This window comes from Brachypodium distachyon, chromosome 2 (genome assembly GCF_000005505.3).
Source record: "Brachypodium distachyon strain Bd21 chromosome 2, Brachypodium_distachyon_v3.0, whole genome shotgun sequence".
Lineage (NCBI taxonomy): Eukaryota > Viridiplantae > Streptophyta > Magnoliopsida > Poales > Poaceae > Brachypodium > Brachypodium distachyon.
Genome location: NC_016132.3, coordinates 23,311,435 through 23,380,549, shown reverse-complemented (window position 1 = coordinate 23,380,549; position 69,115 = coordinate 23,311,435). Strand labels below are relative to the sequence as shown.

General features: G+C 47.7%; 3 protein-coding genes, 1 long non-coding RNA gene and 1 pseudogene across 4 annotated transcripts; 4 read left to right on the top strand and 1 right to left on the bottom strand.

Annotated features, from left to right (window-relative positions):
• Nucleotides 1-2,713: 2,713 nt before the first annotated feature.
• LOC100840513 lies at nucleotides 2,714-18,541 on the top strand (annotated as a pseudogene).
• Nucleotides 18,542-28,561: 10,020 nt separating this feature from the next.
• Nucleotides 28,562-29,877, bottom strand: LOC100835328 (glutathione transferase GST 23). The gene has a single exon (XM_003568405.3). It carries the CDS (start codon nucleotides 29,758-29,760, stop codon nucleotides 28,936-28,938), a length of 825 nt encoding a protein of 274 aa, XP_003568453.1. The 5' UTR covers nucleotides 29,761-29,877; the 3' UTR covers nucleotides 28,562-28,935.
• Nucleotides 29,878-36,765: 6,888 nt separating this feature from the next.
• LOC100840205 lies at nucleotides 36,766-44,607 on the top strand. The gene is made up of 4 exons (XM_024458790.1): nucleotides 36,766-37,978; nucleotides 40,878-40,949; nucleotides 42,656-42,892; nucleotides 43,138-44,607. The coding sequence occupies exons 1-4, from the start codon at nucleotides 36,833-36,835 to the stop codon at nucleotides 44,416-44,418; spliced, it is 2,736 nt and encodes a 911-aa protein (XP_024314558.1). The 5' UTR covers nucleotides 36,766-36,832; the 3' UTR covers nucleotides 44,419-44,607.
• On the top strand, nucleotides 39,179-41,220 carry LOC104582658. The gene is made up of 3 exons (XR_730527.3): nucleotides 39,179-40,637; nucleotides 40,723-40,785; nucleotides 40,878-41,220. It is a non-coding gene; the product is annotated as an uncharacterized LOC104582658 (long non-coding RNA).
• Nucleotides 44,608-50,429: 5,822 nt separating the features above from the next.
• LOC112270724 lies at nucleotides 50,430-52,676 on the top strand. The gene is made up of 5 exons (XM_024458789.1): nucleotides 50,430-50,880; nucleotides 50,967-51,106; nucleotides 51,405-51,540; nucleotides 51,614-51,729; nucleotides 51,800-52,676. Exons 1-5 carry the CDS (start codon nucleotides 50,430-50,432, stop codon nucleotides 52,238-52,240), a joined length of 1,284 nt encoding a protein of 427 aa, XP_024314557.1. The 3' UTR covers nucleotides 52,241-52,676.
• Nucleotides 52,677-69,115: the final 16,439 nt, after the last annotated feature.

The window sequence follows — 69,115 nt, the reverse complement described above, 5'->3', positions numbered from 1 at the left end:
TTAATGGTTTTTTTCTACTTCAACTTTCATTCATTGGCAACTAGAGGACAATTAGAGACAAGGATCCATTGGACTGCTATAATTACAAAATTAAGATTCAGATGAATTTATTTTGCAGAATTTTTCAGGTTACGTGAGCATTTGCCAAGGACTGAGGGACATCACAGTTCACAAGAAAGTTGCCGCTAGCATATTCCATGTCAACTAGCTCAGTCAAAAACGATGCTTACTAATTTTCTTCCGTTATCTACATCCCATGTAGTGGAGCTAGTGTACAAAAGTGAATCCACGGCTTTCATGAGTTGGGACAAGTCCGTCTTTCCCTAGTTCTTGCGATCCAAGGAGTTATCATTTATAGAAATGAGATCATGTCAGTGTAATTAAGGAGTTTAACAGACTATATAATTTAATTTCCAATTGACTTAGGAAGAATTAGCTACATGGTGTTTTGATAAAATTCAAATAACTTCTCTATCATGCATCTCAAGGCTTCGAATCCTGATTCTAAGGACAAATCTAACTCGACATGAGCGATCTGTTTGTGGTCTTCCCTCTCGTGAGCTCTCTCCCATTTGGTATATTCCCTCTTCTCTTCAAGAAGAGACTCGTAACTGAGAATGGGATGATTCAGTTTCACCTTTTCTTTCTCGTGGCATTCATGTTGGGACGGTTTTTGTATTGTAGCACACGTACTTTGGCTGATGGTTTTGATGGGTTTTTGTTTCTACTTTGACTTCTATTCAAGTGGAATTTGGAGGACAAGCGGAGATAAGGATCCATTGGACCTTATTGATGGTGCCATTATTACAAAATTAAGATTTGCTTGAATATATTTTGCAGATTTTTCGGGGTACATAAGCATTTGGCAAGGACTGAGTAACATCACAATTCACAAGAAGGTTGCCGCTAGCAAATTCAACCTCAACCCCGTCAAAAACTACACTTATTAGTTTTTCTTCCGTTATTTAAAACCCATGCGGAAGAGCTAGTGTACAAAAGTGAATCCAAGGTTTCCACGAGATAGGAAAAGTTGTCTTTCCCTAGTTGTTGTGATCTAATGGGTTGTCATTTACATAAATGAGATCATGGCAAAGCAATTGAGAACTTTAGCCAGAATATGTACTTTAATTTTCAATTTACTTGTGAAGAATTAATTACATGTTATTTTAATAAAAATCAGATAACGTCTCTATCGTGCATTTCTAGGCTATGACAGATCCGGACCTATCTTAACATGACCGATATGTTTGTGGTCTTCTCTCTGGTGAGCTCTGTCCCTGTTTGGTCTATCCCCTCTCATTTTCTGCTGAAAAGAATCTAGTTCTTGAGAATGGGATGATTTAATTTCATTTCTATTCTGCCCTACATTGATGTTGGGATAGTTTCTTGTGTTGTAGGATCTGTATTTTGGCCGATGGTTTTGATTCTTTTCTACTTTGACCTTTATTCAAGTGGTCATTGGAGTGCAAGCCGAGATAAGGATCAATTGGACCTTATTGATAGTGTTATTATTACAAAATTAAGATTTGTATGTTTTTGTTGTGTGGAATTGTGTTATCAACATCCCGTGCAGCGGAGCTAGTGTAAAAAAGTGAATACACAGTTTTCACGAGTCGGTATAAACCCGTCTCTCCCTAGTTGTTGCACGCGATGTGTTCCCTTTTGTTTGTGCGGACACGGGACCGAAACATGTCAACTGCAGTATAAATGTAAATTAATTATTTTGAACAAGACATTTGTTTTCTCATTTCTGTTTATTTTTTTGTCAGGTTTTCTCATTTCTGTTAGTACTACTGTATGATAGTCCACAGAAAATCTGAGCAACTTTATCCCTTTCTCTTCTTAACCCTGTATCTCCTTTTCACAAAACATTGGCCTTGGTGAAAAAGAGGCAGGCATGCTCTTGGGGGAAAAGGAGTGAGGACCAGCAGCAACCAAATCAGCTCCTAATCATTATCTGCTGGGGTAGAGAGAACAGGATGTAGATTTGGAGGTTAAATCCCATTGATCCTTGGGGGGGCAGAAACACCATGGAAAGAGGAAACGCAGATCAGATCAGATCGGCAGCATGCGTTGTGTGCTGCCCAGTTCATGCTTCCACTCGATCTTGCTCCTATAGTCGGCATTCGCCCTACCAATCCATCACTCAAAGCTGCGCACGCGCCAGGACCCCAAGTACATGCACGCCATAATGTGTCCCCAAGGGCCCCAGTGCCGGAGCTTTGGGCCAAAAAAAAAGGGGGCTACCGTTGATAAACTGATGACCAATTAGCAAACAATTAGCAGCTCAATCAACAAATTTCTCTCTATAGTTCATATGCAAGAGAAAGCCAAAGCACAGTACTCTAATTACCAATCAACAAATTTCTCTTCTTGTACTACTCCCTCCGATCCATATTAATTGTCGAAATATTACATGTAACTAGACGCTTTTTAGGCATAAATATATCCATATTTAGGCAAATTTGAAACAATTAATATGGATCGGAACTTACAACATGCACACGCGTGCAAAATGGAACTGTTAGTTTCTCAAAAAAAATAAAAATGGAACTGTTAGTACGCATAGCAAAATGGTTGCTGGTAGCACAGAAATTGGCACCAATCATAAGTTCCGAACTGTGCTACTCGCCTACTGCACGCCTATCTCTAATCTCCAGCATCCAGATGGTTTTTCATAGGCTTTTTCCGAGCGTGACTGGCCTCACAACGCATGGAATACGGGAGTGGACAGATGGACAAGACCGCCATTGGAATGTTCGTGCTTCCGTAAGTGGTACAGTGATTCCGCGCTCTGGAACCACATCAACGCTCGCTTTGATGCGGAGACACATCTTTTGTTTAACGGAGGAAGGAGAACGATTTACTGTAGCACGAATGGGCTTACAAACAGTGGAATTCAAAATCACGCCTAAGTACTGCTTCTTTATACTATAAACCCTACTATATAGTGTGTATTTCTTTGTTTTGGCCCCCTAATAACAGTATTCTTTGTTCTGTCCCTTCATGTTATTTTTTCCTGGCTCCCGTCCTTACAAACTTAAAGAAAGAATTTATAAACCGGAAAGGTGTGAGTACAACAATTTACTAGAGTACGAATTAATGGTCAAACATATATGCACTGACTACATACTTGGTATATGCTTCAGAGACCAAGGGATAAGTACAGGGTCTCAGCGTGGGTACTAAAAGTTGAGCGGGTGTGATCAATGATGTTTTTCACCCAACATGGATGGTGTCTTCATCTCAGACGCTCCTCCCCCCTTGAAGTGCATTTTGCCTATTTGTTTTTAAACAATTTGTTGTATCATATAACTGTTTGGGATGTGTACATCATGTTATGTAGAGAAGGTGTATTTGAACTTGTGTGGTCGGATCAACTTTTTTTTTTGTCTTTTGTTTTTGTTTGAGAGAACTAGCATGGTGGCCCGCGCGAAATGCGCGGGCTATGTCTGATAACATTTATGTTTATAATTATCTTGCACGGAGAAAATTATAACCTATGTGTGTGTGGGCTATTTCTATTATGGGTGTGCTATTTTTCAGTCGATTGATTTTTAAGAAAAAACTACACATTAGAGCCGGTTGGATTAAAATGTGAATGTCATCCCACTCTCACATCTCCCACGTGTTGCCGTTAGATTAAGATCAAATGGTCAGCACGTTGACTCATGTCTAACTAAAAATCAGTAGATGGACTTCTCTGTAGCAAAACCATTTTATTACTTTGCTTGGATATTATTGTAACCTATATATATGTTATTATTATATTTTTGTAAGTATCTTATGCATACAGAAAATCCTAATAGACGTATGATGATTCCCGTTGTCCATGGTAGTTTAAAAAAAATACTACTCCATATATGTTTAGAAGAATGACGATCAAGTTTTAGTTCAGTTATTGTATCGTCCAGTCTCTAAACGTTAGTTGGATAGCATTAGCTAATTAGCCCATTCCATCATTGACTTCAAAACGTAAGTTACTGTTTTTCACCTTGTTGGCTTATATTTTTAATATTAATTTGTATCACTGAACTTTTTTTCCACCACTTAGAAGCAGAGCGGATTTTTTGCACCTGTCTTCGGATTTGTACCGTTATATTTCCTTTGCAAATATAAGACATCTTCTACATTGCCATATACATGATGGTAGACCCCCCACTCCCCACCTGCTGCCTTGTCCCTCCTCTCTCTCTCTCCGTCAAGTGTCGTTGCGCCGCTCGCATTTGCATCCGACTGTGCATTCCCTACTTCCTCAGCGCAGGTGGCGGGGACGGGACCAGGCACACGCACGAATTTCTCGTGCTTGCCAATGTGCGGGGAGTCTCGTATTGGAGGAACGACATCTGGAGGAACTTCTCGCACTCATCGGTCATGGGCTCGCAAGCTTCCCGCTCGTTACCAATGGCTCGATAGTTGCGCTACCCGTCCCCCTCCTCTCTCCCTTTCTCTCTACACTCTGCCGGTCAGGATGGCGCATCACCGATCGGATCTAGGGCCACCCTCGATAGACGGAATCTGGACTGCCACCCACCGTCGCTGCAGGATATCCTGTCTTGCATCCCGTCCAGCAGGCCAATGCCACGGGCTATGAGAGAGAGGGAGAGGAGGGGGCGACACAGGGTGGGGAGAGAGACCAAGAGACAGCCGCCCCACATGCTAGGATTGCATTAAATACCAATAATTTTTTTCTTACAAAATATAGATACATGTTACTATTTAATATTTTCATGACATGTGAAGAAAACAACGAATTATTAAAGTTGAAACGCCGTAACACATATTTCACGTAACATAGTATATTACTTTTGGCATCACAAAAACAAAATATTAACTTAATTATCAGTAGTTATAACATATTGGGTCTATATGGGTCTTAATTAAATCACTCTAAAAAGTTATTCTAGCCCATCAAATATATTTATACTTCTTAATATTCTTCTTAATATTCTCATGATATCCTGTCGTAGCATATATATCGTCTAACGCCACATAAATAAATATTTGACTTAGTTAACATATTGGACATACTGCGAGCAGTGCATGTGCATGTGCATGATTTATATGACTAATACATTTTGAAATACAAACCATGACCAATCTCAATGCCCAACACATTGAGACGATCTAGAGTGCGAATGCACACCGTGGCAAGAGGCATTTCCTAGGTATCAATTATGTAATCTAGTGTCCCTTCGTCTCTTCTTTTCCTCTCCCACTCTCACACAACTTCTCTCCTTTTCTCTACAAATCTTGTGTAGTAATCCCGTCACCCTAGAGTAAATCTCTCTCTCTCTCTATTCCCTCGCTCGCCAAACTGGTAACACTTCCTCTTGCGATTTAATTTATCTCAGAGATAAGGAAGAAGGCATGCAGGTGGAGCAGTCGGTGGTGGCTTCTGGTTTGGCATGCTCCACCTTGACGAAGGGAGCAGTATAATTTAGTATTAAATCCCTGACTTATTATGGATCGAAGAGAGTAATTAATTTCATGTAGTCAAACATGATCAGTGCAATAGAACACTGGAAATCACCATGGTTCCAACAACGCCAAAATCTCCAAATAGCATGATATATTTATTCCAAAACTGGATCACTCGATGATGGTTGTGCATGCATGCCTAACACGAACATAGCACGTCTGCACGTACGTATACCATATCTGTGGAGCTGCAGAAAAAACTTTAATGAATCTTACTCGCATGCATGGTGGTTCATCGATTTGACTATGAGTACAGCCTAATTAGTCCACATCCTCGTTTAGATGCTAGACGTGCACGGCTTCGATGTGGAACCATGCACGCACGGCCTTAGCGTGCCGAGGCCCCGTGCACGCGAGAACGACCCAGCCACTCGTCCGCACGGCACCGGAATTCCGAACCGAATCGGTCCTCGCTCGCAAGGAACGTACGTAACGTAAAACAAATTTCTACGACTCTTAGATCCCAGATCCAACGTCCAGATTAATTGAGGTGATGTGGATCAACGTGGAGCCTTTCCTTGGTACCCCTCATATTGCTTTTAGTATATAATAGAAATAGATAGATAGATAGCTAACCCCGTATGCCACGAGGTGTGGTTGGATCAACTTGATAAGACGAAAATAATCGTTCTCTCCTTTTTGAAAGAATTTCTTTTGTCAACACTTGCAAGTAGAGGACCAAAGGCGATGGATGGAATAGTTTCTTGCTCAAGATATAGTACGGGCTCTAGAAAAGAATCCGACCATAAATTTTCATATGAACTTTTCTCCCAAATCGAAAACAATTTTGGTCGACGGGGAATCTTCATCTCCTTGGTTAAACAAAGCCAGAATGCAAGTTCTTTCTCCCTTATACTCCAAAAACAATATCCAATTTGACAAGTCATCGATCCTTTTGTTCCTCCTTATCATCATGACCATAGTTGATTATACAATTTGGGAGAGATCAACCTTGGTCATTATTTTAAAGCTGTAGGTACGGCGGTGTTCATGTTCGGAAAAGCCATAGATTAATTAACAATCATACCATGGATTGCTTTGGCAGTAATAAACAAAGTGGAAGTCGGAGATTTTGAGCTACCAGCTAGCATGGAGATTGCATAATGACAGCGATTCTGTCCGGTGATGGCGACTTTCGGATTCTTTCCGTTTCGTTTCACTGAGAAGGACATGATGGCTTTGACACCAAAAAGCTGTTCGTTTAGCTGCTTGTACAAGGTATTGATGTGGCAGATCTGAATCCCTCTCCCCCACCAAACCATCATTCCTTCTTATTATCTTCACATGTTTCCAGTAACAGCCGAATTTTCAGATGGGACAAGACAAACCCATCCTAGTTACCTTCCTGTTCCCAATCTACCACTAAATGACAGTATCTTTAAACTGTCAAAATTAAAAGGGCGCCTGCTGCTAGTTTGCCCTTGTGATACAAAAAAAGAAGGAAGAACATGCCACTTTGATTTGATGCTATTTTATCCCGGCCGGTTCCCGTTTGCAATGGCTAACCTTGGATTCTTGGCTTTTGATGGAGGCCTAAATCAGAGATAGTAGTAGTAGCTTTCTGATAATATTCTGTCTGCTCTAGGATAGTAGTTATTGGTGGGCACAGCATCCGCAGATTCGTCTAGAAAATCTAACTCATGAAAAGCTGGCTCGCAAATTCCCTGGAGTTAGGCTTAGGCAGGCCCAAAGTTTCACGCACAAATGAGCTTAAAAGCTTAGCTAGGTCCGGTCAAACGGCATGCGGCCACCACCAGCTTTCACTACTACTGCTGCTGCTTAGGTTTTGCTGATGGAATCAATCAATAAACTAGAGCAGACATGCTTGCTTTGTGATGTGAAAAAAGTAATATTCCCTTGCTAATCCCGTCTAGTTTAATCCAAAGGCTGGCGCAGCGCTCACCCTCTCTAGAGAAGAGGATAAAAAGTTGACTGCGAGCTAAGCGTTGCCTAGCACTCAAGCCACTTAGTTGGCCTTTGTTAATTACTAGTCACCATCATGGCAAGCAGTCATGGACTGGACAGGGTTTGCTACCTGCTGCTTGTTTGTTTGTTTCTCATGCACACTTCCAAGTGGTGCTGATGGATGTGAACAGTGACAGCACTTGGGTGGAGGATTTTAATCAGTCCTCACAGGCTTCTGTTCTTGCTGAGATTTTAACTTAAGTAACTGACAAAGATGGCTAAATCTGGGATGTACAGAGATGGTGAATTATGCTCTAGATGTTCATTATTCAGTGGACTCGTATTGGACAAGACTCGAGTGGTTTTGCTGAATTGTCTTGTTCTGGATGATATAAAGGAGAAGTAATCTCCAGGCCAGTCTTCTGGCATGACAACATCACCTTTGGATGCTTGTGGCTGACTCGAGTTCCCAACCAGATAGTACTACTACTAGATAACTACTCCATTTCCCAGACAGTGAACAAATTTGATTCGATCATGGAAATAGGCCGGGTAACAGTAGTGCCAAGATCATTTACTCACAAAAGGCCACAGGATCCACGCTGCAAATTCTTGTGCTGTTTCAACACAGGAGATGAACTGGAAAAAAAGAGGAAATAGAGGACAGCTATTAGATAATAACATATGGTTGATCACATCAAGGCACATGCCAAGATGTCAACTAGATTTTAGTACTCCACCCCCACCTGCAGTGTCTAGTCTCAGAAACAAGAAGATCTGATTCCTGGTTATGATACATACTATATTTTTATCACTTCTAACCAAACCATATTAGTACAACTACATGGAGTATATTAGTAGTAGTACAACTAACAAGTGTCAGGGAAACTTTCTAATGCTGCGTGTCAGCATGTGTAGCGTGAGAGACGCACATCTGATCCAGCTGCATAGTGGTGTACTGCTGTACTGTTTGTTGTAAGGTCATGCTCGTATTGTCGGTAGTCCAGGATATAAATATTCTTCCGGGTGCTAAGCAACAAGCGGTATAATAATACTCTAATAATCACCACGCCATGCGTCCCTTGCTTCTCCGTTGGCAGGTTAGCGACCTACCTGCAGCTTGAACGGATGTACACGCATAAACAGTGGATGGATGGGACAGGGTCATTTGGAAAGGCAGACAGAACAGAAAGGGAAATAATTTCAGAAAGAAATATGCAGTTCCTTACTCCAGTGGATAGTTATATATTGAGTACTGAAAGAAGATTTCTTTTTCTCAATTTGTATAAAACATAAGCAGTAGGAAGGTTCAGAGAATCTGGAGTCCATCCATCCATCAACACACCCACCCACGCACCAAAGATCTCGAGTAGATCAGGACGTTTGCAAACGGGGACAACAGATGCTTCTTGCTGGGGATACATGTACCGGAAGATGCTGCCATGAGATATCTTAATCGCCCCAGCATGATATGCCCGGCTCCTCCATGAACGCAGCTACTACTAATTTTAATTGTTCAAGGATCAAGATCTCACACACTGCATGCATGATTACTGGTTAATTAGTTTAGCACACACCCACGAGGCGATGGACGAGATAAGCTATACTAGGGGCCCCCAATCATGGTTGCTCCTCCATTGGTGCAGCCGAGAGAATCTGATTGCGTTTTTTATATGCGCGCCAACTTGGTGGCCGTAAGCTCATGCCCTAATGTGATCCCGGGAGAGGCCATTAGTCTAATCCCGTAGGTATGGGCTGAGAAATGCTTTAATATGTCCGGTATGTGTACCATGGGGTGGGGCAGGTGGGCACATTGTCTGCCTCGAATTTGTTGTATCCGTAGGTACACTGGATTTTGGTCTTTGGGAGCAGAGCAGGGTTGTAGATTAAGCTGTGGGTTGTTTTCTTCTTTAAGGAACCATACTCTTTTTGTTACTACTAGTTGATACTGTAACCAAAATTGAGAATTTCATGGCTAAATCTTCTTCCTTCATGGCGTACGACCAGGTACATCTCCAAACATTCCAAAAAAAAAGTTCCCCTTGATGTAGATTAGCCTTACGTAAGCGATCGGCAACAAGCTAGAGTCTTGCCGGGTTTTTTTTGTTTTTTTGTTTTGAGAATAACCGATCTTGGACACACCGGCGTCGATCGAAGTTAATTTGACAAACCCTGGAGGAGGCGTGGCCGTGCTAACCGCGCGTCTAGGCAGGCCGCAAGCAGGTGGCCTCCTGATTTTAGGCCTGTTTTACAGGAAAAACATTGTGCGACCGATGGGCTGCGAGGGAGTGCCACTACTTCGGCCTGCCTCGAAAAGGAAATGGGCTGCACGACCACGGTGAATGAAGCGACGCTCTGAGCAGCAAATGGGCCTGCGCGGTAGAACCCAAGCACCGGTCCGTGCGTTTCATGCAGATCGTGAGACGAGCCCAGGCAGGACGGGAAGCGAGCAATGTACCCTCGGCCTCGTCACTTCTCATTTCTTGGTAGGCCTGTTTCACTCCATGGCTTGGGCTGCCGAGAGCGCAAACTCTTACAGAGCCTGAGGCCGAAGACACTCGCCGCCGGCTTTGGAGAAAATTTGAATCTCCAGTTGCCTCCTTTGTCTCGAAAAAAAGCAGATTTGGCCTTGAGAGACAGAGATAACCATGGATCAACATTTAGCGTTTAGTTTTGCTATTTGTTTTGTTAGGTATTCCATTCGATCCAAAATAAGTGTCACAATTTTAAACTAGTGGGCACTTATTTTGGATCGGAGGTAGTATATGTTTGCTTAGCGTTGGCATCTTGAAATTGGAGATGACATCGTATCGAAGACTGGTATTGTGACACCGTCTTCTTCCTGGTGCAGTAGCGATGGAGTTAGTGTTTCTCGTGGCTCGTCTTTTGGTGTGCTTTTTTTTTAATATCTTACCAATTCATCGACTGGGCAACACTTTGACAGGTTGTTGCAAGGGGTGGGCACCCAACCATGATGTGTTTGAACGATTATTAGATTCCCACTGTTTGGTGAATGACCGTGTTTTCAAAACCTATGAGACTAATCGAGCTTATGCAAGCATGATGTTATGCAATTTCGTCATCGAATACATGGAGCTGTTAGAATCTAATGACCATTCATTAGATTAAACAATAAAAAGCATACCGGTTAACATTAGAGTACAAAATGCAAAGAGATTAGGAGAGATATTCATACGTCCGTTGGAGGATGAAGCCATCGTGGTAGTTGCCGTAGGACGGAGGTACCGGCGTCCTTCAGGCCGATACCGGCACTGACCGGTGACAAGCGTCGTGGTGACGACCTTCCCGTACGCTTCAGCGCTCCCTAGATCGGTAGGGTCGTTAGAGGTGTGTCGGGGCTAGCAAGTTCTCACGTGAACGTGGTCACGTGAGACACCAGGGGCTCCCTATTTATATAGCGCTGCGCGACGGGGGCCGAAACCATTAGTTGGTAAGTGCCCCCGATCAGGGCGCGATTAGTGGAATTATCCATTAATGTTGGTTAATGGATTAATTCCTAAAACACAGTCCTGTGATTAAGGACGTGGATTAGTTTCTCAAAACACATCCCTTTTAATTAGGACGTGATTTCAGGCATTTGTTTCCTGTTAAACAGATCAATCAACATTCTCCCCTTTGATCGTTAGTTTTAACACATCTGTCCTTTTCCGCAGGAATAATATACCAAAGTAAGGTGTTACAGTGACCAATGAAATGCCTCTAAAACTCAATACCTATAGTATATAACTTTTTTCAAAAGATAACATTTTTCTTATTGGGAGTGTTTCCTTTTAGCGGTCCTCAAAATTCCAGGATCATTAGGCTTCCAGTAGTCCCATGCCGGCAACATACTCACGAAAAATACTGGGTGGTAAGCCTTTAGTTAGCGGATCCGCAAGCATATGTGTCGTACTTATATGCTTGATGTTAATAGTTTGCTCCTGGATTCTATCTTTCACAACATGATACTTGATGTCAATGTGCTTGGCAGCAGCACTTGACTTGTTGTTACTTGTATAGAAAACTGTTGGTTCATTATCGCAGTATTATACAAGTGGTTTAGAAATGCTGTCAACCACTTTAAGTCCGGGAATAAAATTCTTTAACCATACAGCCTGCCGAGTGGTCTCATAACATGCCACAAATTCTACTTGCATCGTAGATGAAGCAGTCAACGTTTGTTTGGAGCTTTTCCACGATATGGCTCCCCTGGCGAGTGTGAATATATAACCTGACGTGGATTTCTTACTATCCACACACCCGGCAAAATCGGAATCTGAATAACCAATAACTTCTAGGTAATCAGACTTCCGATATGTTATCATGTAATCTTTAGTACCTTACATATAACGCAAGACTTTCTTTGCGCCCTTCCATTGGTCTGGTCCTGGATTTGATTGGTATCTGCCAAGCATCCCGGTTACAAATGATAAGTCAGGGCGTGTACATACTTGTGCATACATGATGCTTCTGACAGCTGAAGCATAAGGAACCGATTTCATCTGATCAGTTTCAATTTGGTTCCTCGGACATTGAAATGTCCCAAACTTATCGCCCTTGACTATAGGAGCAGGTGAGGGAGAGCACTTATGCATATTGTATTTCTTCAGTACTCTCTCAAAGTATGCTTTCTGTGATAGTCCTAATGTGCCTTCAGACCTATCTCGATGAATCTCAATGCCAAGGACATATGAGGCTTCATCGAGATCTTTCATATCAAAATTAGATGACAAAAAAATCTTGGTCTCATGTAGCATATCCTTATCGCTACATGCCAACAATATGTCATCCACATACAGGACTAAAATTGTGAAACGATTGCCTTTAAATTTTACGTATATGTAGTTGTCCACAACATTTTCCGTAAAACCAAAGTTTCTGATAATCTTATCAAACTTGAGGTACCATTGTCTTGAAGCTTGCTTCAAGCCATAGATGGATTTCCTTAGACGGCATGCTAAATGTTCCTTACCTTTCATCACAAAACCTTCCGTTTGAGTCATGTAAACATTTTCATTTAAGTCGCCATTTAGGAATGCAGTTTTAACATCCATTTGATGTAGCTCTAAATCATAATGAGCTACTAATGCCATAACGATTCTAAAAGAATCTTTGGATGACCCAAGAGAGAAAGTTTCATTATAATCGATTCCTTCTCTCTGTGTGAACCCCTTTGTGACGAGCCTTGCCTTAAATCTTTCAACATTCCCTTTGGAGTCATATTTTGTTTTGTAGACCCATTTGCAGCCTACCCTCTTAGCTCCATCGGGAATTTCTACCAAGTACCAAACGTTATTCGTGTCCATAGATTTTAACTCGTTTTCCATGTCAGCTACCCATTCAGACGAGTTTTCATTTTTAATGGCTTCCTTATATGAGGATGGATCCTCCACCTTTCCCATATTATTTACATCCTCACTCATATAAGTGACAAAATCTTCTCGGATGACTTTCTTTCTTTCACGTTGTGATCTTCTCAAAAGAGGTGGTGGTGAAGGAGGATCATTTTCTTCTTGAGGATTATTTTCTACTTGGGGATCCTCATTTGCTTCTTCTTGGTCTTCATTTGGGTGTGGACCTTCTTGGTCTCCTTACGAGATGTGGACGGGAAAGCTGAGCTTGAATTACCTACGTGTGTGGGGCTGTCCCGCAGAAGTAAGAATTTTCAATGCACAACTTAAGAAATTAGATCCGAAAACGATAACATGCCATTTTATTGGATACCCTCATAGGAGAAAGGGATACCGTTTTTATTATCCGAATCACACCACAAAATTTGTGGAGACTAGACAAGCGGTGTTTTTTGAGGATAATGAAGTCACGGAAACAAGGGAAATTAATCTTGAAGAAAAACGGGTATATGTACCATCCCCCGTTGTCCAAAAGATTTATTTGCCAATACGGAATATTAACGTGACACACAATGTTGATCCTGATATTCATCGCTCAGGCTCTCAACCACATGGAGATCCTGAAACATACCATTGTTAGAATCTAATAACCATTCATTAGATTAAACAATAAAAAGCATACCGGTTAACATTAGAGTACAAAATGCAAAGAGATTAGGAGAGATATTCATACGTCCGTTGGAGGATGAAGCCATCGTGGTAGTTGCCGTAGGAAGGAGGTACCGGCATCCTTCAGGCCGATACCGGCACTAACCGGTGACCGGCGTCGTGGTGACGACCTTCCCGTACGCTTCAGCGCTCCCTAGATCGGTAGGGTCGTTAGAGCTGTGTCGGGGCTGGCAAGTTCTCACGTGAACGTGGTCACGTGAGACAGCAGAGGCTCCCTATTTATATAGCGCTGCGCGACGGGGGGCCGAAACCATTAGTTGGTAAGTGCCCCGATCAGGTCGCGATTAGTGGAATCAATGTTAATGGATTAATTCCTAAAACACAGTCATGTGATTAAGGACGTGGATTAGTTTCTCAAAACACATCCCTTTTAATTAGAACGTGATTCCAGGCATTTGTTTCCTGTTAAACAGATCAACCAACAGGAGCAACCTCAAGACACATATGATGGATCTAGGAGCGCTAATCGAAGGACACATGATGGAGCTCTTAATTTTATCGATGATTTTCATTGTTTATATTCATTCCGATTGTTATCGATTTCTTGTACTGCAGTGTCTTTATTAATCGATGAAACCAAATTATTGTTTTAGAAGAATCGGAGAAGCCCGAGGGTTCTCGATATTGTCAACTAGCAATCCGAAAATTAGATCAAACCTCTAACCCAAAAATAGGAAAATATTTGGATATGGAAATTCAAACTCCAAATTAGGGGTACCTGCAGGACCTCACTCACATGTGTTCGCCTTGTTCGGTGTTTTACGTTTCGTCCCGTTGCAAGGCCAGCTAAGCTGTACCAGGAAATATTCTTGCCCCCCTCCCTCCTCGGGACGTGCATGGGGATGTTCCTGCACCCAGGGTAATGGGTATCTCTAGCCAGCGGGCGAGCGATATCGTGATTTTGACGGTAACAGCGACGTGGACGCACGAGCACATGCACGGCACAGGGTACATGTCCGGCAAAAGGCAAGTCTGCCTACGCCGTAGCCGTGCAGAGACGTACCATAGCCTTTGCTAGGCTGAGACGTGCACTCCATCGAGGAATCGATCGAGGGCAATGTGACTCACAATGTCACCTCAAAGATGGCCTCTTTCGAACTTTAGTTGCCTGCCTGTTACTGTTGGCGTTACAGCTGAATTTAGACAAAATTGACCCAAAACACAAAAAAATTTGAAATATGAACTCTAGGCGAAACTATTTCACAAGTCTGACCCTTTCGTGTAGCACCCGCATACTGGGCGTTAACCTTGCACTATAACGCCTTTTGACCGGGCGTTGGACCGGTGCCAGCGTGGCGACGCCGGAACCCACGGCAAGCCACTATAGCGCCTCGTCCACGGGCGCTATACGAGTAGTTTAGCGCTTTCTCACCCAGCGCTATATCCCGCACCCTAAAGCGGCCGAACCGCTCGGGCCAGAGGCAGAAACACAGAAGGGCTCGGCCTTTTTCCTCTCCCGTAAGAACACAGCGGCGGCGGCGGTTCCTCCCCTCCAAATCTCTCTCCCGATTCGTCGACTTCTCCGTGGATTCCGGTCGCATTTGCTCCCCCAAGGTATTCTCCTCCAATCCCCTCAGTTTGGTCCTTATTTTGCCCGAGAAATTTCGCTGTACATTTAGGGTTCGAGGGTTAGGATCCGGCTAGAATCACAATCTTCAACAAAATGACATGTTAGGATCCGGCTAGAAGGTCATCAGGAACAAACACTTCTGTTTGGTGTTGGTAAGGAGATAGTCAGTGCCTTGTATTTGTCAGTGTTCTTCAAGTAGATAGTCAGTGCACCATGCCCTCCCATTGAATGTCCGAAAATTGATGCCCTGGAAGTGTTAAGCTGTTCAAAGTTATCACTTAAACATAGTCATACATGCGCCACTTTTTCCACTTCTCATTTGTGGCATTCAAATAAAATCCAGCACCTACTCATGAACAGTCAAGATAAGAGTATTAGGCACCTCTGGGCATATGCACAAAAAAAATCATATCAGTATGACACAATTCCTTCCCCTTCAAAATGGGCTTGTGTAGAACTCCACAGATGTAAATCAGCTGCACTTTCTAATATATTATTATTCCATTTTTTTATGGCAATGGGAAGTTAGGCAGTAAGTTGTAGACTCAAATGGAAGTTCATGAGTTGGTATATCTTATAAACTGCAAATGGCACAACAAGACTGACTTGGTTACAGTCCTTACGAACACCAAACAGAAGTGTTTATCTTCTACAAAGTGCTACCATGAGAGAATTGTAGTTTTGTGGAATGTGGTCGGCCGGTAGTTGCTAGTTTTGTATGAAGAAAAAAATTATTGTTTAAATACCTTGATATGTTATACGAAGTTGTATTGTTGGGGATAACAAGACCTCAGAAAGTATGCTCTTTTCCATGTATGTGGGATGGCTGTTATAATCAATTATTTCTTAGGCATGGCTGGTTTGGTTTGTTCTTTGGATGGTTGTCTTCAATTCATAAGATGGATTTGTAGGAAAGGCTTGCTTTGTTGATATAGTTCGGAGTATGGGTGTCCCATTCGTTTGTTAATATGTCTTAATTGGAACATGTAGGATGGCGCTCCTAATGGATCACTACGACATGGCTCACCATGGGCGTTTGATACGGGATGAACAAATGGTAATGAGCATTTACATGTTGCTTCTTTTTGTCATTGTTTTGTTCCAAATGTGTAAGTGAGACGATCGTAACTTTAATTGCTTTTGTACTTGTTTTGTAGGATCTTGGATCCCTCAAACTTAGGTCTCACGGTGCCTCCTCAGGCGCCATGTATTACGATGAGCGGTACACACCGTTCATCTTGAGGACAGGGCTCCTTCCGTTCATCCATATGGTGACCCGGTCGACACCTTGGATGAACGCTTGTGCAATCACCGCGCTTGTCGACCGGTGGAGGCCTGAGACCCACACTTTTCACCTCCGGACCGGTGAGATGACTGTGACTCTTCAGGACGTGTCCATGATCCTGGCACTCCCCATCGGCGGGGAACTAGTATGTATCAATACGGCCTCTTCGGGATGGCGCCAGCAGATGGCGGATCTTATTGGTAGGGCACCGGAGGCCCCTGAGGACCCCGCTAACGACAGAGTGCCAGCGGGCGCAACGTACACTTGGATAGTTGAGAACTTCTCCGAGTGCCCCGAGGATGCTGCCATCGAGGTGGTTGAGCAGTACGCACGAGTATACGTGTGGTATGTCATCACACGCACTCTGTTTGCTGACGGGGGTGGCAGGACAGCTCAATGGCATTGGCTGAAGGCCTTGACCGTATGGGAGTCAAATTGGAGCTGGGGCACAGCTGCATTTGCCTACCTTTACCGGCAGGTAATTAATATTTCATTGTTGTTACTATGTGCAATGACCTGTGATGGCATGTCTTAATTTAATCCGTGATTGCCTTTTGTTTTAGTTGGACAATGCCTGTCGTAGGAGCAAACCAGACAGCGGCATAGGTGGTCCATTGCTTCTACTGTCTGTTTGGAGCTGGGAACGCTTCCCCGTTGGACGCCTGGAAACGTTGGCATTCAATGATTGGGACGATCACAAAGACCCGCTGCGGAGACCCACTTGGGCTTACAAGTGGGACCGTACGAGAGATAACTGGAACGACACTAAACTTCTGTACAAGCAGTACACGAACGAGTTCGACACTTTAACCCCCTGAGCAGGTAAATATTGTTATTGCATAAAATTATTATGATTTCAGTGCTCTATGGTAACTGAACATTGCGATGCTTGTGATATGTTTAAGGTGGAATGGCAGCCATATGGTAGTGGGGACGATTTCGGAGTCCCATTCGATTATGAGCTAAACCCGGAGTGCTTGGAAGAAAGACATCTGTGGTTGATGCGATCTCCAATGATATGCTTGTGGGCGGTTGAACTTAATCTACCACATCGTGTGATGCAACAGTTTGGGTTGTTACAGACCAATCTGCCAAAGTGGAAGGACACAAACATACAGCTTCACGAGTAAGTTTTTGTTGTTCCCATTAAGTTTTGCGGTGTTACCTTTTTACCGCAATAATATGGTGCCTTCCATATTTGTAGGCTTGATAGAAAAAAACAGAAGAGCAAACAAAATTGGCCTAAGGAACATAGGGCGCATGTGGACAAGTTCAAAAGGTGCTTGGCCAAGATGGAGAATGGTGAAGGAACCCCCCAACGGACGGCAAATCCTGATGCATTTAACAACTACCTTCGTTGGTTTCTTGAGAACACCAGAGCGGAGATTTGCCGGCCCGCATACAACCATGAAATTTTGGAAGATGACAACCTATTCGACGAGGCTTCAAACGCGGAGTACAACAGGCTTGTAAAGGATGAGAGGCAAACATCATATGCTAATGTCTTGCACTTTGTGGTAACGGTGTTATGCTTCTCCAGTCTTTTGTGCTTTTTGAATACTCTGTTGTTACACATTATTTTCCTCATTTCAGCGTGATGAGATCAGGAAGGACGCCGACAGAACCGAGATAGTTCTCGATGAAACTCCTCACGGGAAAAAGGGGGAGAGTACACTAAGGAAGTTTATGAAGGTGCGTGCTTGGATGTCTTGTATTTGCATATATGTGAACCGAGAAATCAATTTTTCATTTCTGAACAATACAGCAGCAAGGCAATAGGCTACGGCGGTTAGCCAACCTAATAGGAGGTTGCCGTGACCCCGAGATGTCATCGTCAGCACTGTCTAGTTCGTCTTCACCCACCGATGTTGATGAAGATCTTCAAGATGACTTGTCCAATGAGGTTTGAATTGTGCTAACATTAATGCAATTGTCATGTCATGTTAAATCTATGACAAGGTTTGATGCATTTGTCTTACGGGCAATCGAATGCAGGAAGGACGAGATGTGGAAGACGACACCACATTAGCTGATTATCAACGTTCAATCCCTAAGCAGCAGCGTGTAAACAAGGGAAAGGGACCCCACAGATTTACACCATCGGATTATTTGACGAAAAACAAGAAGGTGGTCGTTCATTCCGACAGTGAAGATGAGGAAGCATCCAGGCTCGTTTACTTGGTAAATCATTTGATCGTTGTCAAAGCATACAAGCTTTAAAGTGTGTGCCTTCCGTGACTAATATGTCAACCAATGATCAACCTTAGGTGGGTATTCGTAAGGCCTATTACGCTTCTTCCACGTACCTAGAATCTGCTTGGCGGTTTCGTCTGAATATTTCAGAAAGTACTCATTCAGCTTATCGAAAGTGTATTGAGCAATTGCCGTAACGAGCAATGCACGGACCCCCTTCAGCACATTATTGAAGTATTCCGCCATTTTACTTGTCATTTGACCGTACCTGCGGCCCCCTTCATCAAAAGCGCGTGCCCACTTCGACCTATCATCGAGGTGTCTAATCAGGAATTCATGCCCCCCTGCGCTGAGGTCCCGTGAAGCGAGCAATGTGTTTATCAAGTTTGTGAACCGTCGATCGGAGTAAGCCTTGCAAGATTCTTGAAGAAGGTCAGTCAGTTCCTTGTTCCTACATGCTCTAAAGAAGTTGGCACAAAAATGCCGCATGCACCATCGATGGTGCAATCGAGCATGGCCAGGAATGTCAACCTCCACCGCGTTCAAAATTCCTTGATGGCGATCTGATATGATACATACTTCCCTTTGCGACGGTATAACTTTCGATCTAAACAGACCCATGAATCATGCCCAATTATCGTTGTTCTCTGCTGAAACCAATGCAAAAGCCAAAGGCAGCCCAGAAAGCACGGCCAAAAATCCGGACGGTTGCACCTTTGTAAGTCCTTGTTCGTTGGCCAAAAGGCTCGACCACATGAACCATGCCCGGGTTTGTATGCGCCATAGCACCCAACAACCTTGGGAGACGGTTGTAGGCTTCCTCTCAGTCACCATACAACATCTTGAATGCGGCTTGCTTTGCCTTCCATGCCTTCCCATACTTCACCCGGTAATGGAACAGAGTATAGACAAGCTCCATGACCGACTTAATGGGCAATATTGGAAGTGACTTGATGGAATTAGAAAGCCTATAAGCGATGAATTCTGAGGTCAGTTGTCTATGATCGTTCTTGACCATAGGGTCATCTATGTTCTTGCCATCGCACAAGTGAGTTGCACAACAACTCACGATGTACCATTCGGACCCTAGTTTACGTGGCCTAGCACGGACTATCCATGGACAACAATCTTCGGTACTCTTAACCGTGTATCGAATCTTGTTGTTAGAGTGGACAACCTTGTACGGTCGATGGTGCTTGACCGAGAACTCTTTTATCCACATCTTAAATTTCAGCAATGTTCGGAACCTCAAACCAGCCTTAATGCCATACCATCTTTGTGTCACATCCCGATTGGAACTTGGCCTAGGTCCAAGCACGAACCCTTCGCCACCGTCAACCACGGCCTGATCCGCCAGGCTAACATCACGGAACAATGGTATACTTGGATCCCGGTCAGTTACAACCTTGAAAGCGTTGGCTTCTTTGGCTGTCAACCCATCCTCATCAACTTCTTCCTCCGGACCATCTTCATCCGAATCCGATGCAAATACTCGGTTAAATGGGATTTCACGGTCCATGTCCTTTTGCTCACAATATGCCTCCAAATCACCTACATTATTGTCATGCATATCATTGTTCTCCTCTAGCCACGGTTCAGGTTGTTCGTCTGTCATCAAGCTCGATGGTTGCACCTCTTCAGGTTCAGGCCGACTCATTGTAGTCTTGCCAACATCGGCCTCAACATTTGGCTCAGTTCGGACAGGACTTCTTGCACAAGAAGGGGAAGCCGCACTACGGTTCAGGTCAATGTGAAAATCTGGAACAGCCTTTCCTGTAGCAAATATCTCTAGAGCTTTGTCTTGTGTTGGCCCACCGTCGCTTTGTATGCCTCCCAACGTTGCTCGGAAGATATGCACATTGTCTTCCAACGGAGGTGCACTCCATACCCAACATTGTGTCTTCCCTCCAACTCTACCACGTCGCTTGGCTCCATCCATTTCAACTCAAGCCTCACTTTCTCCAATAGCTCGGCATAGGTTGGACTAAAATCGAACACCAAGTCTCGCTCCTCCGTGTCCGCCTTTACATTGTCTCCCAAAAATGCCTCTTTGTCCACGTGATGAACATGAACAATTCTTGCCATCTAGAATAAACATCCATCAACATCCCTGAGATTTACTAATATCCAACAAGAAAAGTGCTACATATCCAAATACTAGACACCCTAAATACCATTCCATACTTCGGACCAAATATTCTTGGGCCAATTACATATACAAGGGTTTGCCCCAAATATATCCAACAAGAAAGTGCTACATATCCAAATACTAGACACCCTAAATACCATTCCATAATTCGGACCAAACATTCTTGCGCCAAGTACATAAACTAGGGTTTGCCCCAAATCCCATAAGATATGTATAGCGAAATTTCTCGGGCAAAATGCGGACCAAACTGAGGGGATCGAAGGAGAATACCTGGGGGGAGCAAATGCGACCGGAATCCATAGAGAAATCGACGAATCGGGGGAGAGATTTGGAGGGAAGGAACCGCCGCCGCCGTTGTGTTCTTACAGGAGAGGAAAAGGGCCGAACCCTTCTGTGTTTCCGCCTCTGGCCCGAGCGGTTCGGCCGCCTTAGGGTGCGGGGGCATAGCGCCGGGTGAGAAGGCGCTAAACTACTCGTATAGCGCCCGTGGACGAGGCGCTATAGTGGCTTACCGTGGGTTCCCGGCGTCGCCACGCTAGACTGGGACGCCACGCTGACACCGGTCCAATGCCCGGTCAAAAGACGTTATAGTGCAAGATTAACGTCCAGTATGCGGGCGCTACACGGAAGGGTCAGACTTGTGAAATAGTTTCGCCAGGAGTTCATATTTTAAATTTCTTTATGTTTTGGGTCAGTTTTGTCGAAATTGAGGCGCCACAGTAAGAGTTCATCGACGTGACGTGTAAATAGTCGGCCCGGCCGGTCGCTGATCAAAGGCTGCATGCTTGCGTTGGTTCACTTGATAGTAGTGTTAGCTGCTACGGAGTAGATTAATTGTTGTAACGTAGCACGTGTTTGGTGCTTGCCATGATTAGTGTAGGGTGATCGAGCCCCTGGCTTCTATATACCTCATGCACGTGCATAATCATGCATGGATCCACGATTGTCAACGTTTTGATCCGGCCTTTCCACAAAAGTTTTATAGTAACTGCGGGCGCGCGCGCACGTTAAATTCGCGTAAACTATTTTCTTCAATAGCTAGCTTAGCTTAATCAGTAGTCACCCCATGCTTGGTCTAGTGCTTAATTAGTGTTGTCGTCGGGACACGACGACAGGACGCACGTGAATGCAGCATTGGTCAGTACTCTCAATATATAGTCAGGTGGGTACAATATGGACTATAGCTACTACGCGCTAGGTAGGAGTACTCCTAATTCCGAGCTGTCGGCCGGCAGAATTGCTTTCCTCAAGCTAACACTGCTCAAGCCTTAAGCCTCATGAAGAAGAAGAAGCCAACACTGCTCTTGAATACGGAAAATATATATATATATATATATATATATATATATATATATATAATGAATAGTTGATAGAATATAATTTGATTTGAATATGATTAAAAACTGAAAAAAAATTAAAAATAATAAAAAATATTAAATTTTAAGAGCCATCGTTAGCATCTATTAGGCATATAAAACCCATCATCCGCATACAAGATCACAAATGCATGGGATCATATGATTTATAGTGTGCAAACGAAGAATAGCCAAGGAAACAGACAATAAGGCTGCAGTGTGTCGTAGACACTATCATTAAAGCGCAAGACTACTCTCAAGATGGAGGAAGCCACGTTTGTATGCAACCAAAGAGTGAAGTGGCAGCCAAAAGACCTCTTATCACCATGCATGCATGCATCCAAAGACTATAAAAAAGCCTAGGACTTATAAAGGAGTTGCATCATGGACATGAAGAAAGGTGAGGTAAATAATGCATGGGAGCACTATTTTAGCCAGCCATGATGTCTATATAAGGAGGCTCTTTGTAGCATTGGAGGACACACAAACATCGAGCACAACACAAGCCTTCAGAGCAGCAAATAGTTCAGGACAGTTAGCCAGAAAACTATCTGCTCTCTAGTAGTAGTAGTACCACTTTCCACTGTAATAAAACATGTGTAATCAATGCATTTGTAACATAAGACTGGGAAGGTAGTAAGGTAAGATTCCCGGGGAAAACCGTATGTAAATTATACTGTGAAATGAAGTAGTTTAGTTTTTTCCTCGGTCTTTTTAGCATGTTTATATCGGTGGGTGCTTATGCTAGGGATCCTATAGAAGAATTTCTGCGTGTAGTTCTCTGTTAAGCCGTGTGTATGGCGTTAAAATGAGAACTTTGTAACCGTAGAGAAGTGTTTCCTTCGGGTGGAACTGTCTGGAAAAATGATAAAAAATCATCCATATAAACCTGACTAAAGACGCTTAAGGAAATAAACTTAGCTACTACTGAAATAATATAATAATAAATATGGTGAGTACTGAGGAGAAACGAAAACCATCGGTAGTTCCGTTGGTAAAAGATCATGTAAAAGATAATCATAATCAAACATATAATAATATATATGTATATGGGTCCAGCACCATTAAGCTAGAAGCTAGCCGTGATTGTGAACGCTAGGCCCCAGACCACGCGCCTCATGCTTGTTTGTTTGGCTTTGAGGCCTCACGGACGGCTCACCGGCCTCGTCGCGTTTTCTCATTAAGAAAAAGTAGCACGCATTGCAATGATCAAGGGTAGTAGTCTTTTTGAAAGAGAAACAAGTACTCCTAGTCCACACCACATTTACGAACATTAATTTGGTGTCATGGAGTGAAGTAGAGTACATGTAACACACCTTGATTGTGGCTGACAGATCTCAAGGCATGGCCATATATCTGATCAAAGAAGTTAAGAGGCTGCTAATCATTTCAGAGCCCACAGTATTCTGTTTGATCACCACTCATGTTATGTTAGTAAGGATCTCGCATTACCGAAAAAAAAAACCCGGCGTACGTACCAGAAGTACTCCAAACAGTACTTGAATTGAGCAGGACCCGCCCGACACGCACTGACGCACCTGCTGCAACGCGTGGGAGGCGCGCGTAGTACGACCATGTATACGTGCCGTGCCGTGCGATCAACCGCCCCCCACCCCCCCGCGCGCGATTGCGTACGCCCGTCCCGGAACAAACTGTGTGCTCTAGCTATGTCCCGGCTAGGCGTATGCCCGCGCGAGAGAGAATACGCGCGGATCGACATGGTGGATTGCGACGATGTTCCATCCATCAACCCATTCATCTGTCCTTTTGCCTGTACCTTGCATCTCTGCACGCATAGGTTTCCGTAAATGCGTGTGCGACGGGGAAAGGAAAAAGGCGAACAGTCGATGCATCTTCTCACTATTTTTTGCGTGCTGCTTCTCCTCTGGCAATGCTATTAGTGGTGCCCTACAGGAGTACGTACGTACGTCCGGACTCCAGAGCGTTTTTTTCAAGAACCCTTGCATTATATTAATACCAAGTAGGTCCAAGAGGCCTACGAATTACAACCTGACGTACATCGAGAACATGAAAGATTAAAGAAATTACAAACAAGTCCATTGACACGCGTCCAGCTTCCATGCAGAGCCAACACGCGTGTCCTGAGCACCACGCCAGTCCCGGCTTCATCCCTACCTTCGACTAAGACACACTTCGCCGTCGACGAGAGCTCGCCATCAGCCGCCACCAGCATGTAGGGATTCCAACAGAACCAACAACCTCCGAAGAACATGGAGGAAAGGAGACCTGACGATGCAAGAAAATCAGGAGGAACTTTAGCATCGACAGACTCAAGACGCCCCGCGAAAGGACGAGCATTGCTGCCCCTAGAACGGGCTGTAACCACCATATGAAGAGCGGTGCATAGCCGTCTTCTTCGAGCCCGAGAAAATTTGTCCCAAGACCGCCTGGCGGGCCTCCAATCTGGAGGTTGAGGGGGGCAAGAATCCTCCCAAGGACGAATCTGACGGCAAAGGTCAGCCCCAGCCCGGCGCATAACAGTGAGTGGAAGAACATCGCCAGAATGGGGAAGAACAGAGGCCAGAACATGAAATCGGATCTCATGCCTTCGCTCAGAACTAACCCGCATGAACTCCAAGGTAGTATAATCAAGGAAGTGTGAAGAGGATCTCCACATATGAATTTTTTGGAACGAAATTAGAAGATCCAGAAGGCAAATGCAAGGGACCTTTTTGGATACTACAGGGAAACCAACAGATCTGGCATCATTGAAGACCAATGAAGAAGAAATAGCCAGATCTGGGTGGAGGCATTTATTTAGGAGAGGAGCAGAGGAAGAAATGGAACCATAGATATCATTACTGGAGGATCCGGCGGTGACATCCACAGCAAAAAAATTTCTTCTAGACAAACGCCGGCAGGGCTTCAACTCCGGCGGCAAGGCTTCACAGCAGCTAGCCTCTAAGACAACTAGGGTAATGTACATAAAGAGAAAGGACGCTGGCCGGACCTCCCCTCCCCATCCTCTCCAAGCGGCTAGGCCGCCGAAAAGAAGAGGGAGAGGAGGCAGCAGCGTGAGAGCCTGGAGCTGTAGCAGGAGGGGACGAGAAGGGAAGGAGAGGAGGGGGAAAATGAGGCTCAGGACTCCGGAGTGTAGAGCGGCAACTTGGGCGCTCGGGGCGGAGTTTCTGGCAGATCGGACTGCAGGGTTTTTGACAGGGACGTATCGTCCCGATTGAGGCAAATACAGTGCGGTACTTGCGTGTATGGCATATGGATCGAGTCGGTAGAGAGGTAGGTTTGCCTGAGTTTATTAGTAGCATTCTCCATGGACCATGGCCACATGCTACGACCGACGACACTACATGACAGTGCACTGCCCTCCGTGTCTACCGTGCAGTCGTGCACGTATGTGTTGTGACTGTGTGCACGTTTCAGGTGTCTGCTCGAATGTATTACAGCATTTCTAGCAATTGCGCGAGGCCGAACAAAATCCGCTATTCGGTTTTTGGGCGAAAAAACAGCCTGGGCAGATAACCCAAACCGGGTTGGCCAGAAAAAAAACGGATTCGGGTTACTCCAAACACCCGCGGAACCCACGCACATATGCTGGATTCAGGGGCAAGTTCGGATCGAACCCCCCCACATTCAGCCCCCACCCTCAGTCGCAACTGCCCTCTCCCCACCGCCGCCGCCACCCACTCCACTCCGGCGGGAGGAGTTCTGCCGGGAGGAGGCGGCGGGCAGCTCGAGCGTGCCCAAGCTGCTACGAGAGGAGGCCGAGTCCTCTTGCGTCACCTGGCGCCGTGTGGCGAGGCTCGGCTTCTCAGGCTCCATAACCCTAGGTTTGGGGAGCGAGGAGGAGGAGGAAGAGGAGGAGGAGGAGGCCGAGGGCGAGGAGGACGAGGTGGAGGTCGACAGCGAGGAGGACGAGGACCCCACTTGCACGAAGGTCGTCGTGGATTTGCTCCTCAGCGCCGACGAGGACGCCTGCTGACGGGAGAAGGAGGACGCCGACCCCGATTACCTCGCCGAGTCAAGGGCGATGGCGAAGGGGAAGGCGCCGGATCTCGGATGATGAGTAGGCGGCTGTGAGGAGAAGGATGCGCCGAGAAGGGGCAAATTTTGTTTTTGTGTAATCTGCTTCTACTTCTACTAACTAGTATATTTTGTGTAGTTTGAACTTGATGTGATGACGATGAACTTGGGCGGTAGGTGAATGATGAACTGGAGTGCGAATTTTTTGTTTAAATTGTTCAGATCTGAGTTCGGTATCTGTTCTGCGAGAAGGTGTTCGGAACTGAATTTCCGAGTTCAGCTCAACCGAAAATAACGAGTTCAAATCTCTGTTTTGGTGTATCTGTTAGAGATGTTTCCAGAGCATCCTCAACAACGGATACTACACGAGTACCAAGAAATTAGTGGCTAACGTGGAGGAAAGAGGAATGACACAACTAAATGATGGTTACTTGAAAAAGTAATAGGTCCTACACTGATACCAAGAGAACAAAGAAGATGACACGTGCATCTATAAAAAAAATGAATAAGAAAAAATAACATTGAAAAAGGGAGAGAAAAGTTAGTATCAGTACTAGCCGGTACCTTTGGAAATATCTAATGGATGCTTGAAAGTGAAACGGATCATAGGCTAACTACAGACGGGTTGATGGAAAGTGATGGCATAGTTAAGATGGCTACTGTACCGTGTGTCTTCTTCGTGTTTTCTAAGAAAAGAGAAAGAAGAAAAATGATACAGTAGCCATCCCGTAATATTCCGGCAACGTACAAAAGGAAAATTTAACCATCTACTGCACGAAGGCCCGTGCATTTTTCTGTGCGAGAATTAATTGGCTATTTGGCTGCAACCACAGGCTATATTTATAGCTACGAAATGTTGTACTGGTACTCTACACTGTTGGTACAGACGGAGTATTTGTTCGTTTCCGGACCCGTAAATCGGCCAGGCCGTTTCATCTCTGATAGCTCTCATTTATTAGTTTCTAGCAGTATTTATGACCGATTTTCGTTCGGCGTAAATGTCCCCCTGTGCGTGGCCTGCGCGCTGCAACGATACCGGCCAGGACCACGAAACTCTGCCGTTCGGTGCGTGTGAAGGGTTGATATTTCTTCCTTGTCTGCTGAAATATTTGTTCCATGTAAACTTCGAAAGTAAATGTACTGTGATCGCTACCCCGCTCCTAGTATACCTATCTCCATCTATCTCTCCTCCACAGGAGATGCTCTAACAGAGCTACAGTAATTAAAAAGTGCAGACCGAGAGCGATAGCCGAGAGTGGCAGCTCCTGTTGCGATTGATCGTACTGCCATTATCCAAGAACCAGAAGCCTAGCTAGAGGCTAGAGCTAGCGGAGGGAGGAGGCAACAAATGACGAACAATCAACGCCGCGGCGCGCCACAGAGGCCCCGGCCAGAGCGAGCGGGGCCTAAATCAAATGCGGACGTGCGCGCGGCATGATTTCGGCCTCTGGCCCCCGATCGATCGCGGCAAGAATAATGAGCTCCGTCCTGTACGTGCTGCCGCCCACTGTGCATCGGCAATAAACCACGCGCTCTCTCTGCTGCCCCCGCGCACCGTTCACGTGGGGGACGCCCTGCGCTGGGCGCTCTGGTGCACGCCCTGCCGGCCGGCCGCGCGCACGGGCACGGCACGACGCGAGCCTAGCAGGCTCGCTTCCACTTCCACCCACGTACGGGGACCGCTCTTTTTACTCTGCGCTCCCACTCTGCCGAGTTTTAAGCCAAGTCAGAAAGCCTCAGAGGTGACTTTGCCGTGGTGGGCGCTGCACGTAGTACTTCGGATCCTCTTTCGCCGTCTCGATCGGCTCCTACGTGTTCCCAGCGAGCCAGCTGAGCTAGTGTGATACGATACTCGGTCCTGAATTCTGCCGGCTCAGGCAGCAGCGCTCTCAGATAAGTCTAAGTGTGTGAATATGCTGCAGGCTGCAGGCGCGCGGCGGAAATATTTGTCCCCATGCCTTGTTTGGTTCATTGCCATCAGTGCGCGGACTGTCCGCCGCTGGAAATGGAGAGCGTGTCTGCGTGTGCATATATTTTGGAGCACTATCAATTTCGTTCCGAGGGAATCAATCATCGTCGACGACGCATCTGTGTGCTGTTCAACGCATGCAGTTATTAATGGTCGGCCTGCTGGAGCAGCAGTGCTTCGTGACAAACGCACGCACTGATCAATCCTGAGCAGACGAAATCAGAGCTTTACACTTCACACAAGTACGAACTGTGATGCCTAGACGTGCGCATTTTAATGCTATAGAGCAAACTGATCAGGTATCAATGCGTACTTCTGATGCGAAGGACGCGCCCCCGTCCCGATCCACGATTTAACTGCCGCATTTAACTTGGACCCAACATTAATCGACCGTCCGGACTAGTACTTCGCTCCGCCGATGCTTGTCACCAATATTAAGGTTCAGCAAATAACACAACATCAAAGCTAACCACAGACCATCGCTCCAAAAAAAAAGTTCCAAACAGTAAGAACACGATGCATCGAGCATCATCATCTCGATGATAGTGCCGTTGAATCTAGACACAGCCAGTACGTTGCACGTGCAAGACATCTAAACAAGCATATATAGATAGAGAGGGACATCAAACACATAAGATTCCCGGCTACAAACACAGACGCATAGAAAAACAGAGAAGAAAACTAACACGAGAGAGAAAACAGGACACCTACCTAGCCAGACTGCGCCACTAAGGCACTAACTGCGGCAGTTAGCAGCTGTAGCTAGCGGCAATTTAGGGCGCGCCTCGCCCACCGGCTGCCACGGCACAGAACGATGCGATACGATACGCGAATAAATAGAAGTAGTACAGAACTATACTAGCTAGCTACTGCAACGTATACATACGTAGGTCCGACACACACGTACTGCTGATGAACTGACGGACATAGACGGTACCACCCCGCGGCGTCATATGTCCACGGCGATGTCAGCCGCGGCCACCGGGGGCGCGGCGGCCGGCGGAGCGGCAGCCACGGGGGCAGAGGAGTCTCCAGCACCCCCAGCGCCAGCGGCGAGCGCGAGCAGCATCTGGCGGAGGCCACGGGCGTAGGCGAGAAGGCGATCTATGGAGGGAATAGTCTCCCGGACTTCCTCCTGGGCCTCAAAATCGCGCAGCCAGGCGTGGAACAGCGGGAACGCCTCGGCGTCGACAAGCTGAACTCCGGTCACCTCCTCAAACACCGCCAGCCAATAAGACCCACACCCAAGGACCACGTCCAGGAACCCCACCTCCTGTCCTCCAAAGAACCGCCGCCCCTTAAACGCGCCTTCCCTCAGCTCCGCCTCCAGCAGCGCCAGGTTCTCGTGCACCTGGCGCACGGCGGCCGCCTGCTCCTCCCCCGTGGTCGCGAACACGGCGCCCACGGCCGGGCCCAGCTTGTCGTCCCCGAAGTGGCACCAGAAGCGTGCCACGGCGCGGTCGAAGGGGTCCGCCGGGAGGAGCGGGCGCGTGTCCGGGAAGGCGTCGTCGAGGTAGTGCAGGATGATGGCGGACTCGGCCAGGGCGCGGCCGTCGTGGAGGACGAGCACGGGGACCTTCTTGTGCACCGGGTTCGCGCGGAGCAGAGCCTCGCTCTTGTTGCCCAGGTCCTCCTCCGCGTACTCGAACGAGAGACCCTTGAGCCGCATCGCTAGCTGCACGCGGTGCGTGTACGAGCTCGCCCACGAGCCGAACAGCTTCAGTGGCTTCGCCGCAGCGACATTGCCAGCGTTCTCCGCCGCCGTCTTCTCCATTGCCGGTTAGGTACGAGTCGGTTCGATCTTTGGATGCTCGGACTAATGTGGTGTTTATTTCAGTGATGGGTGGAGTGGGATGATTCTTTGGGGTGTGTGTGTGTGTGTGTGTGGGGCTTGGAGCTTTGGAGGGGGGAGGATTTATATAGACGGAGCAGGGGTCTTAGGTGGGCTCCATGTTTAAGTGAGGTGGACGTGTGGGGCCAAGGTGTCATCCTGGCTGGCCGGTTGGGTTTAGTTTTTTTAGAGGTGGGTGCGTGTGCTGGGCCAGGGAACCCTAGGCGAGGAGACGGCGAGGGATGGGCCGAGCAGGCTTCCACGGCAAGGAAAGGCAAAGGCACACCCCACACTGACCCACACCCGTTGCGCGCTGGCTCGTCGTGGACTTTCTACTCACTGGGAAGTGTGAATCTGCTCGTATCAGGAGGACTAATTTGTTTATCGGGCCGGGGTAAAAAAGTTCTCACGATGCACGACAGAGTATAAAAGAAGTCTTCGCTAGCTTTTGCCTCGCAGCTCTGGTGGATTTGCGTCCGCATTACCGAGTGGTTAAAAAAGAGACGCGGCGACCGAGAACTCTCGACTTGTTCCCCAATGCTTCTCCCGCTAGCTTGCAGCACAATCCGGCCAGGTCGGTAGCGAGCGTCTGACAGTAGTGATCTCTGCAGGATTATATGTGTAGACAGACCCAGCAGCTGGAGTGGAAGAGTGGTCAAACCGTAGCACATAAGAAAGCCCGAGAGCCTGGATCGATGCGCTTGACTAACATGTTTGCACCCAAACTAGAAAGGAATCATGTACTAGCGCGTTTGACCGAAGACCACCTACGCGCTAGAAGAAGCCCGGCCGGCCGGCAAGAAGCATTAATTGTCATTCATCGTTTCATACACGCGTGCATGCATGCAGCATCGTTTGACAGTCGTGGTTGATCGATCGTCCTCCTCTCTCTCGAAGAGAAAAATAAAAAGGAAGAGCTAGAGAGTCACAGTTCTTCGTTTTCGTGCTCGTCTCGACAAAAAAGGAAACTTGATTGGCGTCACGTACATTTCGCCAATGGTTTGTATCGTGCCAGGACTGTTCGTATACAGCAGACAAAAGGGTCCTAGCCAGCATGGGACTGGAGGGGGGCAAAGGAGAGGAGAGGGCGACGGGCCTTTGCATGCGATGGTGAAAAAGCAACAGGAACCGCGGTAAGACGGCACGACCAAAAGTCGCCCCGTTCCTTCGAATTGTTTCTGTCAGCTGCTGCTGCTGCTGCTGCTGCCGCTCCCTATTCTTTTCTTTTCGCTTTTCTTGGCGTGTCGTGGCGGGCGCGATCTATCGATCGACCTGTCACGTAATTTCCGCCAAGATTTTCACGGCACCCACCCTCAGCAGTACTGTCACTGCATCCCCAAAGATACACGCATAGTTGACACGCACTGCTTCCGGCAGAGCACGTACATATTTGCCTGCTGACCCGTCCCTTTGAGGAGCAAACGTACGATTTTGACAGCTCGATCGAAGGGCACGTACGTACGTACGTATAAATACATGCGTAGTAGGATACGCAGGACGATTTTGAGCAACCTATGTCACACGGCCCATGCCGCCCTCCATCATGCCCAGCCATCAGCTATGCCCCGCCCCGTAGCGTCTTACGTAGGTGCTCTGTACGTCGTGTGCTCCATCGGCTCCGCTAGCTACTAGCGCGTATCATATCCCAGTGCTTGGCGAGTAGTGCTGGCTCAGCAAGATCGGCCGCCCGGCTTTACAGTTTGGCCGTGGTCTATCTGTACCAAGTGCGCGTGTACGTAGCTAGTGACAGTGCTGCCATGCTAGGACGATCTTCATGCACCAGTCATACGATTCGATGGAGATTCACGGGGCGGCAGGCACACAGGCACGAACGCAGACAGCAGGTTGTATTTTCGGCCCACACGGGGTTTTCCGATTTTCCAACCTCGGCCTTGCACTTTTACTGCACTTCACCTATAAGGGCCCCAATAAGGAAATATGGAACCTCAGCGTAACGTAGACCTTGCACTTCACCTATAAGGGCCGGCCCAATAAGGTCTACTTTCCTTTTTGTTTGCAACATCTGCAGTTCCCGCTGTAATAGTAACTTTTACTGTTTGCTGCCGTCGAGGGATGAAATATTGCTTATTCGATACGATGCGGTCCTTGTACCTGATTTGTTTGAATGCGGAGGAAACCTCATGTTGCTGGACAGACGAACAACTTCTTCAGTAGGTTGTGAAATGAGTATTTCTTCTTTATTCCGCCATGGGCCTGACTAATGGAAGCTGCAGGCAGGTTTTTGCAAAATTTCCATGCTTTACATTGCAGGCATTGGATGTAGATCGAACGGCTGAAACGCTTTGGATGCAGGGATACATCAGGTTGTGTGGATTCACACGATGCGACGCGTTCTTGTGGCATGTGCTTGTTGTGAGTTATCGATCCTGTCACCGTGAGTTTTTTCTTCCATGATAAACTGTTGGCACAAGTCCTACATCTTTTTCTCCGTGGACTGATGAGAGTGGGGACTCGATGGGAAGAGGGTTGTACCATGAGAGAAGCATGGGAGGTCAACTCGCTTCAAATATGGAACATGGATCTGGCAATGCAACAGAGTTGGGTCTTCATATCGATCCGATCCAAATGAATCGGTCTTTCTATAGAGTTCGATCTTTGCCTATCCTCCAAGAGGATAGCAAGTTCGAAATTCTATCTCAGTAGGACATGGATTCCCGTTACTATGAAGTTCATAAATGAAAATGAAGTAGTTAATGGGAGTGTTACCATTATCTTTTTTTTCTTGTATGTGTTACTAAGAGAAGTAATTTGTACTCATGTTTCGAGGTCTAAAAAAAGGGGTGAAAAGAGAACAGAAATTGTTGAATGGAAATTGAAAAGAAATGTAGTCATGGTTCCTTTGGAAATGGTAAGATCGTTGACGCAAGAACACTTAGAAAGGCAGCCCAAGTTTGATCAGCTTGTCAAGGGGATGTGTGATTGAACCCCTCAATGTATTACTAGATAAGTTGGGTTTTTAAGGGGATGTGGGATTGACGCCCTCAATGAATTACTAGGGATAAAATCCCACAAATTCAGCCCTTCGGAGCATCTCTAGCAAACAGAAAACAGAATATTAGTAGGTTCTTTAAGTACTAATCCCTTAAAATAAGAATCATTCCGACATCTCCAGATGCTCCAGCAGAGGGAGCGACGCCAACAGTCACAAGCCCTCGCTGGCGCCCCCTAAACTGTAACATCCATACATCCAACAGATCCTTAACTGAACTAGGGGTACTACCAATGCCAGAAGAGCAACACATTATCTTCCAGCACACCCTAGCTACTGAGCATTCAAATAAAAGATGATCAATAGTCTTCTGGGCACCACAAAATTCACAATTTGCAGAGCTTACCCAGCCTCGTTTTGCTAAAATATCCCTTGTCAATATGCTATCCTTGCATATTAACCACAGAAATTTTTTAACTTTCAAAGGAATCTTTATTTGCCACAACTGTATATATGGTATTCTGACCTGTTTATCCTTAAGCATATTATAAAGAGATTTAATAGAAAACTTCCCGCTATTAGTTAGTTTCCAAATACATCTATCATGTTCCTCATTTAGACAGACACCTAGACACAACATTCTCAGATGTGTCCACATTTCTAACGTTTGCTCACAAAAGGATCTCCTGAAGCTAATGCATTGCCATTGAGATTTAAAGACTGCAGAAACTGAGATGAGTTGCTTATTAGTTAAGTTATAAAGCCTACGGAACTTTGAACACAGAGGAGCATCCCAATCCAATGTTCTTCCCAAAAACAAGTTCTATCTCCATTACCCACTTGTTTTCTACAACAATTAATGAAAATATTCTTTACTTGCATAAGCCCTTGCCAAAAGTGTGATTGGCCTCTTTTCTGCTCACAAGTGAATAAAAGCTGCTTCTTAATATATTTACTTCTAATCATATCCTGCCAAACCCCATCTTCCTTTTCAAGCTTCCATAACCATTTACATAAAAGCTAATATTCTTAATGTCTAGATCAGTTACACCCAAACCCCCTTGGTCTCTCGGTTGACATATTTCAGGCCAATTAACCAGATGATACTTCTTAATCCCTTGATCCTCTTGCCAAAGGAGTCTAGCTCTAAAAAAGTCAATTCTTTTCATAACACCTTTTGGAATCCTAAAAAAAGAGAGCATATAGCTGGGAGCATTGCTTAAACCAGCCTCCACTAGTGTAAGCCTCCCACCTAGTGATAGAATTTTTCCTTGCCAGCAACTTAATTTACCTTCTACTTTATCCTCCATACTTTTCCAATCACTGTTACTAAGACGTTTATCTTTAATGGGAATACCCAAATATTTAAAAGACATTTTCCCTAATTGACATGTAAAAATCAGAGAGTATTCTTCTTGATTAACCATTGCTTCCCCTAAACAATATACTTCACTTTTATGGAAGTTGATTTTCAAGCCAGTCAAATGTTCAAACATACATAAAATGAATTTTAAATTCCTAGCACTCTCTAGATCATCCTCAAAGCAAAAAATGGTGTCATCAACATATTGTAAGATAATCATACCATCAGCAATTAAATCAGATGCAAGACCCTGAATTAAACCTTGTTCTTGGGCCCATTTGATTAGAATTGCAAGAGTATCAGCAGCTATGTTAAAAAGAATTGGGGATAAAGGATCCCCTTGCCTTAATCCCTTTTTAGTTTTAAAATAAGGACCAATTATGACATTAACCATGATAGCTACTTTACCATCACTAACAATGCTCATTACCCAGTCTATGTATTTAGAAGGAAAACCCTTCATGCCTAGAATATGAAACATGAAAGTCCAATTATTTTATCATAAGCCTTCTCGAAGTCTACCTTGAAAAAGACACCAGATTTCTTATGTCTATGAATATCATCTAGGCATTCATGCAAAAGAACTACGTTATCAAGTATGTATCTGAAAGCAGCCTGAATCTCATCTATCACTTTATCAGCCACTAAGGCAATTCTATTATGCACAGCTTTAGTGAAAATTTTGAACATTACATTCGATAAGCATATAGGTCTAAACATTTGGATCTTATTTGCTCCAGCCCCCTTAGGCAATAAGGTAATAACTCCATAATTAAATCTAGAAAGGTCCAGCATTTTTTTACTAAAATCTTTAAACATTTTTAACAAGTCATGACAAACAATCGGCTAAAATTTCTGATAAAATTCTATGGGGAAACCATCTGGCCCACTCGCTTTATTATGGGCCATACCAAAAACTACCTTCTTAATTTCCTCCAAAGTGAAATCACAACTTAATATTTCTCTATCTTGGTCATTCAGCACACACTCTACCGATTGTGACAAAATAGGTAGTAATTTAACTAGACCAAACAAATCCTTATAAAAGTTAGTAGCATAGACCAGAATATCCTGGTCTCCTTTTATCACCCCTTCATCCTGTTCTAACTGAAATATTTTGTTCTTTCTCTTCCTCCCACTGGCTTTTGCCATGAAATAAGAGGTATTGTTATCTCCTTGCAATAAATCTTTTTCCTTAGACCTTTGCATCCATCTAATCTCATTTTCTCTCACCATGTGATTAAACTCTTGTTAGAGCATTCCTACAATGATAATCCTCTAAAGACAATCCTAGAATTTCACTTTTCCTATCAATTTCTTCAATTTTATCACTAATCACCTTTTTGTTTTTTCTAAAATATCCTTCATAATTAAAATTCTACCCTTTCAACACCTGCCTACCTTTTCTTAATTTTTTCTGGACTATATCTGCTATGGTTTTACCAAAATATCTTTGTCGCCAAACCTTGGCAACCACTTCATATATATCAGGTCTAATTAACCAACTAAGTTCAAAACGAAAAGGCCTATTAATTGAAGGAACAACTTGCCCATTATTTACCACAAGAGGGACATGATCAAAAATGCTCCTCACCAAAGATTTAATAGTTGTTAATGGAAAGGTTCTTTCCCACTCTAAACTAACAAGAACTCTATCTAGCTGCTGCATCAGGGGATTAAACTGATTATTAGACCAAGTGAATCTAGTACCAGCTATTTCTAGTTCCTTCAAACCCCAATGTTCTATGATGGAATTAAACAAAAAGGACCACTTCAAAGATTTACTGGATTTATTTCTTTCACTCCCTTTCCTTACAACATTGAAATCTCCCCCTATCACAATAGGGCAAGTATTATTATTTACCACCTTGACTAATTCAAATAAGAAGCGTTTTTTTATCTCTGACATGCGCAGCACCATACACATTAATTAAATTCCACTTAAAACCAATATCTCTATCCATAACAAACATACTAGTGTAAAACTCCCCTTTTTCTACATCTCCTACCTCAAACTTTTCATCATCCATTCCCATTAGTAAATCACCTAAAGCACCCCTAGAAGGAGTTCAAAACCAAACAAATTTTCTTCTACCAGTGATACTATTTAACCAATCATCAGAAAAGCACCCCTAGAAGGAGCTCAAAACCAAACAAATTTTCTTCTACCAGTGATACTATTTAACCAAGCATCAGAAAAAATTTCTTTCTTAGTTTCTTGTAGGCAAATGAAGTCGAGATGCTCCTCTGTGACTAAACCTTTTAGGAACCTTTCTTTTCAACCTCTCCCAACCCCCTGGCATTCCAAAACAGTCATATCATATAATTTTTGTTGATATATTTCTTCTACTCCTAGTCTTAGGTTTCACACTATACCCTCCAGGTGAACCCTTTTTCTTTTTACGTTCACTGCTACTAAGTGTTAATAAATCACAAGACAATTATCTATCTCCACATCTTCCTCGTCATCCTCATCAGATAAGATTTCCTTAAGTATCTCAGGATCAAAGGAGTTTCTTATCTAATTTAGTCTTATTAGCAAGATATAAATTAAATGATAGAACTGTTTGGATTGTGTCCAAACCCCCGAGATTAAATGATAGGACAAATGGGAGTTCCATTTGGTTGTGTCCAATCCCGTGAGATTAAAAAAAAACCCTCCAGTCCCCCACTCCCGTCGTCCCAGTCTCGTTTTTTCCCCAATGCTGTCCGCCGTCCGCCGCCGCCTCCTCTCCCTCCATATCCGCTACCTCACCGCGACCTTCTCCACCACCACCTCCCACGCTGCCGGCCCCACAGTGTCCTACCTGACATCCACCTGCGGTCTCTCCCCGGCCGCCGCCGCCCGCGCCGCGGGCTCCATCCGCCTTGCCTCCCCGGGACAGGCCGACGCCGTCCTCGACCTCCTCCGCCGGTACGGCTTCTCCGACGCCGACATATCCACCACCGTCGGCGCGTTACCCATCATCCTCGTCTCCGACCCCGCCAAGACGCTCCAGCCTAAGCTCGACTTCCTTGCCTCCGTCGGCATCACCACGCCGCTCCTACCCAAGCTAATCTCGATCAGCCCCAACCTCCTCCACCGCAGCATACAGGGCCACCTCGCCCCGCTCTTCGAGTCCCTCCGCGAGGTTCTCGGCTCCGATGCCCGCGTCGTCGCTGCGCTTCGCCAGATGCCGTTCGTTCTACGTTGCAACCCAAGGACGACCCTCAGCCTCGCGCTCCCGGCGCTTCGAGATGTCCACGGTATGTCCCCGGAGGACGTCTCCAAGCTAGCCGCCCTCGAGCCGGGCATCATCCTGCAGGGCCCAGAGCGCATGGATGAGATTGTCCGGGCCGTGAAGAACGCCGGCGTCGAGCCGGGCCAGCCCATGTTCGTTTACATATTTGCCATCGTTTCCAAGATGAAGATCCCAACATTGGAGAGGAAGATTGCACTCTACCAGAGCCTCGGTTTCGAAAAAAACCATGTCACCTCAATCCTGCGCCGACACCCGGGCGCCATTGGGATGTCGGAGGAGAAGATAAAGAAAAACGTTGGGTTCTTGATCGGCAAGGCGGGGCTGAGCCTAGAAGATATTGTGGCCTATCCCTACATGCTCGTAAGGAACTTCGAGAGCCTTTCCAGGAGGTGCGCGGTCCTGGCCTTGCTGAGGAGGGAAGGGAAACCAGAGGGGTATCATCGGGTGCCTTCTGTGCTCGTGGCCACCATGAAACGGTTCTTGGAGGTGTACGTCCGGCGGCATCAGAACGAGGTCCCTGATGTCGTCCTGGCAATCGACAGCAAGATCCTGTTCGAGGGTTTCAATTTGTTGGAGGAACCACATCTGCTGGGGAAGAAGAGCATCTGACGTCATCAGCCACTGTTAGTAGGATTTGTGAAGATTGTATTGCTCTTGCAACAAGATTGCCAAAGAATATGGTCATCCCAGGTCAGTTTTTTGAATTAATGAGTAATTTTGTGGAGCTGCTTGTTGTTACAAATGAACAAGAAAGCTGGTAGTGTAGAACCCCAAGTGTAGTAACTTGTCACATGCTGACCAATGACCATTCGAAGTTACGATTTCGGTGATCAGAATGTGCAACATCAATTGAAATGAATATTTCTCTCTGACGAGCAAACATTTGAATTCGGTGAGGCCATAGTTTTTCCTCTCTTTTTATTATTTTGCTGTACTGGCACACTCATGGAAATTCATTTCTTGGTTGAGTTTGGTCTCAAGTTGGCAATATGGAACAGGTGGATGAAACTGACGTCCATATTTTCAGTGGGGGCAAAAGTGCATTCATTACGACAAACATTTGTATGAACATGGTGCATTTCGTGTGTTTCTCTCTATTCTACGTAGCATGTGTATATGGCATATCAAGAGTATATTATAGTTGGTATCTAAGATCTGTTTTATTATTATCAAGGAAACAAAAGTAGCATGTGTATATAGCATATCAAGAGTATATTATAGTTGTTATCTAACATCTGTTTTCTTATTATTGAGGAACCAATATTATTGAGGAAACAAAAGTAAGCAAAGTAGCACGTTCCTATTTTATCATAGTTCCCTCAAGGGGGATAAAACAAGAACTTTGAATACTCATAATCACACGCATGTGCTAAAAAATAATTGGTTGCTCATTCCATTATGAGTTATGCACCTGTTCCTCAGTGTTCCCAGAACAATGGCAGGGGTCCTTTCCTCCCCATAACTGAAACGGTAACATGGATGCCCAAGTGTTACATAACAATAAGCAAATTAGACACCAAAATATTCATAGCAATATCATTTTCCATGCTCAAATTCAGGTGGTGAATGGGGCTTGCACTGCTTGTGGAATGGGAAATCTCACCAAGACGGCGTCTGTGGCGGTGCAGCGTGTTTGGGGGCAGTGGAAAGGGTGGAGAAGATGTGATTTCAGTCGATGAGAGTGGCCAGGGTGGTAAGATTGATGTGGGGTGGGGATGGGGGAGGTGGAGGGGGATTGGGGTTTGAATTCATCAGCTGACTTCAGGAAGTTTCAGTAACTTTTTTTTTTTTTGGGGGGGGGGGGGGGGGGCGCGGGGGCGGGGGGGATTGTATGATTGTTTCAGTTTGCTTTGCTGATTCAGTAAGTTTCAGCAAAAACCGATAAAGGATGTATCAGTGTTTGGCCTTTTTTGGTGCAGTGCCTAAGAGAGAGAGTATGTCTCCAGTAAGCTTCAGTAAGTTAGCTTTGCTATTTTACATCTGCTTGTTGCTAAAAGAATTAGATTGGTAAATGAAGTTGGTATGGGCAAGGGAGCTAGCCAAGTTTGAACCAAAACCACGATAAGTCCATTTAGAGAGATGCAATTCTTTTAGGAGGATGATGGCATACCTGCTTCACTCCACTTTGCATTTTATACAGGCGGATGGCATCCCATCGGGTCTCACTAACATGATCTATCGTGTTAGCTTCCTTTTCCCTTTTAGCTTGGTCTTTTGTTCGATACGTGCGAGGCTGCGAATTAAGAATAGAGCAGCTCCTAAAGATGACACAACTCTTCCATCTTCTTTTTATGTGGGATCCACTTTTTAGCTGATGCAAAAGTCAGTTTGTTAGCTGTTCTAATATCTTTCTAAGCTGGTTGATTCTGGTGGTGATTATTTGTACGGCGAAATTGATGAAGATGGTATTATTTCAAGCGATGGTGTTAGTTTCTGTTTTTCTCTTCATTTGAATCAGTGTTTATGTGTTGGGTGGTAAACTGGTGTTGTGTTTCTTTTCTTTTCAGACTTTCTTGAATTCAAAGAAAGACAAAGCCCTGAATGATCCATTATTTGGCTTCTGTTTTAATCTTGATTTTTGTATCTAGGTGTTTAGTTTTCTGCATATAGTGTCAGGTTCTAGGATCTGCAGGCCATGGAAGCTTTGTTCGAGCGCACGTGAGGAGAGATGTTGAAGCCGCCATGAGATGAAGGTGTGCCAGGTGAGATGCCAATGTGCTGGTGCTGTGCGATGCAGCAACGTGAGATGCGGCCGGCAACGTGCGTGGAAGACTTGGAGGTGATGGCCTGCATAGTGTACCGAGTGATTCGGTTGTGGTGCTTGTGCATGAGTTTGTTAGATGCATGAAGTAGTTGGCCAAGTCCTGTGCCGTTGCCTAGTTGGAGAGATTCCAGGAAGGAAGGAGGCGTGGGACGTGGGCTTTGTTAGGGGCATGAGACCCGGTAGGGATTAGTTAGTTTTCTAACGTGTGCATGGCTATTTAAGGCATTGTAATAGGCTTGTTATGGTAACAGAAGGAGAATAGAAAGAGGAGAAAACGTTGGTCCTGTGAGAGGCAGGCCGAACCCAAAATCTTGCCTTCCTTCTGTTCGTGGTGTTGCCAAGAAACGAGAGAGAGGGAGCTGCAGCGACAGAGAAGAAGAACTGGAGTTGCAGATTCCTGCTGCGGCAGAAAACCAGGCTGGAGCTGCGTGAGGCAGCTTGACGAGGAAGAAGAGGAGCAGTGCCGGTCTGCTCCAACAGCTTCTTCAGGCATGATCTAAGGTGTAGTAGATCTATTCGGGGGTAGCTGGTGCTGTTGTGGTTGTTCTTCTCTTTAATTTCGTTTTCCCTTTTTTCGCTGCAACAGGCCGTAAAATCTCTAAAAAGGAACTGCAGCACTTCTTGCAGGGATAGGAATTTCAGTTATCAGGTTTAGCTTCATTTCCCTGCTGCCTTTCCATTTTATGTGGAATTCATTCCCCCCTTTGTGTGTATAAATTTCGTGTTTATGTCTTTTTGCAGCATGAAAAGCACAGGGTTCTTGGGATTGGCAGGTCTGCCTTTAGCAGATTTGACATGAAATATTCCTCTAAGGTGCTGAAAAACTTGACAGCTCATGAAAGGAGTGGCCATGAGCTTCCCCTTCATGTTGTACAGAATCAGATTGCATGCTTTCAGAGTTGTTGGTTTCTTGAATTTTTTCAGATTGTTATGTTGTTTCCATGAATTCTTGAACAACCTGCAAAAAGGGTTTTATAAGACCTTGTATATTCTGTGTTCTCGTTTGCCTTTTTTCGGGTTTTCCTTGTAAACTCCTGGGCTGTCTTTCACGACCCTCTTCGGCAATAAATGGATTGTTATATCTGATTCGTAAAAAAAAAACATGTATATTGAAATAAGGCCTAGTAGTGGAGAGAAAAACAAAATATAATTAAAGAAAACTGAAGTAGCCATGTCAAGCTCAATGTTGTCAAATATTTCTGTTGTTCATGAATTCTCCTCATGTTCTTCAGTTGTCATTTTTGGTAGGTTCTTCATCTGTATTAAGATGAGACGTGGGATAAAATGAGTTACAATGCATAAAGCAATCAGTTCTTAAGTCAGGTTATATGTAAACTACAGCAAGAAAGATGGACACAGAATTTAAAGTGTTGGTATCAGTTTTGTTCATGAGTCTATCTCAGTTTTGATACACATGTATTTTGTATTGCCATTCAGCCTATATTTTTGGTTTGCTGGTCAGCGTCGCAGAAGGCAAAAGATTGTTCAGTCTTGTCATTATCAGTCGGTCATTATCAGTTTCAGTCTTCTATTTCAGTGTTCTATCCTTCTAATTTTGTTCAGTAATCTAGTGTAAATTCAGTCTTTAATTTCAGCGGATTAGCATATTAGCAGAATGTTCAGTTTAGTCTTGTAGTTTGTCTATTTTCTTCTGGTTGTTTTGATTAACATCTTCTTTTGGTTGTTTTGATATCTTCCTCGGTTTCAGTATCTTTAACTCTCTTCTCAGCCTCTTTAAGTGTCTTGTCAGTCTTAGTTCGTTATCAAAATTTGTTGTTCCCTTTTTAATTCAGATAGTGTCTCCTAGCTGAGTGTGAAAATTTCAGTGTCTTCTTCAGTTTTACATTGAAATGATAAACTCATAGAGATGCTCAACAAATTTCAGTGTCTTCTTCATTTTCAGTTTCTGAGAATTCTGTCTGTCCTTTTCTCATTCCTTCTAAGTGCATTTAACTCAAAGAAATGCTAAACTCCCCTGTTTAAACACATTGAGGGACCCTGTGATCTAGTGTTAATTTCAGTATATTGTTCATCAATCTTTTACCTTCTTTTATTTTAACTTTTCAGTTAAGTTCCATCTACTGTGAATCCACCAGCGGCCAGGCCGTTCTTTCAGGACTTAATCATGCTGCAATTTTTACCTGTGTTTTCTCTTGTGAAAAAAATAGGATAGTAGAAACAAGTGATGATTTGTTTATGATTTGTTTAACCTTTTTAGCAAAAAAAAGCACCCCTTGAAATGGTAGTGGTGCCTCTTTACTTCTGTAGTTCTGCGGTGCAAAAATTGTTTCTGAAGCTTTTTTGCTAGGGAACTCTTAAGCTTGAGCTCAAAGTAAATTACTCGCAACAAGCTCGTATGCTAGGGAACTCTTTAAGCTTGAGCTCAAAGTAAATTACTCGCAACAAGCTCGTATGCTAAAGTTTCATTTCCATTCTTCTGTGTTGAACTAACCTGCATCATATACGGGATAGAACATGCAAAACAAAGAATAATCAGGGGAAAACTTTGCGTATTTCAGGAGCTACAAACTACTGACCGTGCAGATGGCATGTACAACTTGAATACTGGGTGCATCACTACAGAACTCAGGAATGCCCTCTCTATTTCCTGCTACGCATTTCTTCTGAGCAAGAGCAAGCACATGGCATACTCAATCACTGCTGTTATCACAAGCCCGTGTGATCCTGCCATCACTTGTGTGCCCAAACTCATCCAGGAACGACCATCCTTGTTTGCCGGGGACAATTGTGCTGAGGTAAGAACATTTGGTGACGGTTCAACAGAGCTCGTTTTCCAGCTTTTCTAAATGACCGAAGAGAAAGCGTGGCACCTCGGCTGCTGTATGTGTAGGAATTATGTGTGTCCTGCAACTACTTTCCATTTGGAAATAGTACCCCGTGGAATAGATCTGATGCTGGTACTTCCTCCACGAAGAAAACAATGTACTCAGGCAGGCATTTTCATGCCCCAGATGTGTTGGTACTTCCTCCATGAAGTTGACGCATTTTCAAACAAGCGGCCGTAGACACCAATGGAGACAGATGTGGTACTCCAATGCTGTCCGCCGGTTACACCAAACCCCTCGACCGCAGTGCACGGTCTTTCCCCCGTCCCGAGTCTCGTTCCCCAATGCTGTCCGCCGTCCGCCGCCGCATCCGCCACCTCACCGCAGCCTTCTCCACCTCCCGCGCTGCCGACGCCACGGTGTCCTACCTGATATCCGCATGCTATCTCTCCCCGGCCGCCGCCGCCCGCGCCGCGGACACCATCCACCTTGCCTCCCCGGGCTTCACCACGCAGGGCAACGCGGTCCTCGACCTCCTCCGCCGGTACGGCTTCTCCGAAGCCCACATATCCGCCACCGTCCGCAAGTTCCCCAAAATCCTCGTCTCCGACGCCGCCAAGACGCTCCAGCCCAAGCTTGATTTCCTCGCCTCCGTCGGCATCACCGCGCCGCTCCTACCCAAGCTCATCTCCCTCAACCCCGCCCTACTCCACCGCAGCATCCAGGGCCACCTCGCCCCGCTCTTCGAGTCCCTCCGCGAGGTCCTCGGCTCCGATGCCCGCGTCCTCACCGCGATTCGCCAGATGCCCTTCGTTCTCCGCTGCGCCCCCAAGACCACCCTCAGCCTCGCGCTCCCCGCGCTCCGCGATGTCCACGGTTTGTCCCCGGAGGACGTCTCCAAGCTAGTCGCCTTCCATCCTGGCGTCATCCTGCTCGTCCCTGAACGCGTGGACGAGATCGTCCGGGCCGTAAAGAGTACCACTGGCGTCCAGCCGGGTCACCCCAAGTTCGTCTGCATCTTTGCCATCCTTTCCAAGATGAAGACACCAATAATTGAGAGCAAGATTGCACTCTACCAGAGCCTCGGTTTTGAAAAGGACATAGTCACCGCTATGCTGCGACGGTACCCATTGTCGCTAGCAATCTCCAAAGAGAAGATAATTGAAAACGTTGAGTTCTTGGTCATCAAGGCAGGGCTGAGCCTGGAAGATATCGTGTCCTACCCATCTTTGCTCACTCATAGCATCGAGACCCATTCTAAGAAGTGTGCGGTGCTCACCTTGTTGAGGAGGGAAGGGGAGCCAGAGGGGCATCATCGGGTGGCCGTGGTGCTCAAGGCTACCGCGAAACGGTTCTTGGAGGTGTACGTTAGGAGGCACCAGGACAAGATCCCTGATGTCGCCTTGGCTATGGACGGCAAGATCCCGTTCAAGGGCTTCAATGTGTTGAAGAAACCGGAAGAAGAACCTCTGATGTCATCAGCCTCTGTTCGTTAGGATTTGTGAAGATTGTCTTGCTCTTGCAACAAGATTGCCAACAAATATGGTCATGCCAGGTCAGTTTACTGAACTATGATTAAGAATTTTGTGGAGCTGTTTTTTGTTACGAATGTATTGTAGAACCCCATCAAATTGTATTAGCAGCAAACTTGTCTTATGTTGACCGATGACCATTCAAAGTTGCGATTTTGCTATACTTGCACTATACTCATGGAAATGCATTGCTTGCTTGAGTTGACTTTGAGTGGCCAATATGGAATAGTGGATGAAATCGCATCCACGTTTGGAAAACAGGGGCAAAAGTGCACCCAGTATCACTCACGAAAAAGCATCTATAATAACATGGCACATTTTTTGTATCTCTCTATTCGATGTAGTACATGCCAAAACATATTATTGAGTTGGTATCTAACATTTGCTTTCTTATATGTATTGAGGAAATAAAAGAAAGCGATGTACTCCCTCCGACCCATATTACTTGTCTCAAATTTGCCCAAATATGGATGTATCTCTGTTTAAAAGGCGTCTAGATACATGTAATATTTCGACAAGTAATATGGGTCGGAGGGAGTACTTTCCTCTTTTAACATAGCTCAGTCAAGTAGAACAAAATAAAGAAGTTTGAATGCTCAGCAGCATACGCCTGCGCTAAACTGAAACAGTTGGTAACTTATTCAATTATGAAGTATGCATCTCTTTCTGATTGAGCTTGCAGAACAATGGTGGGGTGTCCTCCTCATACCTGAAATGAAAGTTGAACAGAAGGCCAACTTTACATAAAAAAATAGGCAAATTGGACACCAAAACATTCACAACAACTTCATATTCCATGCTCAAGTTCAGCTTAGTGAATGGGGCTTACACTGCTTGTGGGATGGGAAATCTCACCAAGATGGTGACTGCAGCGGTGAAGTTTGTTCTGGAATGGTGGAAATGCACACTGGCCAGAAGGAAATGGAGTGGCGCAGGCGCAGCCTGATGCTGGTGGCCATGGGCGTGTGGACAGAGCAGGGTATTGGCCTCAGGTCATGGACTCATGGTATAAAACTGGGACATAAGATTGCTATTCGTTCTGATTTGTTCGTTTGATTATTTCTGATACGGAAGGGAGAAAAGCTGAGAACCAAAACACTTGGTATGACCTGGGTGTCTTTGTGGATATGCATCAATTCACACTCAAGGGAACACGAGTGACAAGGGAAGTTAGATGTCCTTCTGAAGTAGCCATCTAGCCCAGGCCAGCCAGACAAGAAGCCAGGACTGGTGCTCTCGAGTAAATAAACCAGTCAGTTTACTGATGAAGCAGAAATCATCAACACGAAGGGGAAGACGGCAGCTAATCCTGAGTGGATCTTATGCACACCAGTAGTGCTTGGTGCCTGGAAGTTTAGCAGATCTATATGTGGACATCGCTAAGTCTTAACATGTCGAGCTCTAGTTATGGTGCTACTGGTCCCCGTAATTAGAGTATGCCATGTCAGCTAGTTATCTATAGTTTGAAATTCCGTGACTAATTCAAACCGGCGGTGCAAGCTAACAAATGATTTAGTTTACTTCCAAAGATTTGATTCCTAATTCGTCGTGGCCGAACCAAGGATTTGAAGTAAGATTCAGCCAAAAAAGGTATACAGGAACCAATGCGGTGGACAATTTGCACCAGATACATTCTGTGGATTGGTAAAAGGCACGGTAGCTTAGCCTGCAACACTGTTAGGATCAGAATACTGATGGGCAATGACACTCCACAAAAGGGCAGGGCAATCTGTTAGGTGCAAATGCAACCAAACTCTCCCAGTCAGGGTTTCCAAAAGCAGAATGGGCACTACCAAATCCTCACGGAAAGATCCTAAGCAGTTGGGCTGACCAACTCTTCAGAATTTTAGGAGCTTGCTTTGAGAAGTATGGAGTGGCTCGTGAACACCTTAATTGGTACAAAATGTCAACTCCACTAAGTTAATTACTTGCTACCTGGTGTCGCTCTGCCCATATGAATACATGCTTTACAGTGCAATTTCGATAAAAGTACTTATGTATTACCAAGTTTGTAAGTCATCTATCCAGTAAATGTGCATGAAGGTATCTATTTTACACGGTTGGGTTTGGTCTTTCTGAACTTGAAGCATCAAAATTTACCTCAGACTTATGGATGGATCATGTGCACGCGAAATGGAAGGCCGGCCAATACCGACGAACAGCTATGCTCCCCTGAAGCCCAGATGGACAAGAAGGAAATCTTGGTAAACTACATTGTAGTAACTGGCTTCTGTATATTGTGTGTACCTGTCTGTCTGCATGTGAAGCACAGCTTTAAGTCAGATTAAAGTAACAAATTGAATACTCCTTCTGATCCATATCAATTGTCTAAATATTTCATGTATCTAGACATTTTTTAGACATAAATACATCCACATTTGGGAAAAATTGAGACAATTGATATGGATCGGAGGGAGTACATGGTTACCACCTCCATGAACGGGGAATCCATATACATGGTTACCACCTCCATTACTTATCTAGTTTCCCACCCCTTCCTAGCCTGGTGTAATTTTGTTATTCAGGATGGAGATGTGCTACAAAGACGAGGATTTTGCGGTTTTGCCACATACACGCCGGTGTATAAGTGCTACTAGAATCGATCAACCATCGTATTAACTGAAAGTTGTTGTATGTTACAAAGTGTTGTTGTTCTCGACAACAATTAGAGTAAGGGGTGTCAAAAGTCAATGACACAAGAACGTAAAAGTAGGGCATGTACGTCGGCCTTATAGCGAAAATCGTCGTACACTTGGACAAGTTGACACGTCGATATTTTTTGAATAGGTTCGGTCGATCCTACGGGTACGACCTAGTCCTATGTTAGGAGAGGCTTCGAGAAAATCGTTAGCCAAAGTGTTTCGGGTCGATCGAGGCTCCCCGAATCATTTAGCGAGAGGTCGAAAGGGGCCGCCTTGTACTTGGGCCGAGCGAGACTTCCTAAGTAGCGAGGTCGAGATACCCTTAGGACTCTAATCCGATTCTCTGTCCTTCGGGCTCGGGCCGAACGAGGCTTGCCGAGATCCCGAAACTAGAGCTCCTCTCAAAGAGACTCTCTAGCTCTCTCTCCTTGAGTTTATTCAAGTGAGAGTGAATGTTACATGCCCCCATGAGGGGTATTTATAGCCTAGGGGTACATGACAAAAGACCATGGCTATCCTTGAGGGATAGGTAGGGGCAAAATGATAAAAGTAGCTTCTTGGTCCGTATCTTTTGTGTGCACCAAGTGGAAAAAGTGGGGGTTGGTCTATGGTCCACCATGGACCAAGGGTCTCCTCCTCACACCTTTCTTGCTCCCTACTCAATCTCAATTCTCCCTTTGACCATGGCATGGGAGGCTTGACTTGTTGACTTGTCTTCCTTTGCCATGTAGGATTGACCACGCCAAGTTGGCGCCTTGACTCGTGGTGAGAAATGTTGACTTAGTCGTCGCCACGTAGGATTTACGACCTAGCTCATATAAGGGTTTTATTTTACTACAACAGTAGTCCCCTTGAGCAGGAAGCATTGTGAATGCCTTCAGGTCTACCTTCATGAGAGACTCCTGAGTTCTTTCCTTGTGAGAGGCTGAGGTATTTTCGTAGCTTTCTTGCAAAAAAGGTGTCTTGGAGGCGTTCCGGGGAAATTCCGTGCCTTTGGCGATATTCTTTGTAAGAAAATCGGATTTCAGGGGGTATTTAGCAAAAACCGAGACCCTAGGGGCCTCTCTGCGAGAAAACCGGTGTCCCGAAGGACTAGTTTGCAAAAATCAGGGACCCCGAGGGTCTCCCCGAAATTCCTGAGGACTCATCCGTAATTTCCCTGAGGTTTTTGGCTTCTTTGCAACTTTTCTGAACCCAGTCGGCCGCGTGGGCCAGCTGGGCCGCCACGCACGCACGGGCGCAAACTGGGCCCGTGCCTGGGCCGTCTTCAGGTCAGCAGGCTTCCTTCCCTTTCTTCTTTCCTTTTTTTTTTACCTGGGCTGATTTTGGGCCGCTTTCGGGCTGCGGCCCAGCCGGGCCCGGTACCGGTTCGCTGGACGTTATGGAGATCCGACGGCTGAAGGGGGCACCCAGCCCTAGATTCGACAGCCAGGAGATCGTCTTCCTCCTCAGTACGGGGGAGGAGGGACCGTTGCTTCTTTTTGCTTTCGCAGGCGGCGGTCGTCACCACTGGTGATGCTGGCGCGGTCGGGATGTCGGGCCCGCGAGGGAGGCGGCCTCCTACGGCCAGGCTAGCCCCCTTTTGGGGAAAGGGGATGCTCCCCTTGCCCATTCTTCCTCCTATCTTGTCTTGTTGCACTGTGACCAAGGACGGCGAGGTGTCGACCTCGGGTTGGCCAGCCCGGACGCCAAGGACGCCCTTGAGGCCTATAAAATGGAACCAGGGGCTCATGGGGGAGCTCCACATCGGTCTTGTTTGATCTTTCGGCGCCGAAGCCTCGTTCGACGGCGCCCGAAATTTCTTCAGGACTTGGTGTTCTAGGGCGCCTTGTAGGGGCGTTAGCTTCTTCTTGGTCGCAACGGAGGTGGTCTTGGCAGCCAAGGAGCCACCGCGGAGGCTCGTCGTCGTTGAGGCTTCGTTGTTGCGGTGCGCACGCGAAGCCGCTCGGAGCGAGGTGTAGGTCGTGCCTTCAAGTCTTCCCGGGAGACCACCGCCGCCAGCCAAGCCTTCCCTGCTCGTGTGAAGGTGAGAGGGGTGACACCACGTTGGTCGTGGCACGTTTGGGCTTCGGTAGTCCCTTCGGGCATTTTGTCGAGCGCCTTTGGTGCGAGTCGTGGCTGTCTTCGAGCGACGGAGCTTCGGGGTGCCTGGTGCGATGGGCATGGTAAGGACGTGGGCAGGGCGCGCCGGTGCTTCGTCACGGGTCGTGCCTGCCTGCCGTGCATGCTCCGGACGCGGGCGACGCGCACGGGGCCGAGCTTGGAGTTGGCTGGCATGACGTGGGAGTGCGGGCGCGAGCGTCGTGTTGCCAGGGCGCGCGTGGGGCGGCCATACGCGCACTCGGCGCAGGCACAGCGCACGGGAGCGCGCGCTCAGGGGCATGGGCGCGCGTAGTGCAGCGCGGGGGCGGGCATCGTGTGACTGGGGCGCGCGTGGAGCGGCGCGGGTGCGCACGGGCGTGCAAGTCTCGCGCGGCAAGGCGTGGATGCACGCAGCGCGATGCGCGGGTGCGCGAGCGGCGTGCGGCATTATGCCGAACACCTGGAGGGCGTGGGGATAGTTCGCCCACCCAGTGCTTTCCCTTTTCCTTTTCCTTTTTTTTTATCAGCGGCTTGCGGATGGGCCGAGGAGCTGGTGGGCTGGAGGCCCGTGGAGCCTGGGTTCCCCCTGTCCTTTTTTCTTTCTTGCGCGCGGGCAGGCTGAGGCCTTCGGCCCGAGAGGCTTGGCCTCTCTTTTTTTTATCCACATGGGCCAAGCGGCCCAGGGAGCTTGGCTCCCCTTTTTTTTTGCTTGCTAGTCTCTTTGAGATTTTCCCGCATTCCTACTAAACGTTGTCGAATTTTTGTTCGTGTAGGCGAGATGGCGGGACCCGATGCCGAGCCCGCGACCGAGAGGGGGCCTTCCAAGGGTTCCGCGGCGGACCGTGCAGCGAACCGACTGTCGAGGAAGAAGAAGGTCGCCTTCCGCCCGCGTGGTGATCTCCGGTGGTCCCAATGGCTCCGATGGAGGGCGGTTGGGCTCACGACTACCTTCTCCCGTCTTCGACGAGTCCCGAGGACCTTGTTCAGCTGGAGGAGGCGGGATAGTTCCCCAAGGGGGACGGTATCTTGCCCGATGGTGAGGACTTCAGACTCGACCACAAGCGGCGCCTAGGGTGCATTGTGGTGTTTTCGGCTTGGTTCCACGCCGGCCTGTGTGTGCCCGTCCACCCCTTCTTGCTGGAGTTCCTGGAGACGTACGGCATCGAGTTAGCTTAGCTTCATCCTTCGGCGATCGTGAGGTTGAACGTGTTTTGCTGGCTGTGCGAGACGGCACTTCACGAGGAGCCTTCGATGAGGTTGCTGCTGTTCTATTTCACCGTGGAGGTGAGAGAGTCGCTCACTCCTGACGGCTTTACCCTCGCCTTTGGTTCAGTGAACCTGAGGCTTCGTTCCGGCTTTGGAGACAACTTTCTGCTCATGCCGGGGAGGAGCACGGTGAAGTTGTTTGACAAGTGGGAGTCCCAGTGGTTTTTCCTTCGGGCTTCGAGGACACGTCTTCAACACACGGGTGATCTTCCTCGACACTCGGGGGTTGGAGGCCTCAAGGAGGCGCCTCACCCTGGCGAGCCTCGGTCAACTGACCTTTGGAAGGTGATCAAGATCAAGGAGGTGTCCGCCGAGAGGAGCTTTTGTGACCTTATGGAGGAGATTGTGATGGCAGGGCGCTTCATGATGAGGAGCCGTCCGAGGTCCGAGCTTGGGATTCCACGGGCTTTCCGTCCTCCGCAGTTCGTCATCGCGCGTGAGTACCGTTCCCTTTTTCCCTTCGGGCTGTGATTCTTTTTCCCTTGCGATGGTACTTAACAACTTTGGCTTGTCTCTTTCCAGCGACGTTTTCCGAGGAGAGGGCGGCGCGGTGGGCCGTGCAGCAGATAGGTCCGTACGGCGTGCTGGAGCACCGTGGCTACGAGACCAAGATCAGCGGCGGGGGATGTCACAACATCATCGCGAAGTGCTTCGGAAAGATGGTGCCAATGCGATAGGATCCGAAGTTCGGGCGCCTCCTTCGAGTGGGCGATCGCCACTCTTGCTTGGCGACACCGTCGATGTTGGCGGTAGGGTCCAAGTTGCGGGACACTTGCGGGAAGGTGAAGACGGGAACGTCGGTGTTGGGCCTGGCGGTGCATGTTGCGCTGGTGCCCAAGATACCTCGTCCGACGAGTGGATGCAAGAGGAGGCTCCCCCGGACTCCTTCTCATTCTTACGACTACGCCTCGGCAGATTCGGCGGATCCCATCGTCGGTGAGTCGAGGTCCCCTCTGAGAGTGGCCTTGGACTCGCGAGACAGGGCTTCGGCTACGGAGCGACTCGTTGGTGGAGTTGTCGACCGGAGCCAGCGGTGCGGGTGTCCCGGTGTTCTCCATCGGTCGCGAGCGTCTCGAGGTGGAGGCTCCTACCTCGGGTAAGTGCCTTTCTCTTTGGTTGTGTCTCTCTCCTTTGAAGATTCTAACATGATTTCCCTTGTTTGCTTTCAGGTGCGAGGGTCGCGGTTCCTGAGGTTCCCGAGGGCGAGCCCTCGACTCAAGCGAGGGACGGAGAGCTTCCGACGACCGAGGATGGGGTGAGAGACCCTCTCGTGACACTGGAGCTGGTGAGCATCCGTGACATGTTTCCCTCGGTCCTTCGGTTTTGCTTTTGGGCTAACTCCGTCTTCTTTGTAGGTGAGGGGTTTGGTTGAGGCCCTGGTCGAGGGCACTCCTCAAGACTCAGGTGGGGGCGCTTTCCGCCGCTTTGGACGTGGAGATTTCCAAGTCTACTCTTGCCTTGAGCGAGTTGGCTTCGGAGAGGGTGCGGCACGCGAGGCCGTGGAGGCTGAGCTTTCCCGCGTTTCGGCGGAGCTTGCGGCCATGGAGACCAAGGCTCGGCTCGTTGAGGAGCATCAGGCGGACGAGATTGCGAAGACTCGTCGAGTTGAGGAGGACTTGGTGGTGGCCAACCTTGATAGGGAGCACGCTCGAGCGGAGGCCGCTTCCCTCAAGGTGGAGTTGGCTGCAGCGAGTGACGGCCCGATGCTCGCTCCTCGTGCTCGCCTCCTCCGGATTGTCGTCCCGAGGTGGTTTCGCTTTTACTTGCTCAGGCCACCGAGATTCGGGAGACGATGATTTGCTTGAGGAGCTCACCCTTAGGGTTGCCGGCGGTGACCAAAACAAGCGGCGGCGTCCCTGCGGCTCCTGCGAGGAATTGGGCGGTGTGGGCGCGAGGAGACGGGGAAGCAAGAGGGGGAAAAGAACGGGGAGGGCAGGGGCTTTATAGGGACGCGCTCAGGGCACTTCGGGAGGGCCGGGTTAAGCGGGGCGGCGATGGCGCGCGGCGGGGAGTCCGGCGCGGACTCGGCGGGCGCTTTCCATCGGGGACGAACACCCTGACAGGTGGGCCCCACCTGTCAGCGGCTCAGCGCGCGCGGGCAGCCGGGCTGGTCTGGCTTGGTCGGTTCGCGCGGAACTGGGCCGGTTCGGCCCAAAACGGCCGGGCCGGTCCGGTTTTCTCCTTTTTTTTCTTTTAGCCTTTTCTTTTTCCCTTTTTCTTATTTCTTTGATATCTTTTGATTTTGAACTCCAAATTGGCCCAAATAAATTCCAAAAAATTTGTAAAATCATGTTTTATCATGATTCAACTTTCGGGAGTAATTTTCCCCTCAAAATAAAATATATAAAAATACATTTGCCCTATAAATGCTTTTAGGGCTATATAACTATTTAAATAAAATAGTTTTTCAACTCCAAATAATTATCCAAAAATTATGGGATAGCTTATTTATGTAATAAACCCTATTGGTTTGAAGATCCAAAGCTCAAATGGGTGAAAACCCTAGGGTTTAAATTGAAATAAAATCTTTTAAAGCCTTTTTGAGATTCAAATTTGAATTCAAATATGCAAAAGTGGCATGATGCTCATGGATGCAATGCAGATGTAGAGATTTGAAATTTTGGGATGTTACAGTGACGGTGAGGCGTGAGCCTTGTCGCCCTCGGAGGTGGTGATCTACCTCAGTTGCTTACTTATGCGATGTTGCATAACTCCACTTTACTTAGCCTCATGGCTAGCATGTTTAGGCTTTTGGTCGTAGAGGTTTAAGGCAGCTTTTTTGTTGTGTTTCATGCTTTACTATGTAGTCAACATTTTCGGAAATGTTAACTTAGCTCAGCATGTATTTCTCATGTTTCACCATGTAGTCGACATTATCGGAAATGTTAACTTGTCTCAACATGTGTTTCTCGGAGTACTATATTTACTTCTTGTGAAGTACTAGATTTCCTCAGTTTATACAGCTCGCGATCGTTCGCTATGATTACACTTTCGTGTTATCAATTGCTGTCGCCGTTGGGATATGACTTGGCTTCGGTGCCTTAGGTCATGGTTACGAGCCATGGATCCTAGTACCCTTGTGAGGGTCGCTATCAATATGCCGGTAGTGATCTGGACATTTCGACCTGCCGTTCGGGAAATTTCATGCGAAATTTTCCCTCTTCGTACTTGAGGAAGCTATGCTTTCCCGCGATTATTATGGAGCCTTAACCCGGTTACTATCATGCAGGCCCGTGCGCGACGTCTCGCATACGGGTAGCATGGTTCTCCGCGGTAAGTAAGCTCATGCATAACTCGCTTATTTACGGTTCCCCTTAAATGTGTGTTAAGGAGCTTCCGGCCCTCGAGTGACTTAGTTCTACTTGGTGGATGGCCTCGGGGCATGCTAGGATGCACCAAGGAACGAGTCGTTTAGTGGCGACCTATGTCCGTGGACATTTTTTAGAGGATGCTCGGGCCAACGGTGGCCTTTCCGCATTCCTCGGTGAGCGGCAAAGGGGCAGCGGCTCTTTTACGACGATGAGTCGTGTGAGTGTCTCGTGTCACTCTTAATTTTTTCTCAAGTACTTGCTTTATTGATCCTTGCTTTCTTGTCTTAAGGTACGGCCCGAGGGGCACTTACAAGCCTTATGTAGATGCGGCCTCGTTGGCGCTTACGATCCCTCGAAGTTTTGTAGGGAAAAGGCTGGTTGAGCGCTGATAGTCTCCTTTTGGGAGCGGCAAGGATTGCCCTTGAAGTTCCTCCTTAGGCGTAGAAACTCCGGAATTTGTCGCCGTTTCAGGCATGGATAAGGTTTTGCCCCTTCATATTCTCGAGGTGGTATGCACCATTTCCCAATACTGCGGCGATGCGGTATGGTCATTCCCATTTAGGGTCGAGTTTGCGCTGGAGTTTTGGGTCGCCGTTCTTTTTCAGCACGAGATCTCCTTGGGAGAAGGCTCGTTCCTGCACCCTTGTGTTGTAGAAGCGTGAGGCGCTCTTCTCGTAAACGGCGTGCCTCATGAGGGCTTTGTCACGAGCTTCTTCCACAAGATTGATGGCCGTCTTGTGATGCTCTTCATTTTTGCAGAAGGCAAGTGGAGTGGCTTCTTGGAGCCTTTCGACCCGAGGTGAGCGAAACTCGACCTCGGCAGTAAGAACCGCTTCGGTGCCATACACCAAAGAGAATGGTGTTCGGCCCGTGGAACGGCTTACGGAGGTGCGTATGCCCCAAACCACGCTAGCGAGTTCATCTCCCCATGCTCTTGCTTTGCTAACCGTGTGCTCTATCCTTCGGCGAGTCCTTGGAGGATTAGTTCATTTGCCCTTTCGCATGTGCCGTTGCTCTTGGGGTAGGCTACGGATGCGAAGTGCAGCTTGATCTCAAGGCCTTCATAGAATTTGATGAATTCCGCACAGTCAAACTGTTTGCCGTTGTCCACGGTTAGCTCTCGTGGACGCCATATCGGCATATGATGTTTTCCTAGAAAAAATTCTGGACGGCCTGTGACGTGATCTTGGCAAGCGGTGCTGCTTCTATCCATTTGGAGAAGTAATCAATCGTCACCACGAGGTACTTGCAGCCCCCGTTGCATGCGGGGAAAGGCCCGAGAAGGTCCATTCCCCAGTGTGCAAATGACCATGTTATTGGGATATTCTTCAAGGAGGTCACGGGCGCATGGATTGACTTAGCCATTTTTTGGCAAGCTTCGCATTTCCGCAATATGGTGATTGCGTCTTGCACCATGGTAGGCCTATAGAATCCCTAACGTAAGCCTTTTGCCGCGGTGGCTCTTGGCGCAAGATGGTGGCCGCATATTTCTGAAGGGATTTCCAAGAGGAGCTCGGCTCCTCGGTCAGGAGTTATGCACTTAAAGCAATGCGGCCGCTCCTTTCTTGTATAGTATGCCATCGAGGAGGACGTACATCTTGGCTTTTGCGAGCAGAGTCTTGGCGCTTGGACCTTCCGCTTCTTCGTCCACCTCGCCTTTCAAGGCGCGGATAATCGGTGTCATCCAAGAAGGTGGAGTGTCGATGACCATGCTGGTCTTTGAAGCTTCGTCAAGGGCGCTGGCTTCTTCCTTTATGGATGGGGCGCGAATTACTTCGAGGAACGCACCGGGTGGCAGCGGTTCTTTGGAACCGGCCGTTCGGGCTAACCTGTCGGCCAGGTGATTTTCTCCTCGTGGAATGCGTCGCGCCTCCATGCCCAGGAAATACCATTCCATCTTGCAAACTTCTTCGATGATGAGTATGACTGCAGCCCCCCGCACCATCGAGGCGCTTAGAGCCAACGAATCTCATTATCCAATGTGGTTTAGGGGGCTCGGTCTTGGATGTGATTTCTTCGGGCGGGACTAGTGAAGCGTGCCAATCGGTCACGAAGTCGGCCAGGACTTGGGATTTTATGGCCGTTCTCGCCGTGAGTTCCAACGAGAAAGGAGCCAATTCCGCTGCCCATCTGGCGATTCTTCCGGTGGCCCCCTTGTTGCCGAAGACTTCCTTGAGTGGGAAGGTAGTTGACACCATGATGGTGTGGCCCATGAAGTAATGACGGAGCTTTCGAGAGGCCATGAGGAGGGCGTACGCGATCTTCTCGATCTGGCTGTATCGGCCCTTTGCTCCTCCCAAAGCTTCGCTCACGTAGTATACCGGGCGTTGTGACCCGTCTTCTTCCTTCACGAGTGCCGCACTTACGGCGACCGGGGTCGCGGCAAGGTACAGGAGCAAAGGCTCCCCCTGTTTTGGGCTCGTGAGAAGTGGAGGGGTCGACAAATAGGTCTTGAGCTCTTCGGAGGCCCTTTGAGCTTCGTCAGTCCACCTCAAAGTTGTCGAGGCTCCTCAAGGCTTTGAAGAAAGGAAGACCCTTCTCGGCTGACCGGGCGACGAATCGTCCTAGGGCCGCCATTCTTCCCGCTAGGCGTTGCACATCTTTGACGGAGCGAGGATGTAACAGCCCGAGAGCAACATTTTACATTTAAGCCCTTGTTGGACCTGTTTGTAATTTAATTCTTGTTGCATGACATTTTACATTTGCATCCATGCCATGTCATCTCTTCTTTGCTTCACGTAAATTTGAAAATTACATTTTAACTGGCGGTTTGAAATCTTGTTGTTTGTTTTTGCTAGAAGATTCAAATATGAATCTTCCTTCCTTCTCTTGAGTTTTAATTCCTTTTCCATATTTTACAAGTGACATTCAAATGGGTTTTGTTTTAAACTTTTCATCCCATTTGAATACTTCCAAATATTAGTGCCATATTTGAGTTCTCCTATTTCTCAGCTCTTCAAAATGGTATTTGAATTTTGAATCAAAAGCCATTTGCAAAAGAGAAAACAGAAAAAGGAAAAATGAAAAAGGAAAAAGAAAAGAAACTCCCCTTACCTTTCGGCCCGAGTCGGCCCAGCCAACTCGGCCCAGCAGCCCAGCAGCGCGCCCCGCAGCCCCGCTCGGCCCCGCAGCCGCGGGCGCCGCCCACAGTGCGCCTTCCAGCCGCGAAAACGCCTTCGCCGAAGTACGCCATCTCTCACGAGCTCGTCTTCCTCCTCTGCTTTTTGTCCTCCCGACCGGTGGAGCCCTCGCGCGCCATGTCGTCGACGACAGCGATAGCTGCTTCCCCCTCGGCTTAGTACTCGTTTCATAGCTCTTCCAGGGGCCACATAGTTCGGACGTTCCATTTGGCATATCACATATACACTGGTGTTGTGTTTGGAGATTTGTTGGTACTGTGCATACATATAGGATTGCGGGCACTAGTCTGGAGTGGTCATCCTGCGGGCCCTGAATCAATACCAGCTGTCCACGCAACTCTTGAGTCCGTACGACGCTTCGGCCGGGCTCTCATTTCGGATAGACTCAGTTGGGTTGGTCGTGGGCTTGGAAACATCGTGTCGCCCAATCCTGCCGACACACGCCTTTGTGTGTTCCTACTCGAGTGGCAATAAGGGTTGGACGAACGTGTATGGGTAAATTGGCACACCCTGCAGGGATAAATGTAACAGCCCGAGACCAACCATTTTCCTTTTAAGCCATTTTGGACTGTTTTGTAATTTAATTGTTGTCATCATCTGTCATGCTCATGTCATCATAATTATTTTTCCATGCCATTAGCATCATGTCGAATGAAATAATTATACGTTTGCACGAAATGTCACTTCTTTTGTGTTGTCATGTGCTTGCCTTTTCGCGTGTTCAGCGAAAGTCTAAAATTATTTTGTACAAATCCTATTTGAGTTTGACAAATTATTTCCGGTTCTAATTAAACCTACACCCTCTCTCTTCCTATTTTATTTCAAAATCAAACTAAATATCAAATTAATTTAATTTGTGTGCAATTGTTTGTTGGGCCCAAAACCAGCCCATCTAAGCCAAACCCTAACCCTAACCCTAGCTTTTTAATCCACTCTCCCTTTTCTTTTTACTTTTCTTTTTCTTTCTCCCCTTCTTCCTCCTGCCGCCGCCTGCTTCTTCTCCCCTTCTTCTTCCTTCACCCAGGCACTTCCCTGCCTCTGTGCCGCGTGTGCTTCCCCCATGGCCGGCGCCCTTACCTCCCTCTCCCGCGGGCTCCCTATCCCCTGGCCTCGCGCGCCGCCTCCCCTCGCTCCACGCCGTCGCCCGCGCATCCTCGTCTGCCCCGCGCGCCCTCCTCTCCCCGCGCCTGCCGCGCCTTTCCACCTCGCTGTTGCTCGCTCGCGCCGGTCCACCACGCCGACGCGCCTCTATGCCCCGCGCTCGCCCGAGCTCTTCTGTCTTCCCGAGCGCCTCCACCTCACCCGTCGCCCGCGCGCCTCTCTCCCTCTACGCCGGCGCCTCCCGCTCTCCTCGTCGGCCCGCTCCGCCTCCCCGTCGCCCGCGCTTGCCCCGCGCGCCCTCCTCTCCCCGGGTGTCCCTCGCTCCCCGCGCGCCTCCGCCTCCTCCTCCGCCTGGCCGCCCGCGTGCCCCCTCTCCACCGAGCGCCGCCTCCACCTCGCCGCGCGCTGCCTAGCCCGCAACCGCCTCGCCGCGCGCCTCCCCTCGCTCCCCGCGCAGCTTTGCCGCCGAGCTCCGCCTGCCCGCGCCGCCTCCATCTCGCCGGCCCGCTCCGCCTCCCCTTGCTCCTAGCCGCGCTCGCCCAAGCTCCGCCCGCCGCCGGATCTGCTCCGTCGCCAAGCTTCCTCGCCGGCCGGCCTCCTCCCCAGCTCCACTCGCCTCCCCCTCTGCAGAAGCAATGCATGCCACCCCGTAGCTGCGCCGCCCAGCTCCCTCCTCCTTGGCCCATCTCCAAGCCTAGCAAGCCTAGGCCCGTGCCCTCTTTTCCTTTGTTTTTCTTCTTTTTCTGGAAATTGTTGCCTGACGTGTGGGCCCTGCTGGTCAGCACCTCCGTGTCCTTCCTGTGTGCTGCTGTTCGCTTGTCGTCGTTCCGTGTCGAGTCGCCTCGCTGCCACGTCCCCGCGTTGCTGTTGCCGCACTTCGTCGACACCGTGGAGACCAACATCACCTCGAACCCCGAAGATGGAGCCATGACCGACTACTTCACCTACATCGCCTACGGGTACGACTACTTTGATGACGTCGACTACATCGACTACGGACATGGCACGCGACAAAGGTAGAACCTTGGAGCGACCGTTTTGTAGACCTGCAGACTCGTAGGTTGTGTTATATGATTTGCATGTGTTGTATGAGATGCCCGTGATTGTACCGATAGTATCGATAGTCGCAGGTGCCCTGTTTCCATTAGTGTGTGCAACCCAGACCTAGTCGGATCTTTGTGTTATTCTTGTTAAAGCATGTGCTGCACCTATCCATGTCATTCTCATGCATGATGATACAACTCTAATGTTGAGTGTAGTTAATCCATTAACTCTATTCCTTGCATATGGAGTTGTATAGATGTTATGTGTAGTATTTTCGGACTCCATTTAACTTGGTAAATTATATATCGGATTCACTTTCGGAATCCTTAATATGTCATGCATCATCCCTATATGCCACGGATCATTCTTTGATTGCGCATATCAATTACCATGTGTATCTTGTGTGCTTATACCTTTCCTTCTATGTTGTGTATTTGCTTCTTCCTTGTTAGTCTCCGGTTCCTACGACGATGACTACGCTTGTGTTCTTCTTCAGGATTCTTTCTCAATTCCGGGCAATTCAGTACTCCAGGCAAGCAGCCCTTCCTTGACCATGTTGATTATACACAATGCCTCTCTCTCATTCCTGCAGTAAGTTACGTTCTCATTCTGGTCACGATGCCTCTAGGATTGCATAGCTTTTAATCAGCTCTACTCAAATACCTTTGTCTTGTTACTTGTCCTATTACCATGTCACCTGTTTGTTGTTGCCCTACATCTTGGTCATTAGATGTCATGCTTAGGTTGCGAGTCTAGTGTCCTTATATCTGGGGTTCCACAATTGCTACATCCACATGCTACTTCATGTATTTAAACTGCAATTATTAAACTGTGATATGATATTAAACTGTAACAAGGCAACGATGGGAGGCCGTGCTCTAACGCATTGGTGATTTCTTCCATTTGCGCCGACCTAAGCACTAAGTTCTCGTTTTCGTCGATCCAAGAAACTTCGCGCTAACCGCTCGTGGGAGAATATATGGGTTCCCCCTCGGCTTAGTACTCATTTCATAGCTCTTCCAGGGGCCACATAGTTCGGGCGTTCCATTTGGCATTTGCATTGCATGCACACAGAGATTTGTGGAGATGTGTTTGTACTTTGCATACATATAGGATTGCGGCACTAGTCTCAAGTGGTCATTCTGCGGACACTGAACCACTACCAGCTGTCCTCGCAACTCTTGAGTCCGTACGACGCTTCGGCCGGGCTCTCGTTTCGATTAGACTCAGTTGGGTGGTTCCCTGGATTAGTTGTGGGGCTTGGAAACGTCATGTTGCCCAATCCTGCTGACACAGACCTTTGTGTGTTTCTACTCAAGTGGCAATAAGGGTTGGACGAACGTGTACGGGTAAATTGGCACACCCTTGCAGGGATAAATCTTTCGGAAAGCCGTGTCCGCGGTTATGGACGACTTGGTTGGTCAATACTTGATCATAGAGAACTTAATCATTTTAAATAACTTAATCTCTTAAACTTGAGTAGTAATTAGCCTTAATCATGGATATGCTTAAACTGCTTAAGTGTGAGTGTCCTTTGGATTGCATCCTCACAGGGTGTTGAGGGGGTGATATGAGGATTGTGTTGTTTGGTGTTTAGTAAATAGGTTAATCACTTTCACCTGATAGACGCTTCTCATCCTCTCATTAGACGTTGTTATTAGTGTGTCTCTCCAGATATCTGCTACTGCATAACCCCACTTTACCCTCCTTTGAGACATGTTGCATACTAGCATAGATCTCCCCGTAAGTCTTCCGAGTACTTTGTACTCAGTTGCTTTGCAACGTTGTTTTCTTCAGAGGTTCCAGCAGAGCTGGTGAGCCGCTAGCTTTTTCGTGGAGCACGACGTTGGATTCGATGTTTAGCCAGGAGATCCAGATCAGGGTTCTGAGACTCGAGGCGGGTTTCCTTCCAGCTTCTAGCCTCTTCCGGCCATGTTGTATTCTTGTCCGTACTCGGACATAATTCGACTTTCGCTGATGTAATGATGTAATGTTGGGACATGTGTTCTCTCTTTGTAATATTTGTTATTCTGCTCCTTGTATGAGCTTTGTAACTACTCTCTTCTGTAGAGTTCATGTTGCAAAACCCTGCGATGAGCACATTAATGCATGTATGTATTGAAGTGTTTATCGTAGGTTAAGAACCTGAGGCTTGAATTATGCAAAGGTTAGCAAATTTGGGGCTAAATTGCATAATTCCGGTCCCGGGGTCTTACAATAAATCTTTCGGAAAGCCGTGTCCGCGGTTATGGACGACTTGGTTGGTCATTACTTGATCATAGAGAACTTAATCAGTTTAATCAACTTAATCTCTTAAACTTGAGTAGTAATTAGCCTTTAATCATGGATATGCTTAAAACTGCTTAAGTGTGAGTGCCTTTGGATCATTTCCTCACAAGGGGTTGAGGGGGTGATAAGAAGTTGAGTTTGTTTGGTGTTAGTTGTTAGAAGATCGCCTCACTTAGTAGACACTTCTCATCCTCTACTTAGACGATGTCATTAGTGAGTCTCTTCAGGTATATTGCTGCTGCATAACCCCACCATATTATCCATTCTTTGAGACTTGTTGCATATCTAGTTTAGTTCTCCCGTAAGTCTTGCGAGTACTTTGTACTCAGTTGCTTTGCAATGTTGTTTTCTCCAGAGTTCCCAGAGGAGGAGGTGAGTGGTTACTTCGTGGAGTTCGACGACGACAGCTTCGACGTTTAGCCAGCAGATTCCAGAGCAGGGTTCTGTGAACTTGTGACGGGCTCTCCTTTCAGTTTCAGCCTCTTAGGCAATAATTGTAACTTGTCCGTACTCGGGCCTAATTTGCTTCCGCTGGTGTAATGATGATTGTGGACATGTGTCCGTGAGTTGTAATAACTTGGTATTTCGCTCCTTGTATGAGCTTGACTTAATCTTGTGTCTTAGAGTGATGTAATGATATCATTTTGTTGTTCCAACCTGCGGTGAACACATTGCGTGTATGTTGTGAAGTGTTCATCGTAGGGAGGTAATGGGGCTTAATTTATGCGCGAGTTAGCATTTGGGGCTAAATTGCATAAATTCGATCCCGGAGTCTCACAGAGGAGGTTCCATCTCTAGGATGGCCCGTATTTTTCCGGGTTGGCCTCAATCCCTCGTTGGGAGACAAGGAAGCCTAAGAGTTTTCCTCCTCGAACTCCGAATGCGCATATCGCAGCACGGTGCTTTGACACTGAGAGCATGCGGACACCCCCCCTTTTTAGGTTCGGTAGGGGCGACATGGATCGCTCCGGCAATCGCCGGCGTGGCCAATGGCGTACGTAACCTGGGAAGTACAATACAAGCACATGCACGCACATTTTTACCTAGGTTCGGGCCACTCGGATTTGTAAAACCCTATGTCCTGCTTGTCTGAACTTGTATTACTCAGAAAACAGCCGAACAAGGTTCCCGGGGAAGGACCCCGGGGTGATCTCTTTTTGGCTAAGTGCTTCTTTCTACTTCCGGCCACTGCCTGCGTGCACTACCAGTTGGCTCTGCAAACGAACTAACGAGCTAGAGGGAAAATCTAGCGAACCGAACCGAACAGAACCCAACCCTTTGACCGTTGGCGGGGGTCCTCCTTTTATAGCCAAGGGGATAGCACAGGTGCCACGGTGCATGGTTTACAAGTGGCGAGTAAGGAGCTTGAGCAGCTCCTCCTCGGTGCGCTGGCATGCACGCATGAGCGCCAACCCCGCTGCTAGGGGTCTAGGGCCTAAGAGAATAGGACTAGACAGCCACTGTTTTCCCGACAAGATGGATAACGCCCCTCTTGTCGGCTTATCGAGTGCGCCGTGCGGCTTACTCCTTGCCCTGGTGAGACTGCACACTGGGCGCCCAACGCGCGCCCACGTGGTGTCGCTGCTCTGCCCGCTCGGCCCCACCCTCGTGGTGGGAGCCTGTGCCCGGGAACCCCTCCTCCCGGCAAGTGACTTCCCGGGGGGCGTCCAGGTGGGACTGCGCCCGGGAACCTCTCCTCCCGGCAAGTGACTTCTCGGGAGGCGTCCAGGCGGGAATATTCCCCGAAGCCCCGCTAGCCCTTCAAGGCGGGTAGCTTGCTGGGCTGCTTGTAGTTGCCGCCCGGGATGAGATCCTCCTGGGAACTCGGCGATGAGGCCCACGCGTCATGAAACGGTGGTACCCCGGGTGCCACTGGTGCGACAACGCAGTTCTCCGGATTGAGCTTCACGCCGTACTTGCAGAAATTGTCGAAGGTTTCTTGCAGGTCCTTGGGATGGGTCTTCGCAATTTGAATTTTGATGACGGCGTCGTCAACGTATACTTCGGCGTTCCTCCCCAATTGTTCTTTGAGGATGAGGCTGACAAGGCGTTGGAAAGTTGCGCCGGCGTTTCTCAAACCAAAATGCATCCTGCGATAGCAGAAGGTGCCGATGGGAGTGATGAAGCTGGTTTTTTCCTCGTCTTACTTGGCCATGTGGACTTGGTGATATCCTGAATAGGCATCCAAGAAACTCAATCTTTCGCATTCCGCCGTGGAGTCGACCAGTTGGTCGATCCGAGAGAGCGGGTAGTCGTCCCTGGGGCACGCCTTGTTCAAGTTGGTAAAGTCGACACACATTCGCCACTTGCCGTTGGCTTTCTTCACCAAGACTGGATTGGCTAACCATTTGGGGTGCCAAACTTCTCGGATGAGCCCGGCGTCGGAGAGTTTGGCGATTTCTCGCTTGATGACTTCGCTTCGCTCGGTGCAGAGCTTTCGAAGTTTTTGTTTTACGGAAGCTTTGTCGGGTCTCACAGCAAGGCGATGCTCAATGACGTTGCGCGGGACTCCTCCCATGTCAGACGGTGACCAAGCGAAGAGATCGGAATTCTTCCGAAGTAGGTCGACGAGTTCTTCCTCGAGTTTTCCTCGAGTTTACTCGAGAGGTCGGCCCCAATCTTCACCGTGCGCGTGGCGTCATCTTGGGAGGCGTGTACTTCCTTGAGTTCTCCTTCGGGGAGGGGCTTAGGGATGTAGCGCTCCGGGTGATCGGTTTCGGATGCTCCCGCGTTCGAAAACACGTTGATACTCTTGGATGGTTCTCCCTTTTCGGCGCACTTGGTCTCATGGTGGTAGAGTGTCTTCCTATCGGAAGATTGCTCACCGCGGACCGTTATCACGCCCTTTGGTCCTGGGATCTTCATGCACAAGAAGTTGTGGTAGATGGCGGTGCAGAAACGGTTTTGCGTCCTCCTCCCGAGGATGGCGTTGAAGGAGGCCTCCATATCCACCACGTCGAAGCGCACGAGCTCGGTTCGATGATTCGTGGCGTTTCCGAAGGTCGTGAGGAGCTCAATTTGTTCGAGTGGCTGAATGGATTTCCCTGGCACGAAGCCGGTGAGAGGATAAAGGGATGGCTGCAACGAGCCGTTCTTGTATCCTCCTTGTGGTTCCATCAGCTTCTTCAACGTGCTCAGATATAGGATGTCGGCGGAGCTTCCGCCATCCAAAAGAATCTTCTTGAGCTCACAATTGGCGACGATCGTGTGGGAAGTGTATCCCCTTGGCATCTTCCTCGGTGAAGGCAATTGGCACGCTTGCCCACTTTGGTGGTGGTGTCGGGGTGAAGGTTCCTATGACGTTGACCCCGCGAGCATACTCCTTGCGTTGCCGCTTCGATCCCCGGCCTGTGGCGGAGCCCCCGAGTATCACTCCGACGTGATGCGCGGGTTCCTGAAACGGGCGGTTATCCTCCTTAGGTGCTGGATCGGCAACGAGGACGTTGGCAGGGCGTGGAGTCTCGGCTGTTTTCGCATCCTTGCGCCGGGCTTGCATTCGTGCCTGGAACGCTTCGCGAGCCGCGATGAGAGTGTTGCACTCTACGGTGCTGTGGCTTGCCGAGTTGTGGATGAGGCATCTTCCAGTTCCTCCCTCGGTGGGACGACGTGGCTTCTTGGGTTGCCAAGTCTTTTGAGACGACGCCTGTCCTTCGACGGCGAACACTACACCAAAAAGGCCTTGTAGAGTCATTTTTTAAAGACGCCAATGTACTTTGTCTCAACACTCAACGATGAACCCCACGTAAAGACGCCTTTTGAAACGTTTTACATAACGTCACAACAGTCTCTTACAAAACAAGTATTTGTTAAAGAAAATCATATTCATGTTTAACATAGAGACGATACTTGAGACGCTATATAAAACGACTCTTAATTTTTATTAGCAATTAATTAAAAAATTATATTTATGTTTAAGGTAAAGATGACATTTGAGACGCTATATAAGAGATGAGTCTTAATCTTTCTATTGTAAGTAATTAAATCTCATTGCCGCTCCCAATTTTTTATGTTTGCCGCCCTCGTTTTTCTTTTTTCTTTTTTTTGATAAGTTTGCCACTAATATGAACTCTCCGCATTTTTGTAGGAAGAAAATGTCATACCCTGAAATTTATAAAGTTAACCGTTGGATAAACCGGAAGGGTTGACCAAAATTTGACCTTTTGGAACGTAAAACGTATGGAAAATCTGAGAACATGGTTGGATTCGTCTCATGGAGTCAATCGAAAATAAAGTATATGTTTGTTAACTTCAAAGTCCCAACTAATAATTTGGAGGACCTTTTATTTTCAGTCTTTAAATGGATTTAGGGTCAAACAGAAATAAAATGATTCAATGGAGGATTTTCAGATAAATTCCCTTGGGCCTTGCCTTGCAACCGGAAGACCACACGCACATCCCCTGTTTATTCCCCAACTGCCAGACGCCGCCGCCTAGGGTTCCTCTAGCTTCTGGCGTCAACTTGTCGTGGCCTGCTGCCTGCACCTCTGTTCTGCTTCTTGGCCGTGATCTGGCCAACCCGATGGCTGCCGAAGGCCACCCTGAGCATCCGCTTCTCATCTTGATCCATCCCCTTGCAATCCTTATCAGGTATGAGTTTGAGCATGAGATTGATCTGGACCGAAGCCTTTTGTTCTATGGATTTGATTGGAGATGGATTAGGTTGTTTTTCTGCCGGCATTTAGTTCTATTGTTTGTGCTCAAATTTGTCGTTTCTGATGTGACTAGTAATTTAGTACTACTGGCAATCAACAATTTAGTATTACTTGCAATCGAAGAAGAGAAACAGGTTTAGAACTGGAGCCTACTGCGGTTGTAATTGGAGGGTTTGATCTTCTAGTTGTGTCGCCGCTTATCAATTCAGTGGCTAATTTTGTGTGTAGCTATTTAATCTAAGCTACTAGCTAGCTCTCTGTACAAATAAAACCATCGAGTAAATTTTGTATTTGTGTGGGCTGCTGTGTCATGTTTGGTTGCTTCAATCGGTAGAACTCATAGGCAGCAACAACTTAGATTCAAAACTGGGTTTAAACGGCTGAGAATTTGGAGATGCTACTTAAAGAAAAATCGTAGATGTCTTCGGTAGCTTTCCATCGATATATTGCTTTCTCAATTCCGATAATCTATGTTGAAGTTATTGGCAAAACAGTACGTTGAAAACTGATCCGAATCCATTACCAACTCTGTTAGCGTAGCAAGATAGGTTTGGGCTTTGTGTTGGTATACGAGTTGAACACGTTTTCCTTGTCCTACTAGGACTCATGTTTATTGCCCGTTACATATACCCATGTAGTCGCACCTAAAGACGGCCTGTCGTCTCGTGCTTGTAATACTCTAACACAGTGAAGTTGCGCCTTCATGCGTTCATGGATTTTCCCGCAAGGGTTTCCACGTTAAATTCGTGTCTTTCATTTCTAGTTTCATCTCTATTTTCGTAACACAGTAGTACTGCTTGACCGCTTTTTCTTGTCCACACAGGTTATTGTCAACATGGTGGAAATTTACAAGGAACTCCGCAGATTTTCTAAGATTGGAGAAATGCAGCTGTAACTACAGAAAATAATGAAGTTAGTATTTGAACTCCATCTTGTCGCACCAGTAGCACCCGGGGTACCATCGCTGCGTGACGCATGGGCCCCGTTCCCGAGTTCCCGGGAAGGTTTCATCCCGGGGAGCCTCTATGAGCATCCCGGCAAGCTACCAGCCCAGAAGGGGCTAGCGGGGCTTCGGGGAATATTCCCGCCTGGGCACCTCCCGGGAAGCTGCTTCCTGAGGGGGGGGGGATTCCCGGGTGCGTTGGGCCCGGGCGCTTCCCGAGGTCGAGTTGCCGGGACAGCGGGTTTCTGGGCGCATGCCCCCGCCTCAGGGACGGGGCCCAGTAGCCAGATCAACAGCGCCACGAGGACGCGTGGCGGGCGTGGGATGCGTGGTCCCACCAGGGCAACGAGTAAGGCGCACGGCTCATTAAATGAGCCGACCAACGGGGCGTTACCCGTCCGATCAAAGGAACAGTGGCTGTCCAATCCTACTCTAGGGGTTTTAGACCCCTAGCGGCAGAGGTGGCATCCATGCGCGCCACCAGTTCACCGGGGGGAGTTGTATGCCTCCCCGCCCGACACTTGTAGCTCATGCACCGTGGCACCTGTGGCATCCTCTTGAGTACAAAAGGAGGACCCTCACCAGCGGTCAAAGGGTTGGGCATAAGATTAGTTGGCTCCAGTAGACGGTTCGGCATAAGATTAGTTGGCTCCAGTAGACGGTTCGGCATAAGAGTAGTTGGCTCCAGTAGACGGTTGGGCTGAGTTCGACCAACTCATAGTCAGCTTCCAGCACTAGCAAAGAGTAGTAAGGAGTACCTAGCTAGTGAGAGGAAGCCCGAGAACTTGCCCGGCAACTTGTAAACACCCGATTCTAAACTAATACCAGTTCAGACAAGCAGGACGTAGGGTTTTACACCTCTGGGTGGCCCGAACCTGGGTAAAAACGTGCGTGTGTTTGTTCTTGGAGTAGCGCGCACCTCTAGTGCTTCATCTCGCCGGCCCAACAGGGCCCCATCGGCCGTGCCGACGATCGCCGGGGCGAACCCCGACGCCCCTACCGAACCTAAAAGGGGGCCGTGGCCGCACGCACCCCATGTCGTAGCACCGTGCGATGACATCTGGCGCGCCAGGTAGGGGGCGCGGGAGTAGAGCTCCTCGGTAACCGCCAGCAGCGGCGTTAGCATCGACGTCGGCCTCGCTTTCTTCGCCGACAGGACTAGTCGCCATGCCCCCCAAGCGGGCTGGTGATCCACGGATAGACTCGCGTGAAGCCCCAGCGGCACACACGCGGTCGCACGACTTGTGGCACGAGTCGGGGGCTCACGAGAACCCCGAGCCCTCGGGAGTGCAGCAACCACAGCTGCCTCCCCCGCCTCCTCGGCCGTCTGCGGACAATCGGCCGAGGGGACCGGCTGCCCCCAGTGCTGGGGCCAGTCGCGCGAGCGGGCTTGGTGCCGCCCGCGTCGGCCAGCGAGTTGAGTCGCGGGCCGAGGATGCCCCGCGGCAGCGGCACCAGGAGCACACCGCGTCGCGGGCGACCCTTGGGGGTTCGCACCTGGAGGCGTCCAAGGCCTGGGCGGGAAGCAGCCGCTCGGGAAACCGGCTGCCCCCCGCACGAACCCCGGCGGAAGCCATCGTCGCCGCGCGCGTCATGGTGCGGTACGAGCCGCAGCAGGGCACACCGGCGCATGAGACATGGGGCGAGGAGTTGGAAGCGCTTCTCGCTCTGGCCGCCCAGCAGCCGCAAGACGAGGGCGCCCCGGTAGGCTCTGGCCACGGGCAGAACCCGGAGTGCGGAGACGCGCCACCCGCCTCACGACAGGGGGAGAACCCTCCCCCTCCGCAGGGAGGCCAAGGAGACGGGGGCCCGGAGGGGTCTTCAAACTCATCGCCCACTGTTCCGGGGGGCGATGCGCGTGGCATCTTGAATGCCCGCCAGCAGGAGGATTTGCGCCCGCACTTGGAGCGCCGGCGCAGGCGCGAGGCAGAGCGCCAGCACCCAGAGGAGCAGGAAGATGTTCCCATGGGCCCCGAGGACGGCTGCATCGCGTTCACATGCGAGCTGCGGCGGGTGACGTGGCCCCACAAGTTCCGAGTGCCCGCGCTTGATACATACGACGGTACCGCCAACCCCAAATATTTCCTCCTGACCTACACGCTGGGCATGCATGCCATCAGCGCCGACGACAAGGTCAGGGCAAACTGGTTCCCGCTGGTCCTGAAAGGATCGCGCGAACCTCGTTGCTCAA

What these genes read in the sequence shown, in the direction of transcription:
- LOC100840205 (XM_024458790.1), top strand. Translation starts at nt 36,833, where the DNA reads ATGCTGTCCGCCGTCCGCCGCCGCCTCCTCTCCCTCCATATCCGCTAC. An exon ending in ACATGAAATATTCCTCTAAG is followed by an intron (nt 40,950 to 42,655) that starts GTGCTGAAAAAC and finishes TGCGTATTTCAG; the next exon opens with GAGCTACAAACTACTGACCG. An exon ending in CCGGGGACAATTGTGCTGAG is followed by an intron (nt 42,893 to 43,137) that starts GTAAGAACATTT and finishes CCATGAAGTTGA; the next exon opens with CGCATTTTCAAACAAGCGGC.
- LOC100835328 (XM_003568405.3), bottom strand. Translation starts at nt 29,760, where the DNA reads ATGGAGAAGACGGCGGCGGAGAACGCTGGCAATGTCGCTGCGGCGAAG.
- LOC112270724 (XM_024458789.1), top strand. Translation starts at nt 50,430, where the DNA reads ATGAGGTTGCTGCTGTTCTATTTCACCGTGGAGGTGAGAGAGTCGCTC. An exon ending in CGAAGTGCTTCGGAAAGATG is followed by an intron (nt 51,107 to 51,404) that starts GTGCCAATGCGA and finishes CCCCTCTGAGAG; the next exon opens with TGGCCTTGGACTCGCGAGAC. An exon ending in CTCTCGTGACACTGGAGCTG is followed by an intron (nt 51,730 to 51,799) that starts GTGAGCATCCGT and finishes TCTTCTTTGTAG; the next exon opens with GTGAGGGGTTTGGTTGAGGC.